The 68,015-nt window shown below is 43.2% G+C and overlaps 1 long non-coding RNA gene across 1 annotated transcript; it reads right to left on the reverse strand.

Moving 5' to 3' along the window:
• Nucleotides 1-38,094: 38,094 nt before the first annotated feature.
• On the reverse strand, nt 38,095-60,735 carry LOC116595619. Its single transcript, XR_004287775.1, has 3 exons — nt 60,694-60,735; nt 40,963-41,035; nt 38,095-38,269 (listed from the first exon to the last, which is right to left on the reverse strand). It is a non-coding gene; the product is annotated as an uncharacterized LOC116595619 (long non-coding RNA).
• Between the last annotated feature and the right edge of the window lie 7,280 nt (nt 60,736-68,015).

The following is a 68,015-nucleotide window of genomic DNA, read 5'->3' on the forward strand; positions in this document are numbered from 1 at the left end:
CTTAGCTAGGGGCCTTGGCAAAAACTTCTCAGTGTTCTACATGAGTTACCACCATAAAGAAGCCCCACAGACACAGGTGAAGACTGACTCCCAAGACTTCCAAACACATGATACTGAAGCTGTAAGAGATAACACCAGATAGGGCCTTCAACAAAGGCTTGGCCATTGTGTGTGGCAGGGGAGTGTTTGGATATAAAAAACTTCCAGAAATGTCATCCTCTTTTATAGGCTGTCTCTCTGGTCTAGCCTCCCCTCCTCTCACTCCCCAAACTACAGGAAGAGTAGACAAGAGAAGGTTAACAGGTATGTAGCTTCAGCATTATTCCGTGGAGCAATTTCCATCTGTCTGATACCTGACAAAAAGTCTCCAGATATCAAGGGAACCAGTAGCTTCCCTGCTACTTAAGTACCAGGCCTAAGGACTTGACTCACAAAGGAGGGGAGAAGGGCACAAGGATTCAGACTGAATCAGGGTGAGGATGGTACTCACCCTGCAAAGTGTGGTGTCCTAACAATCACCCGATGTTAGTAAGTATTCTCTACTTAAAAGAGGCCCTTGAACCAGTATTCCTTGGAGCAAAAGACTGATTCCAGGTCTGAAACTATAAAGTACGTGATCATGGAATATCTTGATCCAGAAAGCAAGGAAGTACACAAAAATTAAGAGAAACATGACAAAAGGATAAAGGAGCTGAAAGAAAGGGGAGGGGAGGGAGGAGAGAGGGAAGGAAAGAAGAAGAAAGGGAGGGGCTCCTGGGTGGTTCAGCGGTTAAGCCTCCGCCTTCAGCTCAGGTCCTTCATCTCTGCCTTCATCTCAGGGTCCTGGGATCAGTCCCGCATCGGGCTCTCTGCTCAGCGGGGAGCCTGCTTCCCCCTCTCTCTCTGCCTGCCTCTCTGCCTACTTGTGATTGCTTTCTCCCTCTCTGTGTCAAATAAATGAATAACATATGTAAAAAAAAATTAAAAAGAAGAAAGGGAAGGAAAGGAGAGGGGAGGGGGAAAAAGAGTAAAAGGTCACAAAGAATCTTTGGATGGAATAGCAGACATGTAAACATGGTATGGGGTATACAGTAGTATTATCGTATGTGTTTTACATTTATTGAACATGGAAGTGGTATTGTAGTTATGCAGGAAAATGACCTGTTCCTTGAAGATATAGTCTGAAGTATGTGTGTGTGTGTGTGTGTGTGTGTGTGTGTGTGTGTAGATAGGGAAGGGGGAGAAATAAACATGAGAAAGAGAAGCAAAACAAATGTGGGAAAATGTTAATTGATGTATCTTTGTTGATAGTATACAAGTGTTTATTGCACTAGTCTTTCAATTTTTCCTTAGGTTTGAAATTTTTCCAAATAAATACTTGGGGTGTGGGAAGGGGTAAATTTACCTTGAAGTAGATAAAGCTTAAGTATCAAGGACCTTCACTGGACAGGGTCCTTCTAAGACCTGAATAGGTTAATGAAAGTTATCAATGTAAAGAGTCCAATGAGTTACTACATCAGAAAACTTTAAACATCCTGAAATCTTGCAGCTCACAAACAAAGGAAACTTGATAGAGGTTGTCCCAAATTTGCTAACAAATGAAAAATATACATGACATTACCAATAACAAGGGGCAAAGGTGACATTTTCCTACTTATTAATAGTAAAAATTTCCATCAACCATGTTAGAGAAAAACTAAGTTATCTTTCTATTCTCTCAGTCAAAAATATTATGAAATTGTTGTCATATGAAGAGGTGAACAAAGAATGTATAGCCATAAAATATAGAAGAAAAAATCATAGAAATATCTCAATTAATAAAAATATTATTTTTCTAGATTCCATCATGTTTGTAGCACTTGTCAGCATTTTTAATAATTGTATAATTTATTATTTATATTCTCCTCCAATATACGAATTTATTTTTATAACTCCCCCCCTTCCAAATTTGTATGTATTATTTCCCAAACATGTTAATCACACAAATACATACATACATACACACACACAAATACAGGCAAGCCTTTTTTCAAAGCAACATCTTCTGTGCTTAAGTTGCCTTGGAACACATCTGGAAAACAGTACCCAAAATAGCCTCTTTTTATCCACATCTACCTATTATGGTAATGCTATACTATATCATTTGACCTCCAGGAAGACATTCATTTGAAGAGGTTATTTCAAGCAAATAAACCATATTTTTCATTGATGACTATCTTATATTTACATACAGTCTGCTTTATACAGCCACATTCATTAATCCAGTTAAGTCCCAAACAGCATTGTGAAGGAGGCAGGACAGGTATAAAAATTTGCCCCAGGTCCCACTTTGCAAACAGACACTCCTATCCCTCCAAATTCTATCTGACTTCTTCAATATCCCACATAAATAAACTTAACAGGGAAGGGGGCAAATTTTCTCAGAACAGGGTACAGAATCTGGGCTTCCTTTAGAAGAATACTGTTGAACTGGTTAAGTTATTTTAACAGGCTCAACTTCTGTAGCCCTCCTTGTCCTTTGATATTTTGTGCCCACAAAATACCTGGGAGAGAGGGACAGAAAACTAGAGACAGAGGGAGGTGGGAGGTATATGAGGGTTCAACCTTCTTCCCCCTCCCCAAAGTGTAAAGAACTTGTCCTTGCCCCAGTGAAAAAGGATCAGTCTCTGACGCCTTGCATTATAGGTAAGGCCAAAGAAGTAGCTCTAAACTCTGAAGGAAATTTTCAGGAAAAAGGGCAGCTTTCCCCATCTCCTTCCTCCTAACCGTCCCTCATCAATAGACCAGGGACACCACACCATCTTTTGTCCCATGAAAAACCTGAAGGTACAGAGACCCAGCACAGTGCTGAGCTTACACTAAATTCTCTTGCTTCAACATGGAATTCTAGATGCAGGAAGGGGAGTCCTTCTGGTAAAAACTCCAGAGCTAGTGACCTGAACTGAAATATACCAACAACAACAACAAGATCATCATCATCATCATCATCATCACCATCATCATCATCATCATGGTAAAACAACAATCATTTATTATTTTCCTGATTACATGAGATATTCTCCAGTTTTCTCTAGAAAACACTTCCTCAAACACTGGGGTAGGAGGGTCCCATCATGGTAAAGAGTATAGCGCAACACACTGCTCTGGCTCATCTCAATAAGTAGGTAAAGGAAGCTGACCCCCAAGGTTGGGAGTCCTCCCCACTTTACCATCCCTCATCCCATCACAGTACCTTCACTAAACAGTTGGAGGACCAACAACACATGCCTCAACAGAATAAGAAGAGGGAGGTGGGAAGAAAGGAGGGAAGGGCAAGGGTGAGGTTGATGAACACATGGGCTGATGTGATGGTCACGCTCAGACACTAAGGGCAACTAATAAGCAAGAAAGAAAATAGTGATACAGGTGATACATTAATGCATTTTCATTTTAATATTTAAACAATTTTGAGGTTTATACAGTTGAAATAGAAATTCACTCTTCACCTCCTCTCCTATAATAACTGTTAACAGCTCAGTGTATCCTTCCAGATTTTCCACATATATGCATACACAATATTGATCTGGACAGGTTCAGAAGTCCCTGCCTCCGAGATCATAGTAGGAAAGAAATAGCTGGGGAACATTTCCAGAAAAGATGGAAAAAGTCAGAGACCAATGCCACCACTTTATCCCTAATCATGGCTCCAAAGAACCTACCTTAGATCAGATTCCTTGGAAATAGATTCTGACAAAGATTTGGGTGCAGAGCAAATTAGGAAGCACTTTTGGGAATGATACCCCCAAAGAGAAAGGGGAAAGCAGAAATGGATAGGCTGGGGAATTGAGGTGTGGTATAGCTGTATGAAACAAAGGCTTCAGCCAATCCCATATGGAGCTCTGGACTTAGGATGTCTTTGTGAATTGTCCCAAATTAGAGCAACACAGCCAGGCTTTTTTATTCTCAAGTCAACTAATAATTGGATGCAGGAAGCCTCCAATAGAAAGGGAGCAAGATTGGTTGAGACAGCTTCCTTCCTCCAGGGTTGGTTCAAGAGAGAATATAATTGTCAATTATCTGCAGCCAGCACTTTTGGTCTTGAAGCAGAAGCTGGGTAGCCCACCACCACATACACTACAAGACCTTCAGATGTTCCAAAACATTCTCTTCTAGAAAGGATGTATCTCTTCCAGAAAGGATGAGGAGTAAATGGGAAGAAAAAAACTTGCTGAGTGAACAGGTAAGAGTATGCCACAGCCCAAATGGTGACACAGCTCCTGGATCTAAAAGGCCAAGGGTCATACCTAACGTTCCCACAATTGCCGAGAATATTGCACTATGCCATACCCTAGACAATGACATACATCAGACCTTAACTACAGTTGCAAATAAGAAATGGCTAGGATGATATTTCCTCCCCCTTTGGTCCAAAGCCTGGAATCCACTGGACAAATTTCACCTGTGTTTGGAAAAAACAATAATAATAATTCTTTTCTGAACAATAACAAAAACAATTCTAGGAGAGGGACCAGAGCAAGGTAAAGCTTTCTTGGGAATTTCATTGCTGCACCGGTAACAAACCACCAGGCACATACCCATAGCCCTGTCCTAACTCCAGCAGCCCTTGCATATGAATCCTGAGTTCCTGGTGATCCTGCTCATCTGGTTCTGTTTTTTTTTTTCCTTCTAAGTTTAACAAGGACACCCAAACTTGATGTGGGCAGGTCCAGGTCCAGGACCACAATGGGACCCCAGGCATCTGAACAGTGTTTTATGTTACATCAACATTGGTATTCTTTGTGTGGCACTGTGTCAGGAGTCTCATAGTGATTGAATTTTCCCATAAACAGTCATAATGAATAAAACTGAACCTTTCTTAACCAGGCCCAGACCAGCATGTTCTCCTATAAAACCCAACAAAGTTCCTTCAAGTAGGATTTCTATCCAGCAAGTGTCAAAAAATTGCCCAAACTAGATTCAAAATAACACAATCATTACCAGCACTTGTGAAAATGGCCAATAAATGTACCTCTGGGTCTCAGGCTCCTGGTATACAAAATGGGCAGCTACCTGTCTGCACAGAACTTTGAAGAACAGCTCAGAAAACAGACAGCAATTCTTTCAGCCTTGGGAAGACAGACTTTATGAATAAAAGTAGACTAAATGACGAACCTTACATCATGACTATCCGTTCTAAATCATCAGAAGAGATTTTGACTGAAATGGTGCAAGCATCACGGAACAAACCATTGTATGATTTAATTTAGCCACTAACAACCTCTTTCCCTGTAAGTTCATATAAATATAAATCTGCTTTTTAGGCTCTATGAAGAGATAGAGAAGGGTCAACATTCAGGAATTTATCCTTAAACATTTTCCCACACTTTTTTACAAAGATTGGCAGAACACTTGGCCAATTGTCCCCTTACCAGCGCCTTACAAGGCAACAATGCAGAAAAATAAGGACCAAGGGGTTTCAGACAGACCTGTATTGATTTCTTCTGCAGGAATCTTACCATTAAAGGACACCTAAAGGATAGGCCCTACTCTACAAGCAACTAACTCTTACAGAGCACCTGGCTGGGCAAGGCACTATTTGTAGCTTTTTACATTAGTAAGTCATTTAATCCACACAACAATCCCAACTTACCTATGTTATCCTCAACTTTCAGGTGAGAAAACCAAGGCACAGAGAAGTTAGCTCTCAGGAGTCTGCACTTAATCTCAATGCTATCCTGCCCCTAGAATGGAAATGTCTTCCAAGGAAGCTTCTACTTTCTATCTTTTATGTTCCAAATTCCCTCTAGGACAGGGAGAGCCAAGGCTACCCATTTCTTGAAGACACCAGACGTACATGACTTAATGGAGTCACACAATTAATCAGTGATTAGACACAGAATGGAACCTAATCCAACACACAGCAAAGACACTTACAATTCAACTAAGCAGACCAAAAAACCCACAGACGCAAATGTGTTCCCGATCAGCAGACGCTTGAGCCCACATGTTGGACAAGTTGTGGGAGGTGACTGCTAAACTTAGTCCAGTTGTAGCCCCAAGGCACACTGCATCCTCCCTCTAATTCATCTTGGGCAAGGCACTGAACCCTTCTGGGCCTCCTTCTAGAAGCAATGACATTAAGTCAATAAATTTCAAGGACAAAACAATAATAAACATTTGCATTTATCCTTAATCATTTCCAAAACATTTCAAGTGCATCATCTCATTTATTCCTCCTACGAAGGAAGTTTTATAGTGTTCATTTTAGAGATGGAGAAACCAAGACATACAGAAGCTGTGATTAATCGAGCCCCACAGTTTAGTTTTGACGTTTGTTCCCCAGGTTTCTCCACTGCTCTTGTATTCTGGTTCAAGATCTAGCAATTGAAGGTCAGGGTCAAAGAGAGAGCTGGGGAAATCTGGACCTGCCATCAAACCAGGGCCTACTTATCCCCAACACCTCAATGTATCATTGCCAAATGGAAAAGAATGTTGGTTTCCATTATTAACTAAACAGGATCCATGCCATGCACATTCCAACTGCTAATCAGACTTGATGAATCACAAAAGAACATTGTTTTCCAAATTTTTATTCTGTTTTGCCTGACTGCCACCTCACTTGTTAAAACTCTGAGGGACCCCAACAGTGGTCAACTTGTGCAATTTCAAGTATTTTATGGACAAAAACCGAAATACAATAACACAGTGTCTTTGTTCGTTTTTATTAAAACACCACTGGCCACCAAAATCTAATTATCCTTTATATTATTAGGTCATTTATTCCTCCTAGCAAACCTATGAGGTGGATACTATTGTTATACCCATCTTACACATAAGAAAACTGAGGCACAGAAAAGTTAAGTGGTCTGCTCATCAATTTCAGAGCTGTGATTCCAGACTCTGCTCTTATCTGTGGGTTCTGCAATGCTTATTTAGAGCTTCTTCAGTAGCCACTATCCAGGACTGGATTTGAGGGTATGGGGACAGCAGTGATGTGTTTTGTTTTTTAAGTCTCACATCTTTTATCTTTTATCAACAGAGTTTTATCTTCCATCAACAGAGTTACTACAATACCTCTGTCACTACAGTAACTCAGTTACTACAGTTTTATTCTTTTGCCTCATAAGGAGACCCCTTTCCACTTCCATCAAAAACAAAATCTTCTTGGAAGCAGCAATGTCTAAAACCCTTATCAGTTAACTTCTTAGTTATCAAGTAATAGAAAAATAGAAATGAGAAAAGGTATAGCTCCTGAAGAGACTTGGCAATGCCCAGAATTGACAAAAGGAAAAAGAAAAAAGAGTTTTCCAAACACAAATGTCACTTCTATTCTCTCCTCATACCTCTATTAATGAACAGTCTACTTCCCACATAGAAACATATAGAAGCTATAAGGATGACCAAGTGAGTCCAAAGATGCAAGTCTGCCTCTCTTTCCCTCTCAAGACCAGGAGTTGCTGTTCTCAACTCTTGGCCCCCACAAGATTTTTCACTACACTGACATAAAGGACATGGCACCATGCTTTTGTTGGCAGCTCTCCTAGTGGTAGATGACCAGGCCCAGTCTTGCAGCCTATTCTTCAGCCAAACCTGGCCTTCCCAGAGACCCCCCGCAGGGAGGGATCACTTCTTCAGTTGCCATTGCCATTTACCCCATACAGTTGGTCCCAGCTAGAATGGTTCAGCCTATGATTTTCAACTTCATAATGGTACAAAAGTGATATGCATTCAGTAGAAACCATACTTTAAATTTCAAATTTTGATCTTTTTCCTGAGTTTGGGATAGGCAATATCATACACTCTCATGATGCTGGGCAGTAGCAGGAAGCCACAGCTCCCAGTTAGCCACGCAACCACAACCATTCTGTACCCATAAAACCACCTCATTTTTCTCAGTAGTGTATTCAATAAATTACATGAGGTCAAAAATACTTTGTTATAAAATAGGCTTTATGTTAGATGACTTTGCCCAACTGTAGGCTAAGGTAATTCTTAGCATGTTTAAGGTAGGCTAGGCTTAGCTATAATGGTCATGTTAGGTATATTAAATTCATCTTCAACTTACAATATTTGAACTTTCTATGGATTTAACAGGATGTTACCCCATCATAAGTCCAGGAAGATCACTTTCTTTTCTATTCTTGGTAGTTTATCAGGTTATCTTATTTCCATGTATGTGAGCCACTCAAATACATTTTGAACAATGTAAAACATTAATAAGTATATAATTAAGTAAACACATAAATCATATAACGAATAAAGCCAGAAATAATAATAGCAATAACTATCACAAAAGATATGTATTAGCACTTCCTATATGTTCTGTGTTTTATATATATGCTTCACCTTCTCAACATGTTTTCAGTATTTTTCAATATTTTATAGATGGGGAAATTGAGGCTCAGAGACATTGAGTAACATGCCCAAATCAACGAATAAATAGGGATGCCCAGCTCCATCTGAAGGTCTGTCTTTCTCCAAAGCCCAGGCTTTTTGCTAATATCTTAGACTCCTTGATCTGCTTTACAACCAAACAGGCTTTGCTTAAAGGAGTTGATTTAGGGGCACCTGGGTGGCTCAGCGGGTTAAAGCCTCTGCCTTTGGCTCAGGTCATGATCCCAGGGTCCCGGGATCAAGCCCCACATTGGGCTCTCTGCTCAGCAGGGAGCCTGCTTCCTTCTCTCTCTGCCTGCCTCTCTGCCTACTTGTGATCTCTGTCTGTCAAATAAATAAATAAAATCTTTTTTTTTTTTTAAAGATTTTTATCATCCATTTGACAGAGAGAGACCACAAGCAGGCAGAGAGGCAGGCAGAGAGAGAGGAAGGGAAGCAGGCTCCCTCCCGAGCAGAGAGCCCGACGCGGGGCTCGATCCCAGGACCCTAAGATCATGACCTGAGCTGAAGGCAGAGGCTTCAACCCACCGAGCCACCCAGGTGCCCCATAAATAAAATCTTTAAAAAAAAAAAAAAAGAAAAAAAGGAGTTGATTTATTTCTTTGTTTTTCCCCAAATATTTGATAAATAGACACATTGCTGTTGTAAGACAGAGTCCCCACAAGACTGCCCTCACCTCAGATACTAGCTGCAAGTTCAAGCGCCACCCTCACTTCAGACCGGCTGGCTACAAATTTGGGGGCCCCCTTAAACACCTTCAGATTCAATAATTTACTAGAATGACTGAGAGCGCAGAAAAGTGCTATACTTAACAATGACAGTTTTATTATAGTGAAAGGATACAAATTTAAATCAGTCAAGGGAAAAGATGCATAGGGCATAGGGGTCTAGATGCAAAGCTTGCAGCTTTCCTGTCCCCTTGGAGTCACAGATGGTGTTACTCCTCCCAGCCACAATGTGTGATAATACATGCAAAGTACTGCCAGTTAGGAAGCTCACTCAAGCCTTTGGTGACCACAGCTTTTATTGAGGCCCAGTCACACACTGCCCACATGGTTGAACTTCAATCTCCAACCCTCCCTAGAGCTTCAGACCAATACCTTGAGTTTCTACATTCTCTGGAAGTTAGAATTGATAGAGCATGTCCTAGAGACCCACCAAAAATCAACACTGTTATACTGTCCAGTTGCCAAAGCCCCCAGACAAAGACATTCCTATCAGGCAGGACATCTCAGGGACCTAGAGATCACCTCCCAGTTGCTAAGGGGAAAGGTAAGGTAAGGTAAGTTTAATTCTTCAGTACACAGCCATACCAAAGTATCTTAACAAAGATAAAGGTAGAAAAAGATAGATAGATAGATAGATAGATAGAATGAAAAAATCTACAATTTCAATTTTAAGGTCAAAATAAACTTCAAAAGAGCATACGGCCTAGATTCTGAGTTCAGGTAGGTAACACAAGTCACCTATTTTACTGATGGGGTCTAGAGCATTTTACTCTCTTCCCTAAGGTCTCATCAAGGTGTGGACAGAAATCAAGCCTCATGTCCTCCAATTTCTACTAAAAACACTCATTCCCCTCTACCATGATGCCATGTATACTCCCCTCCAAAACATATTCGCCCTACCTAACATTTCCCAGAGTGGGGAAATTCCCGGGGTTAGGGAATGCACAAACCTCTCAACAGACAGCATGCCTGAAGTACCCTCACTTTCCCAAACCCCTTGGAAGACCAAATAGGAATACACAGGGATCCACTTTCATCTAGATGCTCAGATGCTGAGGCCTGCAGGCTCGTTTAAGTGCTCTGGGGATCCACTTTTACCCCCAGAGCATTGGGGAAAGAGGCCCATGCTCTCGGATTCCAGGTGTGTCACAGAAGGACATCCTCTGCTAAAACCCATCCCATCCCTGCCAGCAGCACCAGCACAGGAGCATAACCACGCCACCGGTGAGAAAAAAAGGTTCAAGTCTCTACTCAGCCCCACAAGCTCTTTCAGGTCTCTTGGCCTCTCTTTTACTCTTCTTAAAATGAAAGGCTTAGCTAGAATCTGGTTACTCTGAGCAGTCCAACAACTAGCTGCAGGGTAATCCCCCTCCCCGCAATCCCCACCCCACCCTGCCCAGCTTTTTAGAAATGCAGATTTTCCAGCCCCACCCAGGACTGCTGCATTTGGCTCTGCAGGCTTCACAGGATCACCAGGTGATTCATGTGAACCTTAAGGTTTGAGATACAGCTGAGACCACCTCCTAGTCCTTCCCCAAACCTTCTGTGATTCCCAAAGGCAGCTCATGGCTCCATTTCCAGACCTCGAGGCTGAGATGCCTCTTGGAACTGGGGGAATCCAAGCTTCTAATCAGGAGTGGTCAGAAAGTGGAGTCACGGAAGGCGTCTGTGAAACCCAAAGCCCTTGGACAGGCAATGCTGGGATGGAGGAGCAAGAGGAGGAGACTGGTTCATTTTTTCCATAGGCACGCTGTGTGTGCCAGCTGAGGTCTTTAATGTAAACCCTCCTGTGCTCCGACCTAAACAATGAGGGTAATTATGGGCTCCCTTACCGCCTTCCGATGCAGGGCTCAGGGTCGGCCCTCCACAGGGTTCTGCAGGAGGTCTCGTTTCTGAGTCAGGGGGGCCTCTGGTTAACCAGAGTAGACCCAACTCTGAGGGGCAAAGTTGACATACCAGCATAATTACACGTAGGTTGACCATATTTACTGCAACTCTGTTGTTCTAGAATTTCAAACAAAGGCTGAACCCTAGGAAACACACCACTAAAGAGAAGCAGATTGTCCTGAGTGATTTATTGAAGAACAAAAACGAGGGGAAGAAAGAGAAGAGAATTATCAGAGACTTACACATACTTCCCTTTCCCCTGCCTGGTCTAAGGAGAACACACAGTGACCACGGTGTTCCCACCCTCCCCAACGGAAAGGCCTACAAAACACTGACATTTTGCTTTCTCTGAGGCATGTTTTCGTGTGGCCACATCAAATCCCGTAAACCCATTTAGACTCATCAGAAGAAAGCAGAATGTAGAAATGCAGGGGGAGAGATCCCCCTTCTTCCCTTCTAACTCACTTGGCTCTCCCCACACACCCTCTCTCACATGGCACACACCTACATCTCATACAGAAACATTTCGAAGGGACAGAAAAATCAACCAAGGCTGGAATGTGGCTTTAGAGAAGCCAGAACAACAGGTCAAGCGCGTGAGTGGCTTTTAACTTAAGGAGGTTATTGGTAGGAAGGCTTTGAATAACTGCCAGGACTGTTTGACCTCAGCTCTGTCCCATGTAAATACATGACTGTGCTGGAGAGCAGTCACATTTCCAACACACAGTTCAGAGCTTGCACTGACCTGGCAATGGCAGGGGAAGAGTAGTTGGAAATTTGCACAGTTAGGAAACAGCACCCCACCCTCCTCAAATTAAAACCTCTATGTATATGATTTAAATATCCCCCAGCAGATAAGGGCTACAGGATTCTCAGAGCACTTGCCTGCAGTTGCCACCCTGTTACGGACTGAATTGTCATGTGGAAATGCTAGCCTCCAGACCGTATTTGGAGACAGGCCCTTTAGGAAGGTAACTAAGGTTAAATTTGGTCCTAATGGTGGGGGCCCTAATCTTATAAGACTGGTGTCCATATGAGACAAGCAAGAGACACCAGAGACCTCTTTCCATGCACGTTTAGAGAAGAGGCCATGTGAGGACACCATGAGAAGGTGGCTATCTACAAGACAAGAAGAGAGACCTCAGCAGAAGTCAATTCTAATAGCACCTTAATATTGGACTTCCAGCCTCCAGAACTATGAGAAAATAAATTTCTGTTCTTTGAGCCACCTAGTCTGTGGTACTTGCTATGGCAGCCCTAGTAAACTAATACATACCACCATCCTCACCCCAGTGCAAACCCAATTACAAATCCTCTGGCAAGGAAGACTTATCAAGAACAACCCCGTGCCTGGTCAGTGAAACAGTAGATAGACTTTGTATTCTCAGAGAGCTTATGATACCTTTGGAGAGATAAGATCAACCATGAAAAACAAATTGGAACAATATAAGAGGGGATCTGGCCAAAGCTCTAAACTGCTTCTTGGGTGGAGCAGAGCAGCTGATATATCATTGTGTGACAGTGTCACTGGGCAAGAAACAGTGCAAGAATCATTTACCATAAAGGTTCACAATGGCTACTGGAAGTTTCTTGGTTTTCTCTTTTAAGTTGCTTTATAAAATATTTTACTTAATGAAATAAGTGAATCAGAAAAAAATTATTATATAATCTCACTGATCTGTGGAATTTGAGAAACAAGGCAGAGGATCACAGGGGAAGAGAGGAAAAAATCAAACAAGACGAAACCGAAGAGGGAGACAAACCATGAGACTCTTAATCTCAGGAAACAAACTGAGGGTTGCTGGAGTGGAGGGCGGTGGGAGGCATGGGGTGACTGGGTAATTGACTTTGGGGAGGGTATGTTGCTATGATGAGTGCTGTGAATTGTGTAAGACAGATGAATCACAGACCGATACCTCTGAAACAAATAATACATTATATGTTAATAAAGAAAATATTTTGCTTAAAAATATATGTATTTTGGGGCACCTGGGTGGCTCAGTGGGTTAAAGCCTCGGTCTTCAGCTCAGGTCATGATCCCAGAGTCCTGGGATTGAGCCCTGCATCGGGCTCTTCACTTCTCAGGGAGCCTGCTTCCTCCTCTCTCTCTGCCTTCCTCTCTCTCTGCCTGCCTCTCTACCTACTTGTGATCTCTGTCTGTCAAATAAATAAATAAAATCTTTTAAAAATATATGTATTTTGCTTAGAAAGTCCCCCAAAAACTTCATCCTTGCCCATCACAAAAGAATAGGCTTCCTCACCAAAACTCGAGGGCCAGGTCCTGAAATTCCTTATGCCAAGTCCTGTCAAGGTGGTTGTCTGCCTTGTCTCATTTTGTCTGGGGTTCATAAGAGGTGATATGCTCCTGGGGCAGGTACCTGAAGAAATGGCCAGTGACGGTGCTAATTAGCCTTTTACACATACTCGTAAAATTGTGAAAGAACTTTTGCAAAACTACAGATGTGTTGCTCTTCAAACATTGAAAAAATAACATGGAACCATAGGGCTCCTAGGTGGCTCAGTCAGTTAAGCATCTGACTTTTGATTTCAACTCAGGTCATGATCTCAGGGTTGTGAGATCAAACCCTGCATCTGGCTGAGTATGGAGACTGCTTAAGATTCTCTCTCTCCCTCTCCCACTGCCCCCTCCCTCCCAACTCAAAAACAAACAAACAAACAAACAAACCATAGAATCATGATAGAATTCATGTTCTACCAGATGTTCACAGAGGTAAAGCTCTGCTGAATGGAAAATTCCAAACCTGGCCATAGAGTTAGGAACGTTCTGGGCTTAATTCCCTCTCCAATCCTGCATAGTTTCTAATGACACCAAGGCTGAGCAAAGGACAGGATCTGACCTGATCAAAGCCTGAGACAGAATATGGAAACCTACTGCAAAACACAACCCAGTGGGATGGGGCACTCAGGATCATTCTGGGTAGGGAAACAAGAAATGGGATTGTTAAAAAAAAAAAAATCATCAGAGATTTATGTCACAACTTTACTTGGGCTGGACATATTGTAGCCCAGACAAAGAATAGAAGAAAAGCAATAGCAAATGTCCTGGACACTTACCTGATTATCTGCAAGAAGTGAAATCCCCTTTATTGTCAACCTCCTCCAACCAGACTGGGTTCCAACAGCTCACCATGATTATTCGTCCTCCGGCTGAGAAACAGGCTCATGACCAGGACTGAGTCAATCAGTTTCCCCATCTGTCTGACTGATTCAATGACTGGCATGGAACTAAGCAGGGAAATCAGGATCCTTCCCCAAGAGGAAGAAAAACCATCTTCTGCTTGGTCGTGTGAATGCATCAACATGCCATACCTCCTTTCTTCTTAAACTGGTCCCAATGGTAACTCTGTGACTTAAAAACCAAAGGACTTGTAACTAATACAGTAAGCAGGTAGACTCTAACCAGTTGCATTCTAGCTTGTGTCTGGCCTCTCACAGGTCCTAATGGGAAGAAAGGAACTTGGTTCTCTCTCAGAGGAAGAGGGGGGAATTTCTGCTGGTGCCAGAATCAGTATATTCAGCAGGCACTAAAAAGGAGTTCAGTGTAGCACTTAAGTGCATGAGAAACCTGTGTTTTAATCCTACGCCTTAACAACCACAGGATCCTGGTTAAATAACAAAACCACGTGAACCTCTCTTTACTCATATGTATAATGGGGATAATAGAATCTAGCTCCCTGGGTAGTTTTGAAAGTTAAATGTAATCATGTATGTAAAGCACTTAGCACTGTACTAGGCACAGTTGGAATTATCATATCATTATTAAAGGGATTCATATTAGGAAATACTCTTGAAAACTAGACTCTGAAATAAGTCAGGATCTAACCCTGTAAAATCAAAAAGTGCATGCTCACGGGGAAATAATAGCAGGTCCTTCCGACCTAGAGAGGCAAATTCCAGGCTTGGGTCTATTTCTTGCCTTTATATTCTTTCTCATTTATTTTTTGATTTATGAAAACGCATCCATCATTTTCTAAGGCAAGCCTCCAGACACATGAACAAAAATGATAAAAATGCACAAGGAAAATAAATAAAACCATTCAGCATGGCTAACAAGTCAGGCATTTGGCCCCAGTGGGGTAGATAAATCCAGAGCTAGGCTCAGCACTGGGACCCAAAGGTCAGTGGGCTGGGACTTTGCTGAACAAATAAAAGAAAGGAGATTTTGAAGCTTCAACTAAAATCTACCAAGAACCTAAGAGCATATTACCTAGAGGCAACCCCCAAAAGGGTTTCCAAGAAGTCAGTCTACAAAACTCCCTATTCATTCACTGGGGATGTTTCCAGAGAGCTAGCAGATTTTCAAAGCTATGCCAAGCACCCCTTTTACCTACAATTTCCATTTCAGTGACTGAGGGACCATCTAGGGGAAGGACATTCAGTTAAGATGGGGGCACCCTAGGAAATGTGCTAAAGTCACCCTTCCATCTTCATCTGCCTTAGTCCAGAGACATTGCTATAAGGGGATCCTCTCTGAAGAATTTGCTTTGGGACTCAACATTTCTAGCTTCTAATGTAGATTTTATTTTCATTCCAGGCTGAGAACATGTGAGAGGAAAAGTGAAAATGAAAGCCCAGTAGAAGCAAGGAGGGATGCTTATTATGGAGATGGAAATAGGGTCCTCACCGGCAGAACACAAGTGCCTTCATATAACCCAGGTAGGTCTCTTGATGGGCAATTGGGTCCTCCTGAGTGTCATGTTGGACAGGCTTTGCAGGGTGTCTTCTTGCCCACAGCCTGAGGGGGTTCCCAGTCATGGGTTGTCTTGGCCACTACTGACTAAACAAGGTATTCATTGATTGACTGCCAGGAGGGCCAGTGAAGTGGCCTAGTATAAAAACTGTGCCCAGCAAGACTAATACCAATAATGTCTGGCAGAGCCAACAGATCTTCTCTTGGACGTGTGGCTGTGAGACATAAGAAACCATCTTCTGCAAGTAATGGTAGAAGAAAAAACAGAACAGGAGAACAGAAAAAAGTAACTGAATTGCTCCAACTACCCAACACAATAAGGATGCCTACCTCAGGGGGCAGAACCCCTGTTAATAACAAGTATTGATAAAAACAGGGTTCCACAGAGCCACTATCAACAGCAACCATACTTGCTGGCACAACTTTGTGCCTGGCAGTGTTAGGCCATTATACATGTGGTACCAGTGAATCTTCACAAGGAACCTGTCTATGCAGTCAGTACCATTATTATCCTCGTTCTGTAGATAGGGAAAGTGAAGTTAAGGAATCAGCGCCGCTATTAAATTAGCAGAGTTGGAATTTGAACTGGGCAATGTGATCATGGAACATGAGATTTCATTCATTAGATTCATTACAGTCCCACATGGACACGGTAATGTCCTGGTCTTCGGTGAAGGCTGCTCTATGACTGCTCAGATTTTCTTTTCTTCCTCACCTCACTGTGTGTGTGCTACCTGTACATCCTTGTAATAGTCCTCCATCATCTAAAGTGATTCCATAAACTGGAAACATCTAGCTGATAGAGACACAAAAGTCCCAAAAATGTGGCTTGTGGGGACAGCAGAAAACACCAGTTCCTCTAAAGGAGGTTAAAAGGCCCTCGTGCACCCTTCTGAGCCTTAAAGGAGGAAATAAAAGCTAAAGCGCTCAGCACAGACAGTGAGAATTCGTGCCAGCGAGTCAAGCCACAGAAGCTATGTGCCATGAATATCAACACCAATCAAGCAAATCAATAGATATGTAGGGAGCATGGCTTCGGGCCAGTCCTCAAGACTTTCATAGAAACTGCTCAGCAGCAGGAGTGGGAGGGGTCATGGGAGGAGCCAGTAACAGGATAGGGAGAGGGTCAAGCTGGTGGAACTCCAGGCTTCTCATTCCATCAGAATACTTCCACTTGTGTTTTGTTGTGTGTGTGTGTGTGTGTGTGTGTGTTTACACATTTCAGTTTCCACTTAAGATTCCATTTGAAGAGTTCTATTGCATTTTTTCAAATATCTCAACAGGTACTTCCTCAGCTCCTACTAGTGCCCAATATTAAGGTGAGTTCAGGAGGTGGGGAGATGGGGAAAGGAGAAGCCATGAGCCCTTCCATCCCGTAGCTTAGCACAGGAGTAAAAACACACAGGGGACCCACATAAATAGAGAACGACACTGGAAAATAAGAGGCCTGCACAGATCAGAAATGATTTTGAAATTCAGATTATAAAGATCTTAAATAAAGCCATAAAGAATGTAAAGGATTTGCATAGGCAAGAGGGAGAAGAGGAAAGGAGGGAGAAGAAGAAAGGATGGGAAGGCTGAGAATGAAGAGTTCTCTCAGCCACCATGTGAGGAGTTGGGACTCCACAAACAGCTTTTTGGGAAAGAAAAGAGCTGTGTTAGCCATCACTCAGGAGATGAGACTCAAGGCTTCCCTATAAAAGGAAAATACTTCTAACTTACTCCAACATGGCTCCAGGTGGACATACCAGTTGTGGGGAGGGAAACCTTCCAGCCAAGAGCAAAGGAAGGACACGAATGAACTTTCCAGCAGTCTCAAAGCAAAACTGGTAAGGATTCTACAAGACACTGTTCCGGAAGATGAATGGACTTACCTATTGATCCTGCGACCTCCAAAATGGGACAGTCAGCAGACTCGAGCCACGTGTATAGACTCTGCTCCATAACTAAAACCTTCAAAAGCTAATTATTGAAGCCATATTTAGTATCTTTCATGTTCAAGCAAAGGACCAGCTCTATCCCCTATCAAAGGAGAAGGAAAGAAGAAACAGGATTTACTACAGGAGGACCAGAGCTTTTTCCCTGGGCAACACATCTACACCACAAAGTGAAGTTGGATCCTTTCCCAGGGTCCAGAGAGCCAGTCTGTCTCCAGGGACCTTGGGTTGGGGCTCTAGGGAAAGCCACACATTTTCTAGGTGTCTGGGGGCACAGCTGTGATGTACTGGAGGTGGGAGGTCAGGCTTCATCTACATTTACAAGATATAACTCATCCCCAACTTGGGCCAAAAGAAGAGAGCAGAGCAAGGAGGCCTCAGGAAGTAACTGTGAGGTAGCCCAAGTACACCTCACACAGGACACAGTAGTTCTATAAGTAGTTCTAAGATTCCAGTTTTACAGATTCTATCCATTTCTCCCTTTAAAAACAGCTAAAAAGTATGTGCCCATTTGTGTTTTCTAGTGTGTGTAGAGGATGCTGAGGCAAATTAAGAAGGAATGTGCTCACCACCAAAATCATCCTCTTTTTCATGGCACGGTGGCAGAAAAGAATATGAAGTTCATGCTGCCCTATACTATAGAGTAAAGAGTTCCTTTCCTAACAGGGAGGGGCCAGTGACCCAGGCCAGGTCAGTCAGACCCTCTCCAATAGAGTCTGCTAGCATCATTTAGAAAGACGGAATCTCTCCCATGTCAGCTGCTGCTTGTGAGTTTGAGGGCTGCCTGCCTTAAGGAACTATCTTGAGGGACAGAGAGCAAAACAGAACTCACAACCCAGTGAAGCTCCCAGATCCAGCCACACCTGCATCCCCGTTCCTCTCTGCCTTTCCTAGTTACAAGAGCCAGTAATTCCCTTTTGTAGTTTGTTACTAGTCTGAGCTGAGTTTCTGTCACTTGCAACCTAAAGAGGCCTGCCTGCAAATCCCAGCCAAGGCATTTGCCTTAGGTCAAGCCCCTTTGAAGAACCTGCAGTCACTGCTTTTAAATACCAAGCTCCTTGCTCCATCTGACCACTGACTACCAAACAACACAAACTCTAAGACCAGTGGAGCACAGCAAGTACTTCATCCCTCCGTCTCTCCTGTGTCTCTTTGTCACCCCCTTGTTCTGGCCTGTTGGTCTCGAAACCGCACCAGTCCCGTCCCACTTCCCCCACACCCACCATTAACCCTTCACTCCAGTGCCTCTCTCTGCCCATCTTTGCTGTAAGTTCCTCACTGGGGGGGAAAAAATAACCCTCCTTCAAAGAGGAATAACTGCCACAAATTGTGTACCACGTGAAAGGAAACCATGTCCTGCTTCGATAAACATCCTGTAACTGCTTTGTAATGGCTGTACTGCCCTGTTGGGACACTCTGGGATTCTGATGCTCACACAGGAGAAGCAGGTACCCGGAACACGGGGCACTCATTCCCACACACAAAGCAAAGACACTGCAGTTGCTCTCTGAGACTCAGTTTCCTTATAGTTACACTGGGAATCACGTAGTATAAACGACCACCAGAGTGATGTGTCCAGGATGAATCATCCCAAGCTCGATCAAGTTGACAAAGATAAATGGCTCTGTGGGGAGGAAGGCTGGTCTCTGAGTAATAATAAAACAACAGCAATGCGACAGGTGGCATGTAGGGACTCTCACATTCCAGAAACAGCACTGAGCACTTGACATGCACAATTTCATTTAAGCCTCACAACAGACCCATGCAGTAGGAATGAATTGTCTCTGTCTTATAGATGTGGCTCCTGAGACTTGGAGGGAATGTGGGACCTGTCCAAGGTCACTCAGCTGGGTGAACACAGGAGCTGGAAGTCAGGCTTCCCTGACCCAGCCCTTGGGGATATTAAAGAACTGACCAGGCGGGGGCACCTGGGTGGCTCAGTGGGTTAAAACCTCTGCCTTTGGCTCCGGTCGTGATCCCAGGGTCCTGGGATCGAGCCCCTGTATCGGGCTCTCTGCTCGGCAGGGAGCCTGCTTCCTCCTCTCTCTCTGCCTGTCTCTCTGCCTACTTGTGATCTCTGTCTGTCAAATAAATAAATAAATATTTTTTTTAAAAAAAGAACTGACCAGGCACTCAGAATCTCTATCTAACTATCTCTACAATGCCTAACAACTAACAACTGCCTTGTTTCTTCCCAGGGTTCCTGAGTGAACCTATGGGAATCACCTGGAGAAACAGAAAGTTCTGGGAAAGCCCGGGAGGGTGTTACGACCATCTACGCAATTGGTCACCGCTGACAACCTGGATGGTGACCTGTCCATCTCACCCATTTCACCCACAGAAGATACCAATAATGTGTGTTGCATGAAACAACTGTCCCCTGAAGGTAAAAGTTCACTCCACAGCAGCCCTGCATGAAGTCTCTCCTCCCAGCCAGCCTGCAGGCCCAGCAGGCAGCACAGATCAGTGGCTTTGAGGCTCCTGGACAGATAGTCCTGAGTTTACTCCTCTTCCAGTGTTTACTGTCTGTGCCAGCTCCAAGCCTTGCTTCCTCATCTGTGAATGAGGAACAATAAAAATACTTATTCAAGGGAATTTTCTTTAGCAGCAGTGGGGGGGAGAATACTTTAGCTCTTTTAAGATAATGAAATATTTTCAAAATTGAAATTATAAGTAATAATATATAACCCATCAGTTTAAAAATTAAAATGTAATCATTGACACCCCACTTGTACCCCAGTCCATCCATTCTTCCTTTCCTCTTCCCAAAGGTAAGCAGTCCCAGAATCTAATATAGAACAAAAGTTGGTCAAGTTTTCCCATAAAGGGCCAGATACTACATATTTTCAACTTCGTGGGCTCTAGGGTCCCTGCCATAAGTATTCAACCACACTTTTGAAGCGCCAAGGTAGCCACAGATAATACATAAAAGAATGAGTGTGTGGTGTTCCAATCAGTTTTATTTATAGATACTGAAACTTGAATTTCATATAATTCTCAGGTGTCATGAAATATTGTTCTTTTGATTTTTTCTTATCAACTACTTCTTATATCTTTTTCCCAGCTTTATTAAGACACAATTGACATATAACTCTTACCAACGATTTAAAACTGTAAAAACGCTTCTTAGTTCACAGGCCATACAAAAGAAGGTGGCAGGCTGGACTGGGCCCATGGGTGTAGTTTGCCAATCAATCCCTGGCATATATCATTCCCACACATATTTTAATGCTGCAGTTTCAAATCTGCATATCCATATAGACTACTGTGTGGTGTGTCTCAAAATTTCATATAAATGGTACTCTATAGTACATTTGCATCTACAACTAATGACTTTTTTAACATTATGTTTACTATTTGTCTGAGTTGTTACCTATACCTTTATTCATTTTAACTGCTGTGTAAGATTTCACTAGATCAATTTACCACAACAGACATTCTGATTGTTCTGTTGTTTTGCAGTTACAAAGCAGTAGAAAGCACCCCCACATATATCTCCTTGTGTACGTGAACAAGAGTTCCTTCCCTAGGATTGCTCCTCCAAGTAGAATCGCCCAGTCATGGGGTGTTTTTTCATCATACAATGCCAGAGTCGTAAAGAACTCAGCACCAGGCCTGATACCTACTGAGTGTCCAATCCCTGGTGGCCCATTTTCCTCTGACTACAGAAGATTCCTCTGTAACCCCCTTAAGAAGCAGGCAGAGGATTTATTAATAATTTTAAGTGTTTTTTAAAAAATGTTTTACTTATTTATTTTTCTTTTCAAAGATTCTATTTATTTATTTGTCAGAGAGAGTGAGAGAGCACACAAAAGCTAGCAGAGTGGCAGGCAGAGGTGGAGAGAGAAGCAGGCTCCCTGCCAAGCAAGGAACCCGATGCAGGACTCAAGATCCCAGGACCCTGGGATCATGACCTGAGCTGAAGGCAGTGGCTTAATGGACTGAGCATCCCAGGTGTCCCTAAAAAATGTTTTAAATATATACTTTTAAATTTAATTCAAAGACTATTATGGGCAAAATATGTGGGACAGATAATGGGACACACAGGCAACTAAGAAGTGAATCTGTCAGCTAGGTCAGGGTACTCAGCAATGTGGGGCTTAAAGTTAGAAGGTATGCAGGGAAAATGGATGCTTGTGTGAAGGTGATGACATAGGTTCAGTGTCAGGTGTGGCATGGCGTGCACAGGAAATCCAGGAGAGCAGACTGGCTGGAGCTCAGGAGCTGTATGAGAAAGGAGAGAGAGAAAATTTGCGAAGTCATTTTGGTGGGCTTTGAATGCCAGGCAGAGGTATGTGGCTTGGCTTGCCAGGCAACTGGGAGTCCAAGAAGGACCAATCCAAATGAGAAGGGAAGAGCTACCTGGAAGGGGTGTTAACTAAGCCTGTTTGGTGGGACCCTGGGAGTTGACAGAGCCAAGCCAGAGGCGAGGTCAGGTCATTCAGGGGCCTGATCCAACACTGGCAGCCTCATTGCCCAAAATGAGTCTTCAGATGTAGCCTGAGTGTGCAGGTCTCGAGTGGTCAATGCTGCCATCACGCTGCTAGATTGGACCTTTAGAGAGAGAGTTCTGCTGGGAGCCAAGCTTGAAAGCTAGGCTTTTTTCTATTTCCCCAAAGTTTTTATTTGATTCTAGCTTGTTAACATACAGTGTAATTGGAGCGCCTGGGTGGCTAAGTGGGTTAAAGCCTCTGCCTTCGGCTCAGGTCATGATCCCAGGGTCCTGGGATCGAGCCCCACATCGGGCTCTCTGCTCAGCAGGGAGCCTGCTTCCTCCTATCTCTGACTGCCTCTCTGCCTACTTGTAATCTCTGTCTGTCAAATAAATAAATAAAATCTTTAAAAAAAAATACAGTGTAATATTGGTTTCAGGAGTAAAATTTAGTGACTCATCACTTATATATAATACCCAGTGTTCATCACAAGTGCCCTTCTTAATGCCCATCACCCATTTAGCCCATCCCCTATTCACTTCCCCTCCAGCAGTCCTCAGTTTATTCTCTATAGTGAAGAATCTCTTATAGTTTGCCTCCCTCTCTTTTTTTTCCCCTTCCCCTATATATTCATCTTTTGTTTCTTAAATTCCACATGAGTGAAATCACATGGTATTTCTCTTTCTCTGACTTATTTCACTTAGCACAATACACCTTTGCTCCATCCACATCATTGCAAATGGAAAGATTTCATTCTTTTTTATGGCTGAGTAATATTCCATTGCATATCCATACCACATCTTCTTTACCTATTCATCAGTTGATGCACATTTGGGCTTTTTCCATAATTGGCTATTTTTGATAAAGCTGCTATAAATATTACTGTGCATGTGCCCCTTCCAATCAGTATTTTTTAACCCATTGGGTAAATACCTAGTAGAGCAATTGCTGGGTCATAGTGTAGCTCTATTTGAGAGCCAGTCTTTGAGTAGCACATTTCACAGTCTGGTTCTGGCTGTGGGTGAGGGGAGGATGGACAAAGCTGCTGCCTGAAATCAGACACAACATGGAAACTGGTATGTTCGTGTTGTGGCTCTTTCTAAGGCTGAGCCTACTGCAAGCCAGCTTGGCCTTCTCATGTAGTGCCTTTCAACTGATTTAGCACCTGTGATTCAGGCAGAAATGGGTACGCTATTATTCATCCAGCTCGGGCTGCAGAGTCTTACATCCCCCACTTTAACCTATACAGAAGTCAGATGATTGTTGTTTTTAAAGGGGGAAACCATGGTTAAGAAATGAAATCAGAGAAAGTAAAGAAGAAATTTAATAGCACTTCTTCATTCATTCATTCAACATATCCATATTTATTAAGCCCCTTTTGCATGTGCCACTGTGACAGGTACAGTAGGGCCATGAAAATGTCTAAAGCATGACATAGAAAGTCCACCTCAGAGGTCAAGACAGCCAGACAACTGCTATTTTTTTAATAGTAGTACAAAGGAGCACATGGTCAGTGCCAGAATCTTTTTTTTTTTTAAGAATTTATTTTTTATTTATTTGATAGAAGGAGATCACAAGCAGGCAGAGAAGCAGGCAGAGAGAAAAGAGGAAGCAGGCTCCCCGCTGAGCAGAGAGCCTGATGTGGGGCTTGTTCCCAGGACCCTGGGATCATGACCTGAGCTGAAGGCAGAGGCTTTAACCCACTGAGCCACCCAGGCACCCCCGGTCAGTGCCAGAATCTTTTGAACAATTAACAAAATGGTAATTCAACGGAATAAAGAAAGATTAGGGAAAGCCTAGGAGAAGCATTTCAAAGTGGCATTCTGAAGGATTGAGAAGCTGAGAGAAACCAGAAGGGGATCCCAAACAAACTGACTGGAATAAGCGGGTTTAAGATAGTAAAAATGAGCAAGACACATTTGGGTTGAGTGAGGCCTGGTGGTGCAGCATCTTCCACTCACCAGAACACAGCCACATAGTCAGTCCTGGGTGAGGGATGTTCATTGCCCCATGTGTCAAATGCTCTCTCTTCCCCCACTATTCTGGTGATGTAAGCCCTGCCCCTTGCTGCCTCTCCCTCCTTCCAGACCCCTGTGGGAGACAGGTTCCCCAAGGATGTTGACTCTGTGGCTTATTGGTCTTGTTAACTTGGGCAGGTCACTCAACCTCTCTGAGCTTTCATTTATCTGATGATTATGCCCTTCTTGCTCACCCACTGTTGTAAATATTAAGAGAGAGTCTACATTGAGTCACTTTAAGTAGGAAAGAGTTCTGCAAACTTGTTTCATCATCACATCTGCTGTGCTCACAGAAATGGTTGCCACATGAACATCAGGAGTAAACCAGCTATAAAACCTGAAAGGATGACATCAGGCCATGAGAAAGAATGGCATTCCATTTAAAATGGAATCTTCAGCCACGAGTACCATGACCACTTAACTCTCACTGCCATGAGGACAGAAAGAATAGACTGAGATGATGGGCGGACATTTGGAGAGGTGGTGACAATTGTTAAAGGTGTTACATGCATAATTTATTGTCATGCTGCTTGGTGCTTAGGCAGGACACCTCTTCTCTCTAGGTTTGTTGGGAATGGCTCAGAAATACAACCTAAAAGTTATCTCTGTCTCTTTTCCCAGGTCAGGGCTATAATTCTGGATGACAATAGTTTCAAAATGGTGTCCCCACATCCCAAGGGGAGAACAAGATGAACCACTGAGGTATGGGAAGAAAAGATTAAAACTTCTATTTACAGTTCTTCTACATGTAATTAAATTAGTTATCTATTATTACATAACAAATTGCCACAAGCTTAGCAGCTTAAAACAACACAAAAGTATTCTCTCACAGATTCTGGAGGTTGAAGGTCCAGTTGGACTTGATTGGGTCATCTGTTTAGTGTCTCACAAGGTCAAAATTAAGCTGTGGGCAAGCCCACATTCCTTACTGAAGACCCTGGGGCAGGATCCTCTTCCAAGATATTCAGGTGGTTGGCAGAATTTAGTTCTTTGTGGCTATAGGACTGATGTCATTGTCTCCTTGTTGGCTATCAGTTGTGGGCCAGTCTTTGCTCCTAGAGGCATTGCTAGTCATTGTTTCCATGGTGAGTCCTCTAACAACAGTGGGCTGATTTGTTCTCACACTCCAAATCATTCTGACCTCCCCTTTGTCTCATCGCTGTGACTCCAGCCAGAGAAAGTTCCCTGCTTTTAAGGTCTCATGGTATTAGATTAGGCATACCTGGATATTCTAGAATAATCTCTCATTTTAAAGTTCTTAACCTTAATCACATCTGCAAAGTCTCCTTTGCCATGTAAGGTCACATGTTTACAGTTTCCAGGAATTAGAGCAAGGACACCTTTGGAGAAACTTCTGCCTACCACAATTACCAAGAAAGTAAGCTTTACTAATATTGATAGACTGCCTATTTCGGATAGAGAATCAGTGTCAAATATGGCACTAAATGTGTCATCAGGGAAAGGTGGGAATCCCATACAAGGAGGAGTTGATAGCAACACCCTCACTTTTTTGTTTGCTTTTAGCACATTACGACAGATTAAAATTTATGCCTCCACAGAGGCTGGGATTCAGAAATGAGAGTTCCAATTCCCATCTTTCATTTGAGCTTATATATCTTATACTTTTTTAGCTATCACATCCAGGTGTTGAAAAACCATATCTAGAAGCAGACTTTTGATTCAGTATATCACAGAACTTATACCAAGATTTTCAAAAATAATGTGCCTATCCAATCCTATTACTCTCACTAAAATTATGATTATTGATAACATACTTTAGTACAAAAGATTTTCACATTGTTAAGAGATTAAAATTGTTATTTTAAAATATTTATTTCATTTATATCAATTCCTAAAATTTTATTTAGGAGTTTATTTTTATTTTTATTTTAAATATTTACTTATATTTTCTTAAGCTTTTTTTAAAAGATTTTATTTATTTATTTGACAGAGATCACAAATAAGCAGGGGGAGGGAGGGAGCAGGTTCCCTGCCAAGCAGAGAGCCCGATGTGGGGCTCGATCCCAGGACCCTGATATCATGACCTAAGCTAAAGGCAGAAGCTTAATCCACTGAGCCACGCAGGTGCCCTCAGGAGTTTATTTTTAAATATATGCAACATGTGGGTACAAAATATATGTGTACATAAAGTATAAATAAACAAATAAACATGTGGTAAGCATACATTCTCAAGAATGTTTTTACCAATAAACATTGCTTAAGCTGGGTTTAGAGGATAAAGCCTTAGGTCACAGACAGAGACTGTGGTGGGGTAAACAAAAACCTGCGGAGTTTCAAAGTTCTTCAAAATTCCTAAATACACTGCTTTTTAAAATATTTGGAGCTTTGGTCGTGATTAATTTTTCAGGCAATTTGGAGAATTTAATTTTCCAGGTAGCCCCTTCCTCAGGCTCTTGTTTTGGCTGAAGCATGTTAGGAGAAGAAAATAGTTTTCTTTCAGGTACTATTTCCTAAGGTGCAAACTGAGAGATGGGATCTAGGCCTCCTGGTTGCTGGCGTTCGGGGTCCAGCGGGAGGTGAGAGCCTCTGAATGGCGGTGCCGGGGGGACTTCCTGCGCAAGACTTTACACATTTGCAGTCCCATCAATCCAACACCTATGGGACAGGAAGCCAATGAGCTTTGTGGAGCCAGATAGCCAAATAAAAAAGGATCACTCTTTACTTTCCTGAAGTTAATTAATGCTGAACGGAGCAGGCCAAGTACAAAACTGATGAGGCTTTCTCTAAGCGAAGACTCCACATTTTACCCATAAAGCCAAATAACCCTGACCCTGGGACTCCCACAAATGCAGGGCAGGCCTAGCTGGGAGGTACAGAGGAACTAACACTTTTCCCTTCACACTCCTTCTGGTGTTTCCCTTCTGGGTCTTATTTTTATTCATTTTTCCAGTTTATAAAACACATTCACCGATGGGCCCTTGGGGCACATGTGGAAAAGCTTAAAAGACACAAGTACAAAAACAGACTAACTTAGAGTCAAGAACGAAAAACATAAGAATTCTCCTCCATCTTGCCCCCGCCCCTACTCCTGCCCCAGTTACATTCTGGGCCTTCACCTCCCGTATTTCCTGAAAGGGCCATAAAGTTGGGATTTTTCAGAAGAAAAAAGAGGTGGGTGTCAGAACTATTCTCTAATATCTCCATCCAAGTCTTGCTCCAGAGTCTAGTGCTGTAGCCTGAGGTGGTTTGGCAGAGGTGTTGCTTGAACAAGGAGTTGAGGACTCAGCAAAGGGCAGTGGGGCCTCTTCATCTGGTTCCAGGCCCTGGACAGCCTCCAGGACATCCAGGTCACTTCCAAGATCTCCAGGATCCAGACCCTGTGCATACCGTTTGGGAGCTCCAATTTCCCACACCAGGAAGGGAAATAAAGACTATACTCTTTGAGGGCTGCCTAAACAAGGTACTTTAAAAGGGACACTCTGGGACACCTGGGTGGCTCAGTCAGTTAAGTATCTGCCTTCAGCTCAGGTCATGATTCCAGGGTCCCGGGATAGAGCCCCACACACATTAGGCTCCTTGCTCAGCGAGGAGCCTGCTTTTCCCTCTGCTGGCTGCTTGAACTGCTTGTGCTCTATCTCTCTCTCTCTCTGACAAATAAATAAATAAATAAAATCTTTTAAAAAAGACAATAAAATCTTTAAAAAATAAATAAGTAAAAGGGCCACTCAGCCCTCCCTTTAAAAAAGAGTGCTGGTGAAAATATTTTAATCTGCTGTCTTAGACAGTTGACAGACAACTTGTAGCATAGAAAAGAAAAGACAGGGAGAAGCAGTGTCACTCAATCATTCCCTCTTCCTTTAAATACTTATTTATCTATTTAATTATTTATTTATGGGAGAGATAAAGAGAACAGGGGGAGAGGGAGAGAAAGAATCTTAAGCAGTATTCCCATTGACTACGTAGCCCCATGCCTGGTTCAATCCCACAACCCTGAGTGAGCCGTGACCTGAGCCAAAATCAAGAGGTGGACACTTGGCCAACTGAGCCACCCAGGTGTCCTAAACATTTATTTATTGAGCACCTACTACTACATGCCATGGGCTAGAGATACATCTGCAAATGGAACAGGCTTACCCCTACCCCTGTGTCTCTTATAGTTTAATGTGGAAGACAACACTAAATAATCACACCAAACACCTACGTAATTTCAGTTGGGCCTCACACAATGGAAAAAAGCACAGGGATGAGCACCTTCGGGGGTGGAGGGGCACCTATGTGCCTCAGTCGTTAAGCATCTGCCTTTGGCTCAGGTCATGATCCCAGGGTTCTGGGATTGAGCCCTGTATCAGGCTTCTTCCTCCCTCTCCCACTCCCCCTACTTCTGTTCCCTCTCTCTGTGTCTCTTGCTGTCAAATAAATAAAATCTTAAAAAAAAAAAAATGTGCACCTTGGGGTCACTAACTTAGTCTCTGGGTTAGGGAGGACCTTTCAGAGTACATATAAGGGGAACCCGAAGGATACAGGGAAGATAGCCAGGTGAAACATGGGCAAGAGCCTTCCTGGCTGAGGCCATTACTGTGGGGGAGGCCAACATCCCACAGCCCCACACAGGGCAAAGGGCATGAGATGCAGTTGGAGAAGCCCCATACACAAAGCCTGGATGCCAAACTCAGGGTGCAGTATTCTTCTAAGTACAATGAATAGACTGACATGATCCAATTCACATTTTTAAAAAGACCACACTGGCCTGCATAGAACTACCCAACCACAGCCTAGGACCCTCCCTGTCCTGGGAGCTCTGAGAAACATGGTTTGAAAACCACTAACCTGGGGAATTATGATCATGGTCTTCAGTCCCCTCAGAGACTGACTTCTGTGGTCACAAGAGATGCTTTCAGGTGGTTTGCTAAGAATCTCACATGTAGGGATGCTTGGCTGAGGATCCAACTCTTGATTTTAGCTCAGGTCATGATCTCAGGGTCGTGGGATCAAGTTCAACCTCAGGCTCCATGCTGGGTGTGGAGTATACATGATTCTCTCTCACCTTCTCCCTCTGCCTCTCCCGTGCCACCCCCAATAAAATAATTAATTAATTAATTAATTAGTAGCAGACAAACAAGAGCATGGGTGGAACAGACAGGATTCTGGCACACAGGAACTTGTCATCTAGCAGAAGGTCAAATGCAGTAATCAGGCAAGAATTGAGAGTGGATTTCTGGTGAACCATTCTTGGCGGGGGTGGGGCTGGCAGGCAGCAAGAGGCCACGCCCACTCTTAATTTCCCTCATTCGGTCAAACACTGCTGTCTCTGCCAGGCAGTCACACTTTCTCAGTCACAAAAGATTGAAATAAAATAAGGCTGTCTCCATGGCCTCTTAATCAAATGACGAAGTATGACAACTGTCAGGACACTATTTCCCCCCCTGAGGCCTATGAACACATCCTACTTGAAGCAAAGGAGAACAAGCAAAACCACACCATCCTATAAAGCTTTGGGTACACATACCTCAAAATGTCACTGAGGACCAGGATCCTTGAATCCTCCTCCTGTCAGAGGAGTCTTCCAGAAGGACACCATTCTCTAGTGTCTGTTGTGCTGTGGTATTTTCACAGGAAAGGGAAACAGGGCCTCTTCAAATTGGCTACATGCTCCAGGTCCCCCCAAAGTTAACATAATGCATGTATTCTGCTCTTTCTTTACAAATACAGAGCTGAGATGGGAGATGGGGGTAGCAGGAGGAGGGAGGGTAGTCCTCTGTGATTTATTAATCCTGCTTCCACCCTTCATCTAATGCATGAATAAATGAAAGAAAAGGTGTACTCAGCTGAGGGGAAAAAATAAAGAAAGGAGAAAAAAAGGGGAATAAGAGACACCCCCCTGGCCAAAACATGAAAAAATAGGCAATTTTCCCAAAAAGCCATTGCATAGGTTAAAATCGCCCCAGGGAATGTTTAACTTGCTCCTTGGTCATTTATTTGAGCTTTAGGCCACTCCTGGGCTGTGGCGCTTAATGGAAAGAGTATTTACCTTAGCAACTGCTGCAAACCAGGGATCCAGGAGGCATGCTGGGAGGACAAAAAATACCTTCACGAAGGAGGCCATCAGCAAAGAAAATGTCAGGCTTTGCATTTGGGGATGCCATCAAGGGATCTTTTAAAAATATTTTTCTGTTAATGATGGCTGAAGGTGGAGAAAGAGAAAGAGAAGAAAAACGCATACTCAAGTTTCGCTTCTTTTTTTCACCACCACCCCTACTTTTTTCCTTCCCTTCCTCCTCTAATGAACAGTATACAAGCAGGTAAGGCAGACTGGGTAAAAAGAATCATTGGGAATGGGGGTTCAGAAAGCAATGTCTTTCTTCATGCCATCTTGTTGCCAACAGTCACTAATGTGCATATGCAAAGCTCCATATAATATCCTAGAGGTCATTTTCCTCAGGAGCCGTAAGGTAAAAGGAATCCATGCAACTCCTCATAACCAGTCATCCGATCCCCAACACAACAATTCACTTGCCCGTGTCTAATATCAGGCCTATAATACATATACCTGCAGGTACAGGTACACACAAATGCACACACAAACCCCAGGCAGTCCCCTTGTTTTCAGGAGCATGAGAAGCAACCTACTATTTAGATGTAGCCAAATGGACCAGATAACACAAGTGGCCTGGGAGTGCTAGGGTCCAGACCCACCAAAAAAGAAACACTGGAATTTATATCTTCCAATGAGCTCCACAGAGCTCTCTGCCTGGTGACTTAGCATAAAACCAAAGGCTGGATCCTCCCAGCTTTTATGGGGAGGTTTGCTAGTAAATGGGGGAAAAGGAATACAGAGAATAGTGGAGGGGATGGTGAAAGGAGGTGCTGGTGGGTAGGGAAAGGTGTAAGTCCAGAGGAAAGCCACCATCTGGGATTCTTCTCGCAAGAAGTGGAAAGGAGGATCAAGCCCACACCTTAGCTACCCCTAAAATCACCTGAGCCATCACCATATGAAATATGTTGTTCAGCCTCAGAGTCCAGTCTTTAGCACTGGCAACAGAGTGCACATCTATGCTTTTAGAACCAGATTAGCAAATGCAGCCTCTGCATTTGATTAGATACGCTAGATGCAGGAATAAATGAACCCTAGGTGCAGTGGCTTCATACAACAGAAGTTTGTTTCTTGCTCACACAACATCTTGGAAAAGTGCTCTGACCTGTGAGCAGTTCTCTCCCATATAGTCTTTCAAAGATCCTGGCTCCTTCTGCCATTTGGCGCTGCCATGCTTTAAAGTTTCATTCCCCTATGGTCGGTGAAAGAGGAAAAGAACATGGGAGAGTCTTGACCCAGAAGGGGCACAGTTCACCTCCACCCACATCCCCTGAAGAGAAATTGTCATGTCTCTACGTGGATGCAACAAGGGAACAGAGACATGTAGCGTCTTCTCAGTGACAACTCTATAACATGGAAAGGGACTATCTTTTCCACAGTAACTCAGAATCTTATGCTCCCAGGAAAAAACCCTTGGTTTATACATGATGAATAAGACAGGCTATGTTCAGTTCAACTGACTTCTAATTTCTCTTTAAAATTGTGGCAGTGAGCAAAGAGGAAGGCCAAGTATAAATCACATACCCCACTTTGATTTGTTTTAGTTTGATTGGTTGGTTAGTGCATGAGTAGTATCCCAGCTGCCCTCCAGCCCACCCCAGGCTTGACTACGTGTGAAGACTTCTATTGGTTCCACTGTCAGGGAAATGGTATCATTGCCTACAGGACCCTATTCCACCTAGCCCTGGTTTACTTTACCAGTCTCCTCTCTGGCCTCCCACCCATCATTCAGCCCACATAACACCCACATCCAGCTCCTTCTGCTGCCCAAGCCCATTTGCTCTGTAATAACTTTGCACCTTGCACACTGTTCCCTCTGCAAACAATGCCCTTTCCTCACTGCTACTGTGCCTAGTGAACCTTCTTGCACCATTCAAGATGCGGCACAGACATCCCCTGTTCCCTCCTTTTTCATCCCATAATCTTTGAACATGCATCCGTTAAAGTACATAACACTTTGCTCTATGTCAGGAGTGTCTGTCTCTGATTAAACCAGCAGTTGTCAACTGGAAGTGATTTTGCACCCAGGGGGCATCAGGCAATGTCTGGAAATATTTGTGATGATCACGACTGAGGGTGAGGCAGAGCGGGGAGGGGGTGCCATTGGCATATAGTGGGCAGAGGCCAGGGATGCTGTTAAACATCCTACAATGCATAAGACAGCCCCCAACAACAAAGAATTATGTGGCCCAAATGGTTGGTAGTGCAGAGGTTAAGAAATCCTGAATTAGACAGTAAGTTCCTAAGGGTAGGGACATTCCATACTTTCAGAATCACTTCATAACGTCACAATGTTAACAATGCACACAGTAGGCCCACTATAAATGTTAGATGGAAGGAGAGACACGTAGATCAACATCAAAGCAGACTGAAGATCACTGAAACTAAGATGAGATGTTGACATGTAATGATGTGGAATCTCCAAACCTAGAGCTTTCATAGGCAGGGAACAGGAGCTGCCAAAGAGAAACTCCAGAAGGACGAGCGAGCACTTTTCCCAGAGGTTACCTTTAAATTAGGCATTTAGCTAAATACATCAGACATGATTTCAATACACAGTTCCCTCCCTCCTTCCTTCTTTCCTTCTTCTTTCCCTTTCTTCCTTTCTCCCTCCCTTCCTTCCTGCAACTTATATTCTAATTGATTTGTATAAATTACATTTATCAGTTTGCATTCTGAACTTGTTTGGCTCTGCTTTGGGCATCTTCACACACTTGAGACTTTGGGAGCTATGAGAGGGCAAAGTATTACATAAATTGGTTAAAAAGCATATTTTCAGCAACAACATATGTTTTAAACCTATTTAACTGAGGCTTGCCTGCTGCTACTACAGAGTAGGCAAGAACTAAGTAGGTGATTATTAGATCTAACCTGCTTTCACTCCCATGGTGTCCCTATCTCAGCCCCTGCAGAACTTCCGGTTAGAAAAGCTGTGGTGGTGCAAGAGTCATCCCCTCCTTATCCCATGGACCCCAGGTGTCCCTCCTCCATTGCCAAACTAGCCCCAGCACAGCACAGATGTCAGAGGGCAACCCCCACCCACTGGCTATTCGATGGCTGTAGCCCAGGAACTCTGTAACTGGCAAGCTCAAAGACCTGCAAAGCTCTCTCCCTATGTGTGTCCCACATATTACCATGCCCAGTAAAATCTTCAGGATTTTGACAAGCATGTCCAGCTGAGTTCAGCTCAAGGCCAATTCCAAAAGTTTTTACCGCACAAAAGCTCTGTGCCAGGTACCGTGTTTAAAGCTGGAGATTTAAATGGAAATAAAGAACAGAACCATGGGGGCAGGGGGATGCAGACATGCTGACAACTCACTGCAGGGCTGTGTGTAAGTACAGTGACAGCAGTAAATACGAAGGGCCAAACGAAAAGAGAGGCCCCACCCTGACCATGCCCTATATCAGAGGAGAAAATGGTGGCCTGCTATGAGGGAGAAGGGGAGAGGAGGGCAGATGCTGACCTACAGCCTTTACTAAGTCCCCAGGCTTAGGTTCTTGACAACTTTGATGACAACCCTGTGCCTTGCCTCCCCTCCCCCCACTGCCCTTGGACTTCAGAGGGAATCAAACTTCCCTTGTCCAAACCCCCATGATTCCATTTCATAGGAGGGGGCGGGGGTGGATGACTAAGTCAGGCCTATCAGGAGTTGAGCCCACTGGGACCTGGGGGTCTCATGCAGACTAAACATTTAAAACCCTGAACTCCCACAGATGTCAGTCTGGCTGGACGGCACAGTCGGACACCTCTGAATGGCCATCCAGTCCCCGTCTGAGAATAAACAGGACCATGAACTGTTGGAATTTTTTTTGGTATGCGTGTGTGTGTGAGTGTATGTGTTTCTTCTTTAAGGAAAGAAAGAAAACGGCATTTCCTTAACCCAGAGGTCAGAGGCTCAGCCCTTCCCACCTCAGCCCACACACACACCAATTCCCTCAGCCCCACGAGTGACTGCAGGAGACAGACTTTCCCATGACTCTGTCCCTCCTCACCCGCACCCATCCAGATGCTATCAACACTTCTGATCCTTCTCTTGTATGAAGACTGACCCTCACAACTCTGGCTGCAGGGCCTCCTTCCTCCAAGAATCATTATCTCAGTGTTTCAGATTTGTTCAAACCACATAACCTGAGAAATGAGCTGCAGTGGCCTTGGCCGATTATGCCTAGAGCCATGGCCTGTCTCTCCGACGTTACACTGGGTGCATAAGTGTTACACTGGGTGCATAAGTGGGTGGCTCAAGATTTCCACCTGAGGCTAAAGGAGTGGCCCCCTCAGTCCCTGCTGTGCACCAGCCCCCCATGGTGGAGCTACTGTTCCAAAGGAGTCAGCTTGGCTTTTTTTTTTTTTTAAGATTTTTTATTTATTTATTTGGCAGAGAGAGATCACAAGTAGTCAGAGAGAGAGAGAGAAAGAGAGGGGGGTGGGGAGAAAGCAGGCTCCCTGCCAAGCAGAGAGCCCAATGCGGGGCTCGATCCCAGGACCCTGAGATCATGACCTGAGCCGAAGGCAGAGGCTCAACCCACTGAGCCATCCAGGTGCCCTCAGCTTGGCTTTTAAGTGGACTTTCCATGTGACCACCCCAGTCCCAAATGAATCACATGGTTTCACAGCTTTGTCAATTGTTTATATACCACATTTCTCTCCCATGAGGAGTAGATCTGATAAATATGGCCCCAGGATCCAATAGCTACAACCACCTCTCACAAACATCTGTCAATATGCTGTACAGCCTCTCCTACTTACTGCCAGGGCAGCCACAGTCCCCTCAGCCCTTGTCCAGGGCCCTTTCTTTCTCCACCTCTCTTTGCCCGGAAAGGAGATGCTAAACTGTGACTGCTTGAGAAGTCTGTGGGGAAGCTCCTATGACATCTTCTTCCACTCAGTACCACCAGAACATCCTCAGGGAGGGACTTCATCATGATGAAGGGTGAGTCCATTTTCAAACTTCCTGGAATACAGAGGGACCAGTGTGCACATCTTTAATTTAATTACTATTTATTATTTATCATCCCTTTATAAGCTTGGGAGTTTGAGCCTTTACACAATTAGACATGTGAGCTGCTAAGATCTGCAACCCAGAGTACAACAGATTAATCACTGGCCTTCTCCCTGTTTTGTTTTGTTAAGTTTTTAAGAAATGTCTTTACCATTCCTGCTTCTTCCTAAAATGCGTTTACCCCAAATTAACCTCACAGAAAAAAATCCCTCCCCCAGGGAACAAGAGGAGGGCAGGTATATTAACAGTCAACTCAAAGGTGACCTTTAACCCCCAACTCTTTCATCAGAAGACTGACCATATATTAAGCAAAAGGGCCAGACCAAGGGCAGCTGCAGCCGCCTTTGGCCCCTCGTCCTTATCACAGATCAGATGCCTCTTCTACTGGGCTGGCATCTGTCCAGAAGCTCAGTTCAGCCAGCGCAGACCATTCACTGTGTCCAGGCTGGTTCCAGAATCCAGGACTTTTCCACTGCCTTCAAAAACAGAGCCAATGACAAGACCGTAGATGGCAAAGCCAGCAAGGACACTTGCTCTGCTACAGAGAGAGAGACTGTGGGGTGGACTGACACATGTTTATGGGATGAGGTTGGAGCTATTGGATTCTGGGCCCTCCCAGGCCATATTTAACAGATCTCTACCCCTTGCCTGAGAGAAATGTAGGTATATAAAGTATTGCTAATGCAATGAAACTGTGCTATTCATTTGGGACTGGGGTAGTTACATGGACAATTTACATAAACTCACAACAGTTCTAAATTGCTCTTTACACAAATGATAAGGCAATCACCGCTCAAGGTGATTTTAGGATTCAGGGAAGGTTGCCACACTTTCCTAATCCCCTCTTCCCAAAAACATCCTTTTCTTCTTTCAATTTGATGTCTAAATTCCCTTCCATAAATTAGAAAGGCACAATTGGAGCTGAGGCTATGGAATACCGCAAGAAGTAATTCATTCATTGGCTTTAGTCCATGCCTATAAGGCATAGGTAGTGTCTAAAACTGGCCTCTGGGGAAATTTCAGAGGGAGGGCCGAAGCCATGGAGGCAGCAACCTCTGATGGGATGAATTTGATATATAGAATTAGGCCTGGATAGAAAACCTGACTTCACTCGATACTAGCTTTGTGATCTTGGCTGAGTTACTTAATGTCTCTGAAGATCAGCTTCTCCATATGTAAAATATTTAACTCACTAGGTTAGCATAAAAAGTAAACGTGATAGGGGTGCCTGGGTGGCTCAGTGGGTTAAAGCTTCTGCCTTCCACTCAAGTCAAGATCCCAGGGTCCCGGGATCAAGTCCCAAGTTGGGCTCTCTGCTCAGCAGGGAGCCTGCTTTCCTTTCTCTCTCTCTCTCTCTCTCTCTCTCTCTTTCTGCCTCTCTACTTGTGATTTCTGTCTGTCAAATGAATACATAAAATCTTAAAAAAAAAAAAAAAAAGTAAAGGTGATAGCATAAGTTAAGTGGTCGGTGCATAAATGAACAATTTTCTTCTGGCTCTTGCAAGGAGGAGACTCCCAATAAAGGGTGGGGGGATAAAAAAACAATTCTTTACTTGTTTCACCATTGAGCCCAGAAACAGTATTAACCTCTTCTGAGATATAAATAGGAATTCATTAGTAAATAAGTCAAATAACTGGGAAAGTCACACACTCATAGAGGACTTGAGTGACAGCCTACTTTGATCTGTATTCTATACCAGGGGTCAGCAGACTTTTCCTGTGAAGGGCCAAGTAGTAAATATTGCTGACTTTGAGGGTCAGTCTCTGTCACAACTACTCAACTCTACATTGAAAGCAGCCAGAGATGGACAGACACAGATCCATAGAAGAACAAGCATGTCTGTGTTCTAATAAAACGGTATTTGTAAAAGCAGGCAATGCCCTGGACTTGGTCCCTGGGCTACAGTTTGCTGATCCCTGTTCTATATGAACAAGTCCCTCATTTTGGCTTTTTTTTTTTTTAGATTTTATTTATTTGGCAAAGAGAGAAACATCACAAGTAGGCAGAGAGGCAAGCAGAGAGAGAGGCGGAAGCAGGCTACCTACTGAGCAGAGAGTGCAATGCAGGGCTGATCCCAGGACCCTGGGATCATGACCTGAGCTGAAGGCAGAGGCTTAACCCACTGAGCCACCCAGGCGCCCCTTGTGGCTTCTTTTGAGCATCACAGGGCTACCTCTGAAGATTCTGCAGTACCTGGAAGACTAGAGTCTCCATACTAGAATTAAGGAGAACAGCATCTTGGGTACATTCACCAGTTTGTCAAGCCCTTCAGACTGCCACTGGGTTGAGTAAGTCAACCTCTGTTAGGGTTTTTGGTGACTACTGCTAATACATGGGGAAAATGTGCTGAGTCCCAACCCCAGGCTAACTGGTCATATGAACTGAAGCTGGGTTTACCTTCTTCAGGAAGAATCATAGGTAAGGGTGGCAAACAACATGCAGAGCAATTTGTTCCCCTCCCATCCTTTATCTCAGCTCATGGCCAAACCAGGCCGTGAGACAGAGCAGATACCATCACCATGTTTTATAGATCTAAAAACTGAGATGGCAGGAATGAGGAGATTCACTTGCCCAAGATCAGATAGCTAATTGGCTAATTAGTGACATAGCCAGAAATGAAATCCAGTTCTTGGTCCCTTTACCATATCATAAGTTTCTTGCTTTTTCCTTGATTTTAGGACTTTCAAAATTGGCTGTGAGAAGATATCTCCTACACTGAAAGGAACTGAAGTTTTTGAACAACAACTAACAAATTAAGAAGCTCATGTGCAAAGGAATTACTGGCTTGCTGGGTGATCTGTGATGTTTCAGGCATATTGTGAAGATTATATACTCATTTTTAAGAGCAACTTCTATAGCCTAGAAGCAGGACTTGGGAGATGGGGTAGATGGGAGTTAGGGAGGAGGACAAGGCTATGGTTTTTCTGCATGGTGTTTAGTTTTCCCAAATTGTTCCTGGCATCTTGTGTCTTCATGCAAGCAGATCATTAAGCAGATAAAAACGACCTTGATCCATTTAAGAACAAATGTCAAAATGGAAACTGATATAAACAAGGCACTGAATCTTCATGCGGCCAAGGGTACTGCTTGGTTTCTGCAGGGAATCTTCCCACCACAATGTACCAAGCAGAAGAGAATTCCTCTCAGCTCCTAAAAATAAGGGAAATTATGATTTGGTCAGGAGTGTTGGCTGATTGAAGAATTCAAGCTTCATTCCTGAGCATGTTTGTTTTCCCTCTTCCAAATGCCCATTTTAAAACTCTGCCTTTGCCCCACAGATTTATGTAGACACTGCCTCTAACTCTTTGAAATAAGAGCTAAATATAAATTTTAAGAAATAAATAATGACTAACATATATTGAGAGCCAAATCCATGTCAGGCACTTTGCATGCAATAACTCATACAATGCTCATAATAACCTCACAGTCATGTTATTATTATTCCCATTTTCCAGATGAGAAATGAAGAATTTCAGAAAAGCTACCACTTCGAGTGATACTCTGGATCTGAACCCAGGTCTATATGCTTCCAAAGTCCTCCTGCCTTTGCTGATTTATGCCCATTAATAGAGCCGCCTCTCTTTCATAAAGCTCGGGTAAAGTTTCACAGGGAAACTGCTTACTCTGGTGGCTCATTCTGCCTCTCCCTGGTCTTCAAACCTCGGTATCCAAAAGGTGAAGGAGGAAAATGACTACAATATCCACCAGGCTTGCCCTCTTCTATAAAGCATTTCTGGGGAGACCCAGAGACACTAGACACAGAGAGGGGTATCACTGCACCACCCCAGTCAGGATGCTCACGCAGAGCAGCCATGCCTATGTGGGGACTGTGGTGATAAGGACAGGTGTTCACCAGGGTGTAGGTGAAGGTCAAAGCCATGGTGAACTCTGGTCCACAAGGTGAAAGGCAGGCCATTACTAGCCCATGCTACCCTGTTTCTCCCCCACACAGAAGGGCAGCAAATGGCCCCAGAACCCGAGAGTTTTCACTGCCACTCTCAAGACACTTCGAATGAATCTGACTGCCCAGTCTCATTCATCACCTCTGAGATTTCAGGGAATGACCTGACCCTGGGCTGCAGACTCAGGCTCACCTTCAAGGTTGTGAGTAAGAAATATAATACCACTCCCTCCCTCTAGCCTCCTGTCAATCCCCAAGGCCTCAGACAGCCCACAGGAGCCCAGGAAGGGGAGGCAGAGACGGGCCTGACCAGAGAGGGAGCACATGACCCTCCAGGGCTTCTCATGCCACCACATTAAAAAAAAGGTGATAGATCAAATTTCACTCATTTCTTCTGATTTATGTAAAGCAAGCCTCCGAGTTTGGGCAGGAAGGCAACACAGAGAAAGGTCCCTTAGGTACAGAAATCCAGACAGCCTGTGTGTATGGAGGGGAGGGCAAGTGACACACTGTTTGACAAAGGTGTCATGTGATATTAAACATGGTCTCAGACCTGTGAACACTGACCTTTGCCCCCTTTCAGTCCCACCCCCTTTCCCCCTAGCTTCCCCCCATTTCAAATCTGAAATGTAGATTTGGCTTGAATACAAAATACCTTTCACCCACCAGAACTGAACATTTGCACACCCGACTGCATTGAAATGATACAATGCCAGGGTCAGAGTAACACAAAATACTAGGACCACTAGACATAACACAGACTCTATTTCTAAACACCATTCTAGCAGTTCTCAGTCCCCCACCCCCCAACCCAAGGCTCAAATGTAAGAGAATTTCACTTTATCTCCTCAGGCTTATTTTGCCTTCACTTTCACTATTCATTCAATGACTTAGGGCTTATGCACGCATGCATACATACATACACACATACATACATATCAGGACCTTATTTAAAGAGCTTTGTCCAGCCTCATGAAAACAGCCCAAGCCCAGAGGAAGGCACCTTCAGAAAGGGTGTGGAAATCTGTTTGCAACTTTCTAGAGTGTAATTCTAAACCACAAGGAAGAATATCCTTCCGCCCTGTGCAGCTGAAAAATTTAACAAACCACAACTGCCTTTTCCACTTAGAGGCAAGACATCCCTTCCAGTTGAAAAACAGGATTCTGAAGAGAAGGATCTATAGGAATATTAACCACAAAAAAATATCTTCTCCTCCAAAACATTCACCTTTGAGTTCTGAGTGTCTAGTTGTATGTGTGTCTGTGTTTGAGTATATAGACGTTTATGCATACATACATATTTCTGCAAATATGTAAAAGTGAATAAGCATACATGAGAGTGTACATCTTAATGAGTGACTTACGTGTGCACAGGTGTCTAATTATGTGTATAAATGTGTGTTACATGAATATATTTATAATGAGAGTGTATGTGTCTATGTGTGTGTTGGTGTATGTTCAAGTGTGTGGGTTTATGAATGAGTGTGTGGACATGTGTGAGTGCATGCAAGTGTGCATATGTATGTGTGAATATACTAGTGTATATCAGCATGAATATATTTGTGTGCATGCATGTGTGCACATAGTCGTGTGTGTGTGTGTGTATGTGTATGCCTGGGTTTTTAATGGAGTAACCCAGCATCTCATTAATGAGCTGGATTAGGGACCTACTGGCTCCACCTGGAACCCACGCACTACCATTTGCTCCTTCAGTCAGGGCAAGATTGGGGTTGAGGTACCTGGAGGTATGCAATGAGCCACGGGCCACAGAAACACAAAACAGCAAACATTCCAGGGAGACAATTCCCGTTGTTGAAGACATTCTGATATTTGTGAACTTGACCTCAATTCTCTGGAAAAGCCTACCCCAAGAGGGAAAGTCTATGGCAAGGTGAGGCCCTGTCCTAGAATGAAGCAGTAGAGAGAGCGACATTCAACATACCTGCTTGCTTGCCCAGCTCCTTAGTTGGTCAATCTGCCTCAAGCTCACTGAATTTCCACAGGAAAAAACCACCCTGAATCAAGAGAAAGATGCCCAGTCATAGAGCCTCCTACATTTCTACATTTGTAGGTCAAGAGACTGATAGATCCTGATACATCCAAACTGGTTCAACCCTCCTAAAACCCTCTTCATTCCACCTCTACCCAAGCGTCTCCTCCATCTCACTTTTCCCAGCATTCTACCCACCAAGTGACAAAAGACTCAGAATTAAATGTTCCTTTTTTTCCCATAAATATATGCTCTTCACTACCCCCTTATATTTCTAATCTCCTAAACTCATTTAATTATGTCCAGAGTAATTAAACTTGCTATCAGGGGGCATCTGGAAGGAAAGTTAATACATTTTAATTTGACTTATACAATGAATATTCGATCCCACATACAGTGTGGGGGGAGGTGCTTGTAGACACACATTCTTGCATAATATGTTCATGGGGATTCTGGGTTGCAGGAGGTTCTCAGGGTGGGAGCTGGGAGTATTCACCCAGACAAGCTAGGAGACCATGAACACCATGTGGACAAGGCCTTGGGGTGAAAAGGGATTAGTGGGGAGTATTAAAAACCAGGCAGGGTGGGGCTACCAGAATCTCAAACATGCTTCTGACAAAACAAAGTCCCTGAGGTTTAAACCAAAGATCTTCCTCAGCAAGAATTGAGAATTCGTATTTCCTTTAAAAGCAGAAGGAGATATTGTTTGTTTGTTTGTTTGTTTGTTTATTTGTTTAAAAAAAGGGGGAAGCACCTGGGTGGCTCAGTGGGTTAAGCCTCTGCCTTCCGGCTCAGGTCATGGTCTCAGGGTCCTGGGATGGAGCTCCGCATCAGGCTCTCTGCTCAGCTGGGAGCCTGCCTCCTTCTCTCTCTGCCTACTTGTGGTCTCTCTCTCTGTCAAATAAATAAATAAATTCTTAAAAAAAAAAAAAAAAAAAGGGAGTGCTGACCAAATAAATTCTTAAAAAAAAAAAAAAAAAAGGAGGGAGGACCTCCCTCTCAAACTGAATTTTTAATGAGAAATTTTTCCCTAACTAGCCTGGCAGGGAAAGGTGAGCACAAGCAAAGGTCTGACATTACCTTCTCCAGAAAGACTAGGGTACCTGCCTGCCATAGGTACACACGTGCTTCCATCTACACACAGGCCAGGCTATTCTTGCACCCTCTGTAAACCAAGAGGAATAAGTCTGCATGATTTAGAAAGAATTTTGAGGCTGGAGGTACCAGGTCCTGCTCAACACTTAACAGGCTGTCTGGGGCGCCTGGGTGGCTCAGTGGGTTAGGCCGCTGCCTTCGGCTCAGGTCATGATCTCAGGGTCCTGGGATCGAGTCCCACATCGGGCTCCTTGTCCAGCAGGGAGCCTGCTTCCTCCTCTCTCTCTCTCTCTCTCTGCCTGCCTCTCTGCCTACTTGTGATCTCTGTCTGTCAAATAAAATAAATAAAATCTTTAAAAAAAAAAAAAAAAAAAACAGGCTGTGTGACATTGAGCAAGTCCCTTTCCTACTGGCTCCCTGTGGCCAGCTAGCCTCAATTTTGTCATCTGTGGAGTGCAGGGTTGAACAGGAAGCTTGCCAAAGTTCCTCTAGCCAGGATACCCTGATTCTATCTCTTCTTACTTCAGACCTCCCCAAGGAAATGTGCCTCCTGGTGAGAAGGGGTTATAGGCCAAGATCTGCTGGCAGTAGAGTTCTCCAGCAAGGGACATTAATCCACAAGGGGACAGTTAGCATAACTGGAATTTAATCAAATAAATGGCTAAAACTTAATTGTTAAGTGGGAGCTTGCTTATGCCATCTGACAGATGGCACACTCCCTAATCCTACAGCTTACTGCACTGCTGGACGCCATCTGAGGGGCAGGGTGGGACCAAAGCCGTTCCTACTCACCTCCCAGTTGGCCTCAGACCACTCATACTCACACACTGGTGAGGCCACTTGTCACCAGAAGGCCCGCTTATGCTAACAAGCAACCAAGATAAAACGTGTAACTATTTGAAGGGGCAAAAGATCCCTCGTGGGAAAGACTCATGGTAAGAGAACACACCTCCCTGGAAACAGATGTCCTGATCCTATAACACAAATTGCAGTATCACATCCCCAAAATACAAGCCCTCCCATAAATCATTCAGGGGAGCCTGTTTCGTTTTCCTGTTCTGATGAAAGTGACCTGTGTGTGGGGCTCAAGGCCAAAAGTGCCGCCACACTCGAGCAACCCCACACTTCCCCACAGCTTACTGTAAAGGTGCTGACCAAAACCACCACAGCCGGAACCGCTTCCCCTGCTGCCCTTTAGAAGTTGGCATTCCCCAGGGGTTGGTCCACAGCTAAGCCGCTGCCCCACCCTCCTCCTGTGCCAGCCTGGCCAAGCCCAAAGGCTCATCCACACAAGGTTCCTTTCTTCCCACTTTACCGGATCAACCACACATATTGGAAGCTAGGTCTCCTCTTTACACTTCCATACTCTTCCTTTGGCCCCTCATATTTGGGCATTCTCTCTTACTCTACCTGACATTGCTTGTTTCATGCCAACATGTTTTCTCTCTCCCTGTGGTATTTTCCATAATCAGTTTTATTGAGGTGTGATTTACATAAATAAAGCTCACCAATTTTCAGTGTGCAATTCAGTGAGTTCTGACAAATGTATACAGTCCCGTAACCACCACCACAATCAAGTATAGCACATGGACATTGTCTCCTTCGTTCTATGGCAGTAAACCCCTTATCCAGGTCCCCTGACTGTTGGCATCCTGTGATCTGTTTTTTATCATGATTGTTTTGTCTTTTCTAGAATTTCCCTTAAATGGAATCATTCAGCATGCATTCTTGTGCCTAACCAGTCTTGTGTGTACTCTTGTGTCTTTCCTCAGCAGAATGTCTTTGAGATTCATCCTTATCCTCCAGACATCGGTACTTCCACACTTTTTATTACTGAGTAGTATTCCACTGCATGGTTAGTCACAATTTGTTTGCCCATTTACTGGCTGATAGACATCCTAGTTGTTTCCATTTTTCACCATTACAAATAAAGCTGTCATGAACATTTAAGTACAAGTCTCTGTGTGAACATACATTCTCATTTCTCAAGTAGGCAGAGAAATTGCTGGGTCACATGGTCAGCATGTCTTTAACTGGGCAAGAAACAGCCTAGCTCTTTTCCAGGGTGAGTGTGCTATCTTGCATTCCCACGAATCAGAGTTCCAGTTGCTCCACCAGTGTTTGTTTCTTCTGTCTTTTTAATTTTAATCATTTTATTATATATATAGTAGTGTCCCCTTATGGTTTTAATTTGTATTTCTCTAATGACTATTAATGTTAAGTATCTTTCCAGGTGCTTATTTGCCATTTGTGTATTTCATATGGTGAAATGTATATTGTACAAATCTTTTTTTGGCCCTTTTTTATTGGGTTGTGGATTTCCTATAGTATTATGTTATAAGAGTTCTTCAATTGGGATACAAGTTCTTAATTGGTTATATTTTTTATAAATATTTTCTCTGTCTTTATTTTTTCTTTTCATTTTTTTTTTTAAAGATTTTATTTCTTTATTTGACACAGAAGAGAGTGAGCACAAGTGGGTAGAGAGGCAGGGCAGAGGCAGAGAGAGAAGCAGACTCCCCGATGAGCAAGGACCCTGATGAAGGACTCGATCCAAGGACCCTGGGATCATGACCTAAGCCGAAGGCAGACACCTAACGGACCAAGCCACCCAGGCGCCCCCTTTGTCTTTTCATTTTGTTAAGTGTCTTTTGAAGAACAATTTTCAATTTTGACAATGCTCAAGTTATCACTATTCTATTTTATAGTCTGTGTGTGTGTGTGTTTGTGTACTGTTTAAAAAATTTTGCCTAACCCAAAATCACATAAATGTTTTCTTTTATAACTCCTACATTTAGACCAATCCATATCAAGTTAATTTCTGTGTATAAATAAAAATTGAATTTTTTTGTATATGATTTCTAATTTTTGTATATGGTTTCTAATTCATTTGATGAAAAAGTTATCTTTTCCCCCACTGAACTGCCTTTATCCATCTTTGCAAAAAAAAAAAAAAAAATCAGCTAATCATATGTGGGCATCTAGTTCTGGACTCTATTCTGTTCTATTGATCCACGTCTATCTCTACAAAAACACCACAATGTTCTGAGTATTCTAACTTTACATTAAGTCTTGAAATCAGGTAGTGTAAGCCCTCCAACTGTGTTTTTCTCCTTCAAAATTGTTTTGACTATCCTAGGTATTTGCATGCTATATAATAGATTATAGAATCAGTTTCTCAATTTCAACAAAAAATCCTGCTGGGATTTTCATTGAAAACGCACTAAAATCTATTGATCAATTTCTCTCTCAATTATGTTTAAAGTTCCTGGTGGACAAGGAACCTATATTACATTTCCACGTGGCTCCTGAGTAATATAGTCAAATATCCATCTTTCAGTGGACATGTGGCTATGGTTGGGGCAGGGAAGGTGGAGGGCAGAATGAGAGAAGGCACTGCTGAAGGAACATGGGTCAGGAATGGTGTGGAGTCAAATGCAGACATGAGGACAATGAATGGGAACTACTGGGTGGTTGCATATATCCTGGGACTAGCAGAAGAAAGTGGTGACTAGGAAGAAGTCAGTTTCTCTCATCGCCTGTGTTTCACAATCAGGGCAAATTCCCAGATGTCCAGAACTTGGAAATTCTAGAGGGAGAAACTGGGGTTCTTAGAGACTGGGATCTGATAATCAGTCACTAAGAAAGGGAATGGAAGTTTATGTTTCTGTCTGACTCCAGCTTCCCTGTAGCAAAAATTGGAAAGGGCTTATAGAGATCATCTAGTCCATGTTTTACAAGTGAACAAAATAAGAACTAGAGAGATTAAGGTCACAAAGTTAAATGATGAATTAGTAGCACAACTAGGATTAGAAAACAATATTGGTTTTTGTCTCAAAGGTCAGAGACCTTTCCATCATATCTCAGCCTCTTTCTTTGGCAATGTGTATCCCCTCCTGCCTGTCAACTTATAGAGCCATTTGCTTCCAGAGATGGAGCTCTAAGAATTTGATCAGATAGTTGTTCCAAAAAGTCAGAGGGTGGTCTAAATTCTCCCCACATGCTTTCTCCCTTTTGTCTACCCATCACCAGAAGCCGTTTTCAAGAAACCTTAGTGGCTTCTCTTCAAATCCCCACTACAATCAAACTCCCCTTCTCTGGCCCTTGCTTCAATCCAGGTTTGGCTTTCCCAGGTACTGTGGGAAATGAGAAGGGCACTTAGCCGCAACTTAGGAGACTTGGTCTCTGGACCACCTGCCCCCAGCTCACTGGACAAATCACTGAACTTCTCCAAGCCATAGTTTTTCACCTCTGACAAATAAGAATAACACTTACTCTATTGGCTTAAAGACACTGTGACGATACGATGAAAACAGAGTGGAAGTGCCCTCCAATACTTATAAGCCGGCATACAGTAGAAGGTACAGGGATGAAGAAAATGGGTACCGAAAGCAAGCTTTTTCTGAAGCCTCACTGCCAGAAGCAAAAATTACAAAGGAGGTTTAGGAGCATGTTCAGCATACATACTCTCTCCTCACAATGGAACTCATCTCTGCTTGTAGGAAAACTTGATTGGGCCCTTTCATCCCCAGTGCCTATAGAAGATCTGTGTGTATGGGTGAGTGGACATTCCAACTCTCTGCCAATTTCCCCACCTCCCTCTTTCTATCAGAAATAAAACCTGCACAGAGATCTTTAAGTGCATCTTTGCTCTGGTCTTAGAAGCCTGGCCCATCTCTTGAAAGGCTTCCAGTCATGCCCCTGCTTTGCCTCCTCAACAGTTATCTCCAACAATCCAAGGCTATTTAAATTCCCCTGTAAATCAGTTATGCCTAAACTAAGATGGTTCAGTAATTGAATAGAGTTCTGAGCCCTCCCAGGTACTACTACTAGGAGGGAAAGAACTGTAAAAGTCATCAGTGATCACCTCCTAGATATCAAATACTACCCATAGTAAAAACTCCCAGATAAATGGCCATCTCATTTCCAGAGACATGCTCCTTTTGCTTGCCTTTCTCTCCCCAGAAAGGAGATCCCCCCATTTCTGCTGAGACTAAACACTACTCTCATAGAATAGCCTTCTTCCTGGTAACGTAAGATTCAACTCCCATTCCCAGAAGGCCCCAAATTCAATGCTACTGCGATTGACTCCAGGCTTTGCTTATCTCTCCTGCTTGAAGCAATTTAATTACTAAATTAAGGTAATATCATTGTTTTTCTAACCACAAATGGTGTTAAAATGATCAGTGTCACTAATGGGTAGCTTGATCTCCCTCCAGCCACCTCCCCCACCTACCTCCTAACCCCCCACCCCCCCACCCCCAAGGAGAACCCAACTGTCTCCTCTCCTAGTGAGAGTGCCACATTTCCATGCAAATTGAGTGTCCAGAGTGAATGGGGTGGGGGCGGTGCCCAGACTTTCTCCATGGCTGAGCTGCTGGAGGAGTATTTGCATAATAAAATGTGTTAACAGCTTGGAATTAATCATAGCTGCTACCCTGGATGGCCTAAAGAACTATTTTCCAGGCCCTTATCTGTGAAAACTCTGGATGGCATTTGTAGGTAATGGAGCCTCTGTATATTTTTCTAATTATCATTACATTTTTCTTTTTGTCTCCAAAATGTGCCCCCATTCTAAAATATCATAAAATGTTGGAGGTTTTTTAGGATGTTTTTATTACATAAAAATTCTTATGCACTCAATAAATTACAGCATACATGCCTTTATGCACAAGATTATGTTGGAAGAAGATGACTAGAGATTTATATGATAGAATGGACAACAAAGTATAGATTTTGGAACCTAAACAACCCTGATTTGAGTCTAACTTCATAGACGATTTAAGGAAAGTCACACATCCTTACTGAGACTTGTTTCCTCTGCTGTAAAAAGGGGATGTGGTAGGCTGCCTTCTAAAATGGCCCCAATGCCCCGCCTTCTGGTATCCACACCCTTGTATAATCCCCTCCCCTTGGGTGTTGGCTAGATCTAGTGGCTTGCTTCTAACAAAAAGAACATGGCAAAAGTGATGGGATGTCGGTTCCAAGTTTGGGTTACAAAAGATTATGACTTTTCTCTCTCTCAACTCGTTCATTGTGATAAAGCTAGCTACCATATTGTGATCTGCCCTGTGGGGGCTCACATTGCAAGGAACCTAAGATGGCCTCCAGCCAACAGCCAGTGAGGAACTGAGGTCTTCAGGCCAACAACTCAGAAGGAACTGAATCCTGTCAACAACTCAAGTGAGCCTGCTCAGTTGAACCTCAAGAAGATTGCAGGTCTGGCCTACACCTTGATTGCAACCTAGTGACAGACCCTTAACCGAGCTAAGTAAGCTGCACCTAGATTTCCTGACCCATAGAAACTGTGAGGTAATAAATGTGTGTTGGTATCACTGTTAAGTTTTGAGGTTGTCTTTTATAATATTGCAATAGGTAACCTACCTATGAGGATATCAAAGCATATAAGCTACTTCATCGAAACATGTTCTTAAGATTTAAAATAGGGTTTTAAATAGTGTAGCACCATACAGATGTACATTATCATGTGTTTTCAACCCAATAAATAACTCACTTTCCTAAATGCTTAAATTGCTTTGTTTGAACAGCCAAAGGAAGTTCTGCTTCCTACAAATGTCCCCACCCATACATTTTCCAGGCATTTCATCCCTGTTGCAATTTTCACTCTGGGGCTTGGACCACCTCACAGAAGATAGTGGGTAGACAACGATGGGAAGTTAGTTGTCAGTAACAGGAAGATTGTTCCCACAAAACTATTCTTTCTTGAGGTTTGTCACAGACCAACTCCTACCACTAATAAATAATCGTGGTAAGAATCAGAATGATAACAGTTACTACGATTTATTGAGCAACCATTATGTGCACGGAACTTTGAAAACATTCTTTCACATCCTCTCTACAACACTGAAAAAAAATTCAGAGGGTTTGGTTAGAACATAACTCTTTTTGTTTGTATTTGACCCTTATCTTTATGTATGTGTGCTTAAATAATTTTTTTAAATAAAGGGAGAATTTGTTTTGTATCCTTTTTCCCCCCACTCAACACTTTATCATGAGCATTTCTCCCATGTTATCAATTTTTAACACTATTTTTAAAGGCAGCATAATATTCCATTATGGAGATTTCCTCTACCTTTATTTTTTGGTATTTAGGCTACTACCAGATGTTTTGCTTTCATAAATTATGCTGTGATAAGCATCTGTGATCATATCTGATGATTTTCATAGAATAAAGCCATAGGAGTGGGACTTCCAGGTCAAGTTTATAAGCATTTTTAAGGCTCCTGATGCATGTTGCCAAATTGCTTTCCTGAAAGGTTGTACCAATCCATATTCCCAGGGAGACAAACACTTAACTCTGAAAGCAAAGGGAATTTTAAAATGTGAGATAAGCTGGCACCTTGTTTAAAGGAACAACTCCTTAAGTTCCCTGCAAAAGCCCTCTGAGAACCCCCATGAACCACTGGCTAAGGAAACACTGTTCTGCCTTCCTGACTGGCTGGTTAAATTCCCAATGTCCCAGATGTCATTTTATTCACAGTTAAAGGAGGGGATAGGGTGGGGTAAGAGGGGAAATAGAAGCATTTGCATGATAATAAACCTGAAACTTAATAATCATGCTTTTACAAAACATGTATATGGTCCTTTCTTGAGGCCGCTTTTCCAGAAAAGGATGACCTTCTCCAAGGGGATAAGAATATTTTTCTCTGCCAGATCTTAAGCTAGGGCATTGAAATTATTTCTATACACATACACAAAGAGAAGGAGGGAGCTGAGGTACAAATATTTAGTCACCCAAAGAGAGGAAAAAAGATACCACAGTGGTGTTAATTATCTAGATGGTATTTAAGGCCAAAGGAAAATTCAAGAAGATTTATTTTTAATTGTAAAAATTATCCACCCCAATCTGTTATGTGTTGACACAGCCAAAGAACCACTGGCCCATTTTAACCTTTGAATATTTCCATTTTACTTCTACAAATTGGGAGAAAAGAAAAGAATATTCACAAAGATAAGGGGGGAAAGGATGATTATAGGAAGGAGACAGAAACAGAAGAAAAAATATTATTTTAATTCTCAGCAGTTACTTGGGTTTTCAAACCATAGTCTTGGTCTTAAGAAATGGAAATTAACTTCATATACACACCAAGTAGGGCAGGGCCTAGATAGTAGGGTTTTAAAAGATCAAAAAGATTTTGGTATTCTGCCATTATGTGCAATGCCCTGCACGGATCAGGATTGGCCAACTGCTGTAGCAAACAAACCCGGCTTCAGTGGCCTAACATCATAAAGGGCTCCTTCTTGCTTATATCACAGTCCAGTGTAGGTTGCAGAGGGTGGGGGGTGGTGAAGGAGGAACTATTCCACACAGTCATTCAGGGACCCAGGGAAATGTGAATTAAACCAAGAATGTACTATTCTCATCCAATGGATTAACAAAATTTGAATTTTTACAACAAAAACATATCTGTATATAAATTGTATCATTTGAATAGATTTTAGAAATTAGAAAGTGGCTGCTTGGTGTTCTATGTCCACCGAACAGACAGAGAAGGTAAACAAAGCTAAGAGTAAAAGAAGGGTTAGATGACAAGAGAAGAATTTGGGGAAACCACTTGCATTGAAGGGGAAAAGGAATCCAAGTCCTAGAAAAAAGTTGCCATAGTTTACAAAGAGTAGCTATTGGCAACAGGATACGGGCTGTACGCAAAGAGGCTTTTTAGACTCTTACGGCCACTCTCAGAATACTCCCTCCCAGAATAAATCACCCGAATCAAGACATCTTGGATCTTGGGCACCCATCTCTTATGGCTCCTGCTCTATTGTGGCCGTACATTTCTAACTTAGCAGCCCAATCAGAGCATCAGTTTTAGAAGAAAGGTTACTTGTTCCCAGGCCCAAAATGAGAAATGGGAGGAAATATGGAAACCAGGGCAAGACTTGGCCACGGTGTGATTAGATGACTAATGAATACTAATAATACTAATAATTACTAAGACTTTTTCTCCAGTCTGGAGCTCTTCCCACTGCAACACACAACTCCATCACTAGAATCCCCAAGCAACTGAGTTAATGGGCCCCAAGAGATTATAGTGGACATCCCTCCCAAATCCTGTTAGAAATGCTCCCAATAGTCACCACCAGTGACAAAGGAAAGGATGGCAGTGGTAGCCTCCCCTTGGGGAGATTCATGTGGTGTCCAAGAGGCCATTCCACACCACCATGAGCGCCATGTCTTTCTGGGGCTCCACTCCCAGCCTCCAAACCCTCCTGACCAACATAAGGGCCCTAAACTTGCCTGTACTTCCTTCCTATCCCAGCTTCTCAGCTTATACGGGGGCTAGAAAAGACCAAAAAAAGGGCAAGGAGACACATGGGATGCAGTAAGTCAGAGTCACTACAACAGCCTCACCGAGAATCTTCTTAGATTGTTTGTTTTCAAAGATTTTATTTATTTATTTCTCAGAGAATGAGAGCACAAGCAGGGGGAATGGCAGGCAGAGGGAGAAGCAGGCTCCTCACTGAACAAGGAGCCTGACGCAGAACTCAATCCCAGGATCCTAGGATCATTACCTGAGCAGAAGGCAGATGCTTAACCAATGAGTCATCCAGGCATCGCTAAAGTCTTTTTCTTTTTTTAAAGATTTTAGCATGCGCACAAGTTGGGGAGGGGCAAAGGGAGAGGGAGAAACAGGCTCTCAACTGAGCAGGGAACCCCATGTGACTGGGGGCTAGATCCTGGGACCCTGGGATCATGACCTGAGCCAAAGGCAGACGCTTAACTGACTGAGCCACCCAGGCATCCCAATTGGTAACTTTTGAGAAGCTGAATGAAATACACTGCTCAAGCTGATTCTATAGATACAGCACTGCTGTTCTCAAAAAACAAACCAGCCACCAAGCAACTACTTATTCAATCAAAGAAGCACCTACTTACAATGTCTTATTTTTAAAGGCAATGAAAAAAGTTCTGATCACACATAGAAAGAGTCTGTGCAGCTGGTAGTATATACCCCTTAGAAACACAGGGCTTTTAAAATCATTACTCTTATGGCTTCTCCTATTATTATTTCAGTTTTATTAAGGCTCATCTATGTAGATGTACCCATAGAAAAGGTAATTCAGGTTGGATACAGGTTTAAAAAGCATGTGGAAACTGCCATCAGGGATAATTATTTTGTATTCTCACCCGTCCCAGGTCCCTCTTCTAGACTTAGAGACTGTTGTTACTCAGGTAGATGAGAGTAACACAGTGCAATAACACTTCCAACCTCTCCAATATCTTAGAGATTAGAAGTCCACTTCAGGTAGATACATTTAAACCTAAAAGGCTGTGACATTGCAAAGACCCAGCTTAAGTTCCTCCTAAGACATCTTGCCAAGCCTCTACAACCCACATCATTCTCCCTTCTCTGAGTTCATGTAGGTTTTAAAGTAGGACTTAATTACAAAATGTGTTCTGCTGTGCTCTTGTTTCATGATTCAGGTATACAGAATGCCTCATAAGAGAAATGTTCAATTAATACTTGTTCGATGAGTAGGTAAATAGGAGCATGGATTTTGGAGTCAAAAGACCAGATGTTACTTCTCACTAACTAGATGATCTTTAGCATGCCACTTAACCAGTTCTAGCCTCAGTTTCTTTACCTGGAAAATGGCAGTAATATGACACGGCTCAGAGGAATAAATAAAATGCAAATAACAGGTGGTCAAGGACGGAGTGAGTCCTTTACTTTCACCAAGTACCCACTGAGTCTGCATTCATTTATTGTCTAAACCAGTTTATATTCCAGAGTCTTTTTTTTTTTTTCCAGCAGTATTCATGCCGACACATGTCTACCATATTTTGATTAGGACAAGGTTTAGCCTATTGATTGTGGAAAAAGTTTCCAGAAATCAAGACCAAGTTCTGTAGCAAAAGGACATGGGACGGTTGTGGTATAAGTTTGTGATGATGTGCCCTCTTATAGGAAAAGAAAAATTCCCCAAACTTATTATAACAAAAAATGTTGCTTGAGTCACCTGCCATGGCCCTAGTATTATTTACCATTGTTTCCTTCAAAATACCTCAAAATGTGTCCACCAGGTAGTAAGACATAGCAGGCACTCTATTTGTGTTTATAAACTGAATTATAGCCATGATTCTAAAGTGTTAGGAATTTAACTAGCTAGAGCAGTAGGGAAATGTTTTCAAAAGTCATTTAATTCTTTGTGTCCTAAGGTATAATTCAACAAAACAGAACTCTAAAAGACTGCTAAAAACTGCAGCCAAAACAGGCCTGGGCCAAGGATTGTTAAATGGTGTCCTTTAAACCCTGCCCCATAAATATTCTCAGCCTAATGAACCCATGCCCCAAACAGCCCCTGAACTGGTCTACTAACTGCAATACATGTTAAATTTATGATTTCTAAACAAGATAAAAGACCTGATTGGATTTATTTCCTTACCAAAAAAAAAAAAAAAAAAAAAGCATTCCATTCCTGACCAAGTGGAGACCCCGAGCTGGTTTATTTGCTACCAGCACCTACTTGTATGTCACTTAGGCAAAACCTTCTTATATAGCTTCCCTGGTGTTCTGTAGAGTGGCCTTCTTTCCCTGGCTGGTCTAAGCCTACACCTCTCAACACAGATTGCTCATGGCAGTGACCTTGCAGTCGTTCACGGATTCCTCCTATCGCTGCTCCAGGTGACTGCCTACCTGGCCACCACAGCAGCATTCTCCCACGTTGTTCTCCGAAGTTCTCCCTTCCAGGGAGAGTCACATAGAATCACAGAGTCAGAAGTGACCTTGGAATTCATCTAGTCATTTTGCAGATGAGAAAAATAAGACCCAGAGAAGAAAATGAACACGGAGAGCAGAGACTAGATAGAACTCAAGGGTCTTGATTCTGAATCTAGAGCTCAGCCCCTAGTGTCAAGACCTGAAGACCCTCCCCCCAGCACACATTCCAGGAAGGTCACATGGGAAGTCCAGAGCATTTGCCTTCAGTGCCTCAGTGGGGCTTCCAAAATGTCTGTGTGGATAGGCTCCTAGTGGCTACCGTCCTCCCACCCATCATTCTGCAGACTCCAGTCTTATCTTAGCTGACTTCCCTATATTTTGTTTTCTCAAGGTTAGACTCTTTGTTTCTAAGAGCCTAAATTACAGTGAGATGAGCAATATCTGACAAACCAGCCTACCTGAGGAAAGGAGATTAATGACTCCTCCCAGATAATCTGAGAATATTAAAACAAGGGCCTTCTGAAGGCTTTGCTATCCGGACCAACGCAGCATCTTTAGAAGAAAATATCTGAATCAGGGGGTGACTGAGTGAGCTATTCTTTTAGAGGTAAGGTGTGGGAACTGGCCAGGCTCAGAAACGGCCAGGGAATACAGGCTGTATGTGGATCCACATGATTTCTTGGCCTGAATGCAATTACTGAGAACCACATACCAGTATCATGAACCCAACACTCACACTCCTCCCTTCCAGGAAAGAGTCTGTCCTCAATTCCTATCACCTCACCGTGGCAGGGTTAGGACCAGCTCCAGCCTGAGCATGTTAGGACATTCAAGAGCCTACACCCATATTTATCCACTATCTCCAATACCCGCCCACCTAGCACCCAGCATGAGTCTAAACCCAGGAGAGAGCATGTCTAGAAAGGACAAGATTAAAAACCTCACAGAAAGTCTGCAGAATTAGTCATAGTGCCTGGGTCCCAAGTCTTGCCTACTCTCCTAATCAGTTCTATGGCCCCCAACAAACCACTGGACTGCCTTGTGCCTCAGTTTGCTCAGAACTGGGGCAAAATGAGAAAGTAAAAACTGTTCAATGAAGGTAAAAATAGTTTTCAAAGGTGATACCTCATTATGTAATTAGTAATAATGCAATCACTTCCTTGTCCTCCTCCCAGACATTTACTCATATTTCTTCGGAATGCTTTCAGAGAACTCTCAGATTCACCAGATAGCTTGAAAGATTTAGCTTCCCCTCCTGTTCACATTCCCTTGCAGTTAAGCCCAATTTGTACCAACTGACTTTTTAAAAAACAAGATTAAAAGGGAAGCTTTGACCAGGACTCAGGACTCAGAAAACCAAATCATTTGGCAAAAAATAAATTCCAAGCATCTACCTCCATCACCAGCAAATACATGCTACATGCTTCCTGAGAGCAAGTCACAGAGTTGAAAGCTTGGAGTCCTCTGCCCTGGTCTCAGAATATAACTTCAAGTCTCTCAAGTTTTGTTTTTGAGGCCAGTTCTTGACCTGCAAGTTCTTAAAGCCCAATAGCAACAAGAGAAAACTCTTGCCCACACTCTGTTTTATCTCAGTATTCACACCTTGCATTCCAGCCTCTTTCTGTCTACAGACCTGAACCTTCAGAGTTTGACAAGCAGGGAGTTCTACAGGCAAGGGCTATGATTATACCATGTTGTTGCTTGAGGGAGAAAAGAGAGGGGAGGGAATCTTAAACAAGCAAGGACTGACCAAACAAATTAACAGGTCAGACAAGATAAGACTGTCTTCCCTGATCCAGCTCAAACACATGTATGAAAGCCAAATCTTCTACTTTTTTAAATGGGCAGAATGAACAACAAGAAACTTTTAGAATGATGATAGTAGATTTCGCAAACAAATAGTAAAGAGCCCGTCCAGGGTAGAAAACATCTTACCTGTCTTTGGAATGTTCCCACACCTTGAAGAGGTTCCCCCTTCTTATACTTCCAAACTCCTCAGAAATTATTCAGAAGTGAGATTATAATGAGGGGAAGCAGCAAACTTGCAATCTGATGAGTTTTCCCAGTCCTCCCCAACAGAAACCTTCCATAAAGTAAATGGCTCTGAGGGTGCAGTTCACCTAGAAAGCACTCATATCAACCACCCGCCTTAAAGTGGACAAGTCAGCTTCACAGCCATTTATCCTACTTTCAGGACAACACACATAAGTAAGCTGGAAGTGGACACTTCTCCCACCCCAGGGAGGTGATCCTGACCCTAAACTCCAGGGACCCTGTCAGGCAGTAGAAGAAAATCAGCCCTTCTCTGGCTGCAACAGACTGGACAGTTTGTGGGTGCCCCAGACTCTGTCTCCCATAAGATTCTTTCCCCTCTCTGTGGCTGCCTCTCCCATACCAGCTGCTGTCCTTATTCCTTTGCTTTCTCTTGCTAGTCTTGTCTCCTGTTTTGTGTTTACATCGTTGCCATTTGTTCTTGTTAATTTCCTTTCTTTTTTTAAAGATTTTATTCATTCATTTATTTATTTATTTGAGAGAAAGAGAGAGAGGGCACAAGCAGGGGGAGAGACAGAGGGAGAGGGAGAGAAAGAAGCAGGCTCCCTACTGAGCAAGGAGCACAACTCCAGACTCAATACCAGTCCCTGGGATCATGACCTGAGCTGAAAGCTTACACTTAACCAAATGAGCCACCCAGGTGCCCTTGTTCTTGTTATTTTCTATTTTGGTTTTCTTTGCTTGTTCCTTTAAACAGCTTTTTTAGTTAGGGTGAAATATATATAACACAGTATTTACCATTTTAACCATTTGTAATTATACAATTGAGTGGCATCAAATATACTCACAATACTGTATGCCCATCATAACATGCATCTTCCCAACAATGTATCCCTTCAGCAGACCCAACACATCCCCACAGCTGGACTTCCCTTCCCTCCCCAGCCAACATCAAGGTGACCCCAATGTTATCTAAGGTCGCATCTCACAGTGCATCATCCTTGTGCCCTGACAACTTCCAATGAATCCCTATGCTTCCTATGTTATTTTTCCCTCCAATTGCAAAGATTTAAATCCCCCCCTTCAAAAAAATAGATGTTTAGAGAACTTTTTCTTCACTATATCAACCCTGAAAACCCTAAATGATAAATGCCAAATGAAGGGCCCATGCAGTAGGCCAGAGGATGGGGTTGGCCACACTTTTCAAACTTAATTCACGTTGTTAAAATGTAGACCATGACTCCACAGCTCTAGGGAGGGACTGCAGATTGTGCATTTTTAATGGGCTCCCAGCTGACAATGCCCATACCCTGTGGTCCACTGATAGCACTTGGAGTCTGGAGGGGAGATGTCCCTTCCCTAGAGCCCCCAGGTGTGGAGGGCTTCTAAAAGGAGGACAGCTTAGGAATAGTTCTCTTGCCTGTGTAGTCCCACAAGAATGGCCACCTGGGCAGACACAGGGTACAACCTCACCATGTCACCCTGAAAGGGAAGCATAATTCACCTACCCAAGGGTGGAAGTAGTGGCAGGAAGTCCAAGTACACCCAGCAGGCTGTTTGTGCCACCCGAGGAAAGAGGAACTGACCTTTTTCACATGGGGAAGTGTATCTTCTCTTCTCCAAACCACAGGCTCCCAAACATACTAGCTCAAGTGAAGTTCCTGCGATGACCATTGGGCGTGGGCCAGCCTCATCTGGCCCCCACCACACAGGCTACGGCCAGCCAAGAAGGGCTGCCATTCCACTGCCCTGCTGCAGGACCCCAACCTCCCCACCCAGGAGCACAGCCCCATTTGCCTTCCCACACCAGTGCTGTGTCTCTAAGCCCAAGCCAGGGAAGAAAGCTGTGTACACTGACACTTAAATTAGATCCTTGCAATTATCTCTCAATCCTGGCTTGCCCTGTGCTTCTTTATCACTTTTTTTAATAGCTAAAGTTACTCGCCCTCGTTTTAAGTACATTGTACAAAAGGCATAGGCCAACTTCTGATATATTCCCACAAGCAAAATTAAATACCAGTAACATGTGTTTTAGTGAATTGGGTCCCTCAATTTGCATCTTATAATAAGGATGTTATCATACTGGTTTATAGCTCAGCTCTTTAGTTTTTATCTCTCTGGGGCTAGATTCCCCCTCATGAGTTCAATGTAAGTCTATGCACTAATGCAATTTTTAAAATGCTTTTCTTCTGTGTTAACATTAACACCCTTATGAGTGAAAAGATTTTACTCCCCAAAGTGTACAGAATGTTTGCATTCACTGGAGGATGAGGCGGGATATTAGCCCTTAGTGATATCTGTGGCTGCTCTTAAGTGAAAGGAGTTGAGTCAGTAATCCAGTCTGCCACTGCAAAAAAGCCTTTTTCACCTCTTTGCACTGAGACATAATCTCTGGTGTGTTCATTCCCTTACATTTAGATTAATTATAAAACATTGTCACCAGAATATTAAAGTAATGTTTAATACACAGAAGGGAATAAGGTATTCTGGAAAATGCATAATTTCCCTATGATGATTTTGCCAGTTGCATGCAATATGATCTTTTGATTGCCAGCTATAGAAATATTGTGACTAAGCTTTCACTAGCTTTTTATTTTTGCAACCATCCTGTCATAGCACTTTGAAAACTGTAAGCTTGGCCCATCAAAAAAAAAAAAAAAAAAAAAAAAAAATCCAAGGGTGCCCATGCTAAAGAGTTCTCTCAGCTTGGTTCCAAGAGAGGGTGGCAGGAGGAGAGAGTGTGCAGTGTACAATAGCACCTTCCACTTCACCAGTCCTAACACAGTGGGGTGGTAGAGAAAGGACTGACCCTACCTTCTATGCAAATCCACCAAAGGCACACACGCGCATGCACACACACATGCACACACACACATACACACACTCCATGTCCCTTGACTAGGGGAAGGTGTCAACATTCCTAAATGGAAATCCCAAGTCCTCTTGCTCGCTTCAGATTTTCCAAGCTCTACAGCCACACACCCAAGAGGAATGGTCTAAATCAACATAGAACAGCGGCAAATGGAATGTTCCTTGCTGGCAGTGGCTGAAATGGGACCAACAAGCCTCAGAGGACCACTCCTGGGGATTGGTTACCTCAGCCATCTCCCTCTAGGTCACTGGGCTCAGTCCTTGGCTGTGTTGGTTAACAACCAAGTGTCGTTACCAGCGGAGAGCTCTTGTCCTTCGAGGTCTCACTCCAGGTCTCTGCAGGTGGAACTTTTCCACTTCAATAATAATTTTTTAAAATAATAATAATAATAATAATAATAATAATAATAATAGCAGTAGAAGGGGTACTCCAGCCCCCTCTCCTTCCCATGAGCACTCACTGGCAAGGTGGAGGTCCCATCCCTCTGTCACATTACCAAGAATGCTGGTAGAATTCTTCGAGCTTTTAAAAACTGGAATTAATTTTTAAATATGTGTTCTATTTATCCATGCCACCTAACAGCAATACGCCCAACACCTGTCATCTTGTTTTCCATTCTCTTCAAGGCTTCCTATGCCGTTCTGGCCCCCACCCTCTGCTCTTCAAAAATATACTGGATCTATATATGAAAAGCAAAGCCCTCTCACCCCAAAAGGCTCAGAGTCTGGAGGCTTAATTACCTCTCCATTTGAAACACAGAGGCCCCTTGGGTCAGAATTAAATGTGATTTCCAGTAGGAGAGGGGATAGGTTTACTCCACTCCTGCCCATCCCACATCTGTTCTATAGACACAATGACTCCTTAGGGCAGGAGAGGATAAACGAACCTTCTCTAGTCCAGTTTTGTAGCCTTTACCTTTAACTCCTGGAGAAGAAGAGTGGGGGTCAAAGTGAGTACAGTTTCTGAAGATAAGATTCTAGAAACCGGAGCGGGGGCTGAATATCAAAGATCAAAGCCCAATAATGTCCTTGAGATCATCACAGTCATTTGGGATGAGGAAGGTTTTCTTGGCCGGTTGCGTGCATACTGGCAGCATACACATGACATGAATATGCATATGTTATAAACAGGTGTATACATACAAAATTAGAAGTGTAACTGTGCATATACACACCCTTCCCGTACATACACCATACTTCTGACTCATGGGAAAAATGAAAAGAATAATTACATAAAACTATTACATTAAGCACTTGCATTACAACGACTACATTAAACAATTAAATATATTATATGGACACTTACATTTCCTAACCACGTATACAGTAGACCCCCTTATCCATGGAGAATATAGAACCAAGACCCCTAGTAGACCCCTACTAAACCACTGTTAATACCAAACCCTATATTTACTATGTTTTTTTCTCCCTATACATACATACGTATGGTAAAGTACAATTTACAAATTAGGCACCGTAAGACATTAAGAACAAAAACTAATCATAAAATGAAATAATTATAAAAACATACAGGCATCCCTCGTTTTACTGTGCTTTGCTTTACCGCACTTCACAGATACTCATTTTTCAAAACTGGAAGGTCTGTAGTAACCCGGTGCTGAGCAAGTCTATCAGCATTTTCCAACAGCACTTGCTCACCTCATGCCTGCTTTTGGTAATCTCACAACATTCCAAACTTTTTCACTATCGTTGTATTTGCAATGCTGATCTGTGACCAGTGATTACGGCCCGTGCAAAGCTCAGATGATGGCTAGCATTGTGTAGCGATAAAGTATTTTTTAATTAAGGTATGTACTTTTTTAGACACCACACTACTGCACACGTAACAGATGACAGTATCGTGGGAACATAAATTTTCTATGCACGGGAAAGACATAGAATTCCTATGACCTGCCGTGTGGCGATATTCACTTTATCGCGGTGCTCTGGAACCAAACTGTAGGATCCCCGAGGTGTGCCTGCACTGTGTTAAAGTTACGTGTACGCGGTCTATCTGAAATCTCTTATGAACCTCACTCACCCTTCTTCTTCCTGTGAGGACGGGAGACGGTAAAATGCCGGCATGATGAGATGACGTAGTGAATGACGCAGCGGAACAACGCAGGGATTTGACGCCGGGGAATGACGCAGACGACGTGACGTAGCGCTGGCTGTGGACCGTGAGTGAGAGGGAGCACCCGCTTCCTGACCACTGTTGCCGATGGCCAACTGAAACCACGGAAAGCCGAACTGGAGATGCCGAGGGGCTCCTCTCTGTGACTTTCAGTGATTATCACTTTGTTGAAGTGTGAACTGAGCCCTCTGCTGATACAGAAGAGGGGGAGCTTAGCGAGAGAAGGGAGCTTTGTCTTCTGCCCCACAGACTTCATCTCACAGAGACCTTACTTTCTTCCCTGTCCCACGTCAAGGTCTATAGGGAATACTTAACTTTTTCAGTTACACTTTATTTCAGTGGGAGGGAAATATGAGCCATACCTGTCGTGTCCAAGTGTTTTCACACCTCAGGGGAATGTTTCCACGTTGATTGAACTCCTTGGGCAGCTCCCAGCCACTCACTCATGCCTGATCTTTAACTTGTATTTACATCCTTGACAATCCTCCTGAGAAGTGGGGCCAGCACTGGAGCTTGTGGCTATGGACAGGTCACAGGGGTGAGGAAGAAGAGGTTGGAGAGGTAACTCATGGGTGAAATGGAGAGTTTGCAACCCCGTGTCAAAAATGAATCCCTCCTATGCCTTAAATGTCCTTATGGCACTGGACAGTCATAGACCAATCCTGCTTCCAGAAAGAACAGAATGGTAGCCAGGGGGAAGGGAGGTGTGGAAGGATAACAGACGATATGACTGCTGTATAAAAATACAAAGGTTTCTCTCTCTCTCTCTCTCTCTCTCTTTTTTTTTTTTTTTTAAATTTAAGCTCCAAGAGAGTAAAGACCTAGCCTGCCTCAGCCTTACTGTGGTGCAGAGAACATTTCTCTGATTCTGTGTAAACATTCTTGCTTACTTTCACTCCATGCCTTCATTATGAAATTCATCTAGTGCTGTGGCCAAATGACAATAAAATCGTATTATTACAGTATCTGGCATGTATCAACAAGCATATTGCAAAGAAAAAAGCAACATAATTCAACTTTTACAAATAGTCAAGAGAATAAAAAAAAAAAAACAACTTTAATCTTTCCCCCTCAAAAAAGGAAATCCTTGGAGCCCACTGAACTACTAAACTCTTAGAGTTTTCTGTTCTTTTTCCAGTTAAGTTTATCATTGTGCTTGAGACTCTGCTAAACTGTTAAATGCCTGATGAAACGAGATGTTCTCCCTTTATACTATAAAAACAGTTCATCTCTAGGCAACTGACCTGTTTGGGCCTCAAGGTCTTTATCTTCAGGCTCTTCATTGTGCGGGCATTAACAACAGTCAACACATTAGGAAGATCTTTTGTTGGCTTCCACAGGCATTCTGGGATGGATCTAGACCAGGGTAAATGGGGAATTTAGCTATACCATCAAATAATGGCATCATTGTGTGCTTGTATGCAGTGAAGGTGACTACATAGCTTGACCTAAATACTATACTCATGGCAGAGTCCTCCCTCCAGGAAATTGGCAATCCCCTAAAGGATCAGACTCCTATTTGGTCTCTTGGTCACCTTTGAGTTTCCTTTCAATCCATTCCATACTCTGCTATACTCTTCCTAAAACTTTTCTGTGGACACGATTTTGAAAATCTATTGACTATGGTACATGCCCCTTCACCTATCATTAAAGAGCCTCTATAATTGGCTCCCAATTAATTTACCTTCCACTATATCCATAAACAAACCTTTTCCTGCCACAGTGATCTAGCCCCGCACACACCATAGGACTGCCTTGAACTGGTTTGCCCTTGTCCTTTGTCTTTATGGTCCAAATCCTAGCCTGCCTTTGATGACCAACTAAAAGCCCAGCATCTTTGGTGGGACCAGAGAAATCCTCTTCCTTCAGATTCCTATAGTTTATCTCTCACTTCTGAATTAATCCCATTGTACCCTTTCATTGTTAATTACCTGATTTTATGCTTCTAATTTTGCCCTCTTAATGGGACTGATTATAATCCCCCTGAAGACAGGGCTTGGGTATTCTACTTCTTTGTAGTTGTCCACAGTGCCTAGAACACCACCTTGTACATTGTAGGTGGGGAAAACAAATTTGGCTTATGCTGATATTCTGAAAGAGATCATAGGACTGCACATAGGAGAAGTAAAAATCTCTTTGTCATGTTTCATTTAGAATGAATTAGCAGCAGATAATCAGTGACACGTCAGCCCAGAGAGTGGAAATACATGGATTTAGCCCTTCTATAGGATATACACATAGGATATATAGGATATAGATAACTCTTATCTTTGATCCCCAGGACAAGAAGCTGTGTTTTTATTACCATTCCCCTTCTAAATGATCTGCTGTTATTATTTACCATAAGGACTGGACCAACTACACAGGGAAACATCAGTGTATACTTATCCCCACCATTTGAAAAATAACTTTTAAATATATCCTACTGATAAGGTATAAAGAATAACATTCCCATTCATTCGGGAGTGCTGAAGCCCCTGGCCTGTTGTCTACTTTGGCAAAGTGAATTATATATTAGCATTTAAAAAGGCCCACTGTTCTCACCATGTCAGCTTAACTAGTTATTCAGTAGGATTCTAATTAATTTAATTCTCCACTGGTGGCAATTTCTGATGGGCAGGAACTGTGCCCTTTACCTCTTTGCCTCCTTTCCTTAGCACTTAGCCCAGTAGGTTGCATATAGCAAGGAACTAATAAATATTTGTTGACTGAACAAACGAATGAGCCTTACTGTAGATGGAGAAGTTGCATGAGTGAATTCTCAGATATGCCACACAAAATCAAACGGGTCCTCCCAGTGCCAAGGACAGACAGAAATGCAAGCACTGTGGAAATACTGACACCAACCTTACTAAGTAGTTGACAAGACCAGAACCCTGAAGGCAATACTTTCTAATCAGTTTGATTAGCCCTGCACTGTTATCGCTGTTTATCATAGGGGACTCTCCACCATGGCATCACATATGATGACAAAATTCTAGAATGAGGCAGAACCTGGAAGTCAATACGTAGAGGTTAAGAGTGAGGACTCTGGAATTATATCATGGCAGTGAGACTGGGCATGTCACATAGCCTCTTTCAGCTTTGGTAAAATGGAAATAATGATAGCAGCTACCCCACAAGATGGTTATGAAGAAGAAATAAGAATGTGCATGGAAGGGGTGCCTGGGTGACTCGGTTGGTTAATTAAGCGACTGCCTTCGGCTTGGGGATCATGATCCTGGAGTCCCGGGATCAAGTCCTGCATCGGGCTCCCTGCTTTGAGGGAAGTCTGCTTCTCCCTCTGACCTTCCCCCTTCTCTCTCTCTCTCTCATTCTCTCTCTCAAATAAATAAAGTCTTATTAAAAAAAAAAAAAAAAAAGAATGTGCATGGAAAACTCATCACTATGCCCAGAACATAGTAAATTCTGAATAAGTATTGGCTAATATTATTGTTTTTATTTTAACCTATATTTTGCTCTTTATCAAGCTCCAGGCAGTTGGCCAGCTGAGAAGGGTTCAGTGTTCAACAGAGATCACATTTTGGACCTCTTCTGGCCCTTGATCTTCAGGCAGCAGATATGTGGTGCTTTGCAACTTTCAGGGAGGTGCACAAGGCCCTCCAGTGCTACCCACCAGCAGTGCAAGGAGCAGAGAGGGACCTCCAACCTTCGGGTGTACCCTGAGTGATAAAAGGCACCTTGAGCACTGCAAAGGTGAGCATTTTTGAAATATGACATCTTTAGATCCCAAACAAAAATCACTGCAGCTATTTTTCCCTGTGCCATAAAGTTATATTTAAAACAAAACAAAACAAAACAAAACAAAACGGGCTTACTAACTAAAATCAAAGAAAAGCCCAGCTTTAAGATGGACCCCAACCCCACTTGCCTGTAGTCAAGACTGGATGTCAACCCCCTTGACCCTGGACAGAGTTGGGACCTTATGCGTGGCTCATGGAACTGAGACTGTTGTGCGCTGCTGGGTCATAGGAGGCAGAAAGCAGGGTATGCCCTTCCTTTTTTAGAAGGAGGAATGGGCATCCTATAAGGTCAAGTGCAGAGAGAGGGGACACCAAGTGGGTGAGCATGGCAATGATAAAGCCAAGATCAGAGATGCTCAGAGATTGACACCATTCGCTGGCCTGGACCATAATGCCCAGAAGTCCACCCGCAGTGCATCACCCTGTCAGAGGGAAAAGAAAATGTACTCTCAGAACCCAGAAAATAAAAAGGAATTCCACAAATAAGGCATAGTGGCTACAGGCAAATCCACACAAAGGAGACCGCTTTAAAGGGAAATCTCTTGTGTTCAGAGTTCTGAGCTTTGAGTGAATTTCTGAGGAGGAGGATTTGCATTTTGGTTTTTCCCCTTTGCCAAGTGAGGCAAGCAACAGGTGAAGAGGAACCAGGGGCGTGAGCAGCTCTGCAAACCTCAGAGCCCATAGAAAGGTAATCCCCAGTTCCTCTCAGCAGGCTTTCTCTGTGTCTGAGGAGAGAGAAAAAGTCAGCGGAGAGAGAGGAGCAGAAGGGACAGTGATGTCAACTGAAGTTGCTTGTCGGCAGTGCCCTTTCAGGAAATTCAGGGGACTATCCTGGGGCGGGACGGGGGTGGGTGGGGTGTAGAATCAGGCAAATTACTTCCTCTCAGACCATCTTCAACAGGGATATTTGATTCGCTGTTGCTCTCTGAGACTTCCCGCGGTCCCGCTCCGATTTCAGGGATGACTTTGCCTGAGCGGGCTCTGAATAGCTGCTGCAGGGGACTGCAGCCCCGTCAGGCCTGGGCACATTCAGAGCCAAACGCTGGTCCATTCAAAGAAGCGAATGCGAATCAAAGGATGGCTGGTGAGGAAAGAAAGGGCAGCAGAAGAGCTGAACACAGCAGATCTAGTAAAGGATGAGGCAGGATGTGTCCATCTCTGAACAGAGCCAGGAACCACTGATCGAAGTGGGGAGTGGGTAGGATCTCGTCTAGCACAGAAAAGAAAGCGCGGCCTAACGGGCACGTGAAGGCGAATAACCCTCACGATGCCGAGTTGTATACCCGTTCAGTGGATCCTCCCTGCCGTTCACGGCTGTTTGTCCACCTTTGAACTCAAAATTAAATATCCCCAGTAACAAGATTCAGGTCATGCTATTGGCTATTTGGATTCTCTAACAGGATGTGATGTGGCCTTAAAATTCAAATTAAGTGGGTGTTTCTCTTAAATCCTGTCTAGAGAATGGAACAGATTGTGAAATCTATTTAAGTCATTCGAGATGAATTTGGTTTGATGAGTAGCTCTTTTTTATGCCCTTTTAACTTTAAAAGCTGTCTCGCAGCAATTCTGGGTCCCTTAGTTTATTTCTACCATCGGAGGGGTGAATTAAAGGAGGAATGCTTCCAGGTAGTGACCTAAATGTTCTCCGCCATCGGGATGCTGCTTAGAAACCCTTGAAATATGGGACATGCTCACATGCTCCCCACCAGGACTGGCACCAAAACAAGCTTTTGATTTTATTCTTAAAACCTTCTGTAATGCACACTTTTCTGCCACTCTTGCTTCTGAATTTAGTAGGTCACAAGGGAGAGATTTGCCGCTTGAATTCCTTTGCACAGGAGCTGGAGGCTTGAGTTCCAATTCTGACGCAACCACTAACTGTGTGGTTTCGAGCTTGGCTGTCACTTTTTTTTTTTTTTCCCCCTCCTCCAAGCTGTGTGATCTTAGATCCTTCACTTAATCTTTGGGACTCTGCTGCCCTGATCTGTAAAATGAATGATTGCCGTGGTTCCTTCCCGCTTTAGGCTGTTCTTGGCCCAGCTTTCTAGAATCTCTAGGAAAACTGATTCTACCAAATCTATATCTAAAGGGTTCTATAAGCCTGAGATATTTTCTGGGAGCATTCTTAAAAATATAAAGCCAGGAGAAAAGTAATGTGATTTAACAAGAAGGTATCTTAATTACACTGAGATAGGAAGGAAAACAATTATGTTTCTGGATTTTGCTGGAAGTGTGAAGTGCTTTGTCTTCATGTAACCCTGGGGAAGTACAAACTGAGGAGTGCTGTCTCTGCTAGAGACTCAGAGGAAAGAAACAGCATTATTGCTTCCCTGTTGGCTAAGAACTTAGACAGAATGGATCCTTGAAGAAGGAAGGTGTGCTTGGAACATTTGTTGTTTCTGAACTTCCAAATGAACTTCATATTGACTTCACAGCCAGTATGTAAATTCCTGGAATCTGTTTCCTCACACTATATCCCAGAAGGAGCCAAAGCTATATGGCATAGAAGTAGAGAAACAACAGTCAACAAAATACTTCAATTCTAACCGTCTCTACCACTACTTCCTGGAGACACTGATTTGTAAAATAAGAATTCTTGATAGAAATAAACATTAACGTAGAGGAGAAATGTGTTAATATTAATAATCATATTCAACATTAATCTCAGCTATTCCTCAAAAACAGGGGAATCGTGTCAGTGCACACAAAACTTGAAAGATCTTCTTCATCTTTTGCAAGGCTTGAATCTAATACAAAAGTTGTTGAAAACTCCAAGCAAAAACGCCCAGGAAACAGTCTACCAAGGTTTGGGGCACTCAGTTGGATGAAGTAGAATTCAAGTTTGCTCTCCTTGCCTCAGTTTTTCTTTAAACTACCACGAGTTTTTGCAGGAGCTACTGAGTCTCTGCCATCACAGACTCAGAAGTCTAACCAGACCTTTTTGTTTAGTGTGACAATCTAAACAGACCACAAAATTAATGTTCATAGACCAGGCTTGGGAGGGTAAGAACAATGTCCAGTGTCTGGTCCCCACCCTCCCAAGCATCTGAGACCGTGTCCTCTAATCCATGCTCAGTACATGCTGGGCAACCAATTAATCTCTCTACACTTTGAAGTTTCACTCTCAGGAGAGGGCACACTGAAGACCCCGATCAGATTTGTCAGTCCCTTCTTCGGCTTCCACCATTCACGGATAACCACGACCTTGACTTATCACACAGGGAGATGTCTTCCCAAATCATCAATCCTGTGTGGGTTTTCAAAAGTTCTAGCCCTACCACAACACCATCATTTCATAATGAATTTCATAAATGAACTTTTATTCTCTTTCAACTGAAAAAGATATGGGGGAAAGAGAGGTCTTTTCTTTTTCTTTTTCTAAAGAGAGGTCTTTTTTTTTTTTTTTTCCAAAAGGGGGAGGAAGAAAAGATATTCTTCACCCATGCCCTCTCTCCTCCCCCACCCCCTCAAAAAACAAAAATCCCA

The sequence above is a fragment of the Mustela erminea genome, chromosome 7 (genome assembly GCF_009829155.1).
Source record: "Mustela erminea isolate mMusErm1 chromosome 7, mMusErm1.Pri, whole genome shotgun sequence".
In the NCBI taxonomy this organism is placed as follows: Eukaryota; Metazoa; Chordata; class Mammalia; order Carnivora; family Mustelidae; genus Mustela; species Mustela erminea.